The 72,089-nt window shown below is 34.7% G+C and overlaps 4 protein-coding genes across 4 annotated transcripts; 3 read left to right on the top strand and 1 right to left on the bottom strand.

The window, feature by feature from the left end:
* The first annotated feature begins 27,644 nt into the window (after nt 1-27,644).
* On the top strand, nt 27,645-28,959 carry LOC107856519 (2-hydroxyisoflavanone dehydratase). The gene has a single exon (XM_016701517.2). It carries the CDS (start codon nt 27,867-27,869, stop codon nt 28,842-28,844), a length of 978 nt encoding a protein of 325 aa, XP_016557003.1. The 5' UTR covers nt 27,645-27,866; the 3' UTR covers nt 28,845-28,959.
* Nucleotides 28,960-41,002: 12,043 nt separating this feature from the next.
* LOC107856515 (ribonuclease H-like) lies at nt 41,003-41,512 on the top strand. Its single transcript, XM_016701514.2, has one exon. It carries the CDS (start codon nt 41,003-41,005, stop codon nt 41,510-41,512), a length of 510 nt encoding a protein of 169 aa, XP_016557000.2.
* Nucleotides 41,513-48,778: 7,266 nt separating this feature from the next.
* Nucleotides 48,779-55,067, top strand: LOC107856523 (probable LRR receptor-like serine/threonine-protein kinase At1g67720). The gene is made up of 9 exons (XM_016701519.2): nt 48,779-49,299; nt 49,499-50,045; nt 51,155-51,609; nt 51,959-52,094; nt 52,262-52,333; nt 52,413-52,481; nt 52,656-52,727; nt 54,457-54,528; nt 54,623-55,067. Exons 1-9 carry the CDS (start codon nt 49,194-49,196, stop codon nt 54,663-54,665), a joined length of 1,572 nt encoding a protein of 523 aa, XP_016557005.2. The 5' UTR covers nt 48,779-49,193; the 3' UTR covers nt 54,666-55,067.
* Nucleotides 54,986-56,702, bottom strand: LOC107856524. The gene has a single exon (XM_016701520.2). It carries the CDS (start codon nt 56,206-56,208, stop codon nt 55,480-55,482), a length of 729 nt encoding a protein of 242 aa, XP_016557006.1. The 5' UTR covers nt 56,209-56,702; the 3' UTR covers nt 54,986-55,479.
* Nucleotides 56,703-72,089: the final 15,387 nt, after the last annotated feature.

The following is a 72,089-nucleotide window of genomic DNA, read 5'->3' as shown; positions in this document are numbered from 1 at the left end:
TATAGAGTAAAGAAAATAGTAGGATCATGAGAGAGAGAGAGAAAACAGAGAGAGAATTGATCAAAGTGAGAAAATTAGAGAGATTTGAGGGATATTTGTGCGAGAGGGGAGAGGAAAAGATGGAGAGCTACTGTTCTAGCAAATTTTTTGTTGGGAAATACCTTGTCGCTCAGAATCTGAGCTGTCATCGATCTGTCCATCACTCGCTGAGCTTATCGAAGCTTCGACAAGGCACAAACGACAACCCAGCTCTGATTTCAGTGGGGTTAGTTCGGAAATTGAGATTTGGTGTTCATATAAAGGGTTTTTCCACTAGTTTTAAAGTTGTCTGATTGTTATTTTTGTATACCGAGTTAGATTTTGTTTGTTGTTGAAGTCGTCCATTCGGTGATTCCAAGTTTGGGCTTTCTTAAGCATTATTATCAACGGAATTAGTTTTTTGAAGGTCCATCCCTCAACTTTACTACTTTTATTATCTCAAATATGTTTAACATTGTAGGTTTGTGTTGTGGTTGTGAGTATATTTGAGCCATGTTGATTGTCGTTATCTTGGTTTCTATCTTAAAAATTGAATTATCGTATGAATGGGAACTGAGTAATTGCGTGACTAATAATAAATTGGGATGGGATTCAGAAATTGATGAAGTAAATATTAACTTTTTTTGATCACTGATTGTGGTTTGATCTAAGACGAATGTAATTTTGTCAAACCAGATAATGTCATGTTTTAGGCCGAAATCGATAGGCAAATTTTAGATTTTGGATAGGCAAGCCTTAGGAGTTATGATTGTTGAATGCTAGAATGGTTTGAATGATTTTGTTTTATCATTGAAAGGATGTACTCATTTGGCCAGGGAATGCACCAAAGTATCTGTATTATTTTATTCGGAGAATGCCCCGAGAAAGTTGTACTTGAAGACGGCACACGATCAAGGCCCAAACATTGGGTGGAGTTTAGTTTAGGATTAGTTTCGAATAGAGTAGGTTTTACATTTCCGTATTTTTTATTTTTAGACTGTTTAATTTGGACTGGACATTATTTTGGTTTCGAACTTTGTTTGATTTGTTTGTTTACTTATTTTTATGTGTTTTGTTGATCTATTCACTTCATAGTATCATACTAGCCGATATATTCCATGAAGCGACCGTGGTCGAACCATGGGACCGAGAGATGCCTAACACCTTCCCCGGTCAACATAATTCCTTAATCAAAATCTCTGTTCGCAAATCAGTTTTTAAAAGAGTCAAAATAGTTTTGAAAAGTATTTTCAAAGGTGACTTGGCACACCGAATTTATGTCAAGTGGTGACTCTGAATTTTGAATGTAAACAATCTTTCGAAACAAATTATTTTTTTTGTCACTTAATAATAAAAACTCTTTCAAACCTAAAATCATATCTTTTTTTGTAAAAAAAAAAAAAAGGTGTGACAGCTCTGGCGACTCTGCTGAGAAATTTTGAGAATTCAAGCTTTTTTTAGAGTTGTATCGGCTTAGTTTGACATTATAGGTGTATAGACGTTGTTTGTGTTATTGTTTGTATTTGTTTTATCATTGTTGAGTTCCTACGTGCTACATGTTTACAATTTTTCTCTTATGTGTTACCGCTTTATATCTATCATCATTTGCATAACTCGTGTCATTTCTTTTGCAATAAGTCTGTAGTACACGCTGTGTACACGACCTTTAGTTGAGTTATCCTTATTTTAGGAAGGGGAGCCGCCGGCTGGTATGGAGTAGGTGAAAAGCTATCATAGCCACTATCGACCATATGCTCCCCCGAACAGCCTTGTTAGTGGACCCAAGCGTAGGTCAGCCTTTAAGTAATGCTTATCTGCATCATATAGCGGGACCCACTTGGTCCTTTGTAGGAGACTCACCCCTAAAGCATCCTAATGTGCTAATTATTGCATCTTTAAGGGTAATAGGGTCATTTGACAGACTGATTTGGGAAAAGCATGTGCTAAAATTAAAGGAAAGTATGTAGGCAAAGAAAGGTTGAAAAAAGACGAAAAAGAAAAAGAGTGGGAAAAAAGAGTTTTGTAGTTTTTTTAGTGTTCTTTATGGCTTTTGTTTTTCACAATCCAAAAATTCAAAAAGATTTTGCCTTTTTTTCCTTTAGAAAGCATCCATAATTTGAAATTTTTTAAAAAGTTTTTTTTTCAATAGAAGCTTTTTATAAGGAAAAATTCAAAAAAAAAAAAAAAGTAGAAGTTTTGTACATTTTATATAATGAAAATGCCAATAAAGATTTTTCTTTCATAGTTGTTGGTGTCATTTTATGTGAAGTGTCTAATTAAAAACCCAAAAAAGATTTTATTGGTGTTGTTCATCTTCTGTCTTTGGTCGTGTCTCTTAAGTTAGGGTCAATCTGTTAGTTAATCCCTAATTGTCCAATCTGGATGAACTACGCACACCTGATTTTCCTCTCTCGGGAGTGAGATACATAGGTATTCCTTCTAGGGTTCGGTGATCTTATTTAAATAATTCAAAAAAGATTTTCTTCACTTTTCATTTAGAATAGGTGTTTCATATACATCTTTAAAATAAAACTACAAAAAAAATTCTCCTTTAATAGTTTCAAATTTTATTTTTGCATGAAATTCAAATTCGAAAACCCAAAAAGATTTTTCTTTGGTGGTCATTGGTTTCATTTTATATAGGGATGTTAAAGCTGAAAAAATTCAAAAAGATTTTCGTCAATACTTGTGATAATTTTTTATTTTCTTTTCTTCTTAGAGTTTTAAGAAAAAAAAAACAAGAGAGTTTGATTGGCCATGTTATGCCAAAACTCACGAACTACGCACACCTGATTCTCCTCTCTCGAAAGTGAGATACGTAGGTGCCCTTCTTGGGTTCGGTGATATTTTCCAAAGAAAAAAAAGGTTTCGAGAAAGTATTGAACTCTAATATGTTTGTTATCTCTTGTTAAGTTAGTTTAAGGTGGTTAGTTTGTGGCATTGTAGCATTGTAATTGCTCCTCCACATCACACCAAATCTAAGGAAGGATTAATTGTGTCCAACAAGGATATAGAGAGTGACATCATGGATCAAATAAAGAGTCAAGAAAATGAGAGTTTAAAGCAAGAGATTAAGAGACTAAGACAACAAATGACAAAAATGCACCGAGCTTGGGTCAATGAGTTGCCTCCCCCTCCATTTCCCACTATTGATCCTACAAATTCCATGAGTTTTCCACCAAAATCGCAAATTCAGTTTCCTACTGTTGTTGATGCACCACAACATGTCTCAAAATTTATTCCTCAACTGCATCCCAATATTTCCACCAATCTTTGTCTAGCTCCTCAACATAAGTCTACTATACTCACAACACCACATGTCATCTGTGATTTTGGTGCTCAATCCTCTATGAGGCTTCCACATTTGCTATCCGCCCAACGGTTGTGCTTTTGCATGCTGCTAGTGGACCTATGTTCAAAACTCTTGGTGATCATTGATATACTCCTGGGCCTATTTTTAAGTTAATTGGGCCACCAAAATTTCTTAACAAGAAGCCTATTATGTCAGAAGAGATAGAGAAAATGGTCGAAAAAATGAAAAGTGCAAAAAATGTAATGAAAAGTTCCCTAGAACTTGCGGGTAAAGAAGATGTTTCCTATAAAGATGGGGGCATATCTTCAAATATCAACCTTCTTTCAAGATTTGAGATTAACATGAAGGACATGAGGATTATGTGAAATATTTGGGACAATATCGCAATCAATTAAGAGAAACTGGAGGGAAGAAGAATGAGGAAGATGTAGTTGTTATTGTAGTTAGACAACGGGCACATCCAAGAAGGTCAGGTCATCGTTAACCTCAGTCTCAAGCCCAGATTCATACCCCAGCTCTCTATAATCACTCCTAAAATCCATTATACTTCATTTCCCCACCTCCATACGTGCATAGCCATATGTTCAACTCCTTTCTTATTCATAATGGCGTGCATCAACTCCACGGAGTTATCCTCCAACTCCATAAACATATCAAAGCCCTTTTAGGTCCGATGTTCGATCCAAGTCAAATAATGAAAAGAGGCAGAAGCCTAGAGATAGTTTCACATCAATTAGAGAATGGTATGCCAGTTTATTCCATAGATTGGTATAGTAGGGCATGATTACTCCTGACCCATATTCAAAAAATTTTGATCCTAATGTACGATGTGCATATCATTCTAATGTTCAGGGTCAGAGTATTAAAGATTTTCGTGCTTTGAAGGGAGAAATAGAAAATATGATTCAAGATAAATTGATTGTGGTGTAGAATATTGGCAGTGATAAAAGCCCTAGTCATGATGATGTGTAAATTAGTGGCTAAGATGTCAAGTTCAGCAATTGAAAAGTCACCCCTCTCCTTACCAGGAAGAATTGTTGGTAGTTTTTTGAATATTTTTAGGGTTGTAGTTAGGAATCTATCTTGTTTTGTTTACTTGTCGTCTTTGTTTAAACTCTTCTATTTTTTCTTTTATTGAAACATGGTGTCCTTTGTTGTTTTGTCTTATTTTAAGAAGTTGTTTATATTCCTTACACAATACATTTTGTGTTTATTCTAGTGTTATGACATGCCTGCAGAATTTTTCAGCCAGATTTTAAAATTTTGTTTAATCATGAAACATTGAATCAGAGGGCTAAAGTTAGAAAAAAAGGGCATATGAGAAATTGATAGAGTGTTGAGATATTTGGTGACCATGTCGAAGCCTTCTTTCAAAATTAAGGTAATTATTTTGAGAATCACAGGAATAACTCGGTCATCAATTGAAAAACATGTCTTAATTAGGTCAAATAATGAACGTGTGATCCCTATATCAAGAGAAACGGGAAGATAATCAGCTCTATAAAAACATGTGTCATTTGATGTGAGGGATGTACAATAAAGGTGGAGTTGTATGTTTGACAATTGTAGAAGAAGAAGTGACACACATGCTCAGTTAAAGTCAGTGTTGTTAAAGTGTCACAAATGATCTTTATCTTTCACTTCATATTGCATGATGTGTACTTGAATTTTCAAGGATTGATACGACGAAGGCATTTCATTCTGCTATCCAAATATTATTTCATCCTTTGTTTACCCCATTTGAGCTTTAATGTTATTTATTTTTATACCCCTCTTTGGAATCAAGATAGAGTCAACAAAGATCAAAAGAAAAGTGTCGAGCAAAAGAATAGAGTAAGAAAACTTAAAAAAAACAAGAGAAAAAATAAGTCAAAAAGAAAAGAAAAAAGAAGATTGTCAAGAACAATAGAGTCAGAAATGATCCCCCCCCCCCAAAAAAAAAAGAGTCAACAAAAGAAAAAAAAATCAAAATCAAGCAAAACAAGTTGTCGGAACTACGTGAGACCTGATTCTTCTTTCTCGGGGGTAAGATAAGTAGGTTGCATTACTCTAGGCTCGGTCTAACCAAATAAATAATTTAGAATTTCCCAGTTAAGAAAACTGGGCATGAGTTAATCTTCATTATTTTAGTCAATTTCAAAAGTTGTAAGTCCCACCTCACCTCAAGTGTCGTTTGGGCCTCATACCCCCTTTCTTCTAACCTTATCCAAAAGCCAAGTTACAACCAAAAAAGAACTTCAGATCAATCTTTAAGGATGTTAAGGGTAAGCATGCAATGGATATGATGATACATATGGGTACTACTTGTCTTCCTCAGCATAAGGAACCAGGAGAGAAATAAAAATGAGAGTCTGATTGGTGAAAACCCTCACGGGCACCTAAGGCAATGGTAAGTTGAGAGATATAAAAATGAGAGAGTCTTGTTGGTAAAAACCCTCACGGGCATCGCAAGACGATGGTGAGCTGAAAGAAATGAAAATTAGAGAGTATCATTGGTAAAAACCCTCACGAACACCATAAGGCAATGGTCAGTTGAGAGAAAGAAAATGCGAGAGGCTTATTGGCGGAGACCCTTCAAGGCGCCACTAGCCGAATGAGATCTCCGAATGCAATTGGCCCAAGGAAGTAACTCAGTTTCAAGGCCATTAAATCAAGAACAATTGGTAGAAAGTTTGGATGGAAAGATCAGACAGCTTAATCCAAAATGCATGGCATAATCATTAGAGTTGACTGTCATTTTTAGATAAATTTTTAGTTTCTTTATTTCAAATGAGGACATTCATTGTCTTTTCTTTCTTTTTTTTTTTATTTTATTTTCTTGATTCAGTTATCCAAGTAAAAAATCATTGTCATTTTTTCTTATCTTTGAGTCAAGTCCATGTCAAAATAAGTGAGAAAAGATTTTAAAACTGGATACCAACTTCTTCAATTGCACAAAGCAAGACAAAAATACAACAAATGAAAGAGACATAATTATGAGCCAAAATAAGGCATGCAGAAAGTTTTGTCAACAGACAAGTCTGGAAACTCAGGGAAATGCCAAGGTTCAAAGGATTTATCTGAGAAACATGGCAAAATCTAGATACTATGTTTGTTTTAGAGTCGCTCTTAATAATCTGAGTTTAGATCAATGAGGCAACAAGACAATGACAAATACTAATGATTGGAAGCAAAATTTAAATATGACGAGCGTAAGAGAAATTGCCTCAAAAGCCAACCACCCTATTTTAAACTCACAAGTTTCTTTGTATGAAACAGGAACATTTGCTACCTTCAAGTCAAAGGCTTCAAAGCGCAAATGTCTAGAGGTACAATTCCTTATTTCTACAAATGCAAGAGAAGCGTTGTTGTACAAGTTTGGTTATCGCAATTATGGTAAAACTCATCATCTTGTATCCCTAAGAGACACATTCTATAATTTGGGTTTTTTATGTCTCATGGCTTGGAGGTGAACTTTCTAATTTAAACCGTTAATTTTAAAAGATGCACTTTTCGCAAGAACTTTTCACTTTCATTCTTAAGAAGGGGACTTGTTGGTCTCAGTCATTCAATTTTACCGTTAAAAGGGGCATTTGTTGATCAAGATCTTGATTCATCTTTGCATTATGCACTGTTGCAAGTAGTTGTGATTGGGTTGACACCCGCAAAAGCTTTTGATGAAAACTAGGGCAAAAACTAAAAGTAATTCATGTTATATGGAACTTCACTTTAGGAACTTCCTAGAAAGTGAGACTTTATTTTTCTGAAATATGGAATCTTTCTTTATCATAATCTTTGAAGAACAGAGTGATAAAATTGAAAGTTAGGAGCTTTCCTAGAGAACGAAGTGAAGAAATTACAACTCAGGAGCCCGCTCGAAGAATAGGGTGAAGAAATTACAAGTTAGAAGTCCGTCTGAAGAACAAGGTGATGAAATTTCAAGTCGGGAGCTCACCCAGTGAACAGAGTGAAGAAATTGCAACTCAGGAGCCCGCCCAAAGAATAGGGTGATGTAATACCCCGTACTTCTACCTATCTTAAAATCGTCCCAAGAATATTAGAAACTTACTTTGAAAGATGAATCCACTTTTATACGTGTGGTATTTTTAAGATTTTCACTTTTTGTTAAGTGGAAAATTGAATAAGCTTTTCATCGATACCCATTTCGCAAAAATCCGATGAAAGTTATGGCCGAAATACAGAAAGCAGTCAAAACTGCCCAGGTGCGACGATGAGGGCCGACGGACCGTCAAACTAGCTATGAACCATCGCCCAAATCATTGCAGCGGTGGCAGTGATACCACTTTCTGCTAAAGAGTGATGGCTCAGGCTGACGAACTATCGAGCTAGAGACGGACCATCGCCCAAGCCATCATAGGAGAGGCAGTGAACCCCTATTCTGCCCAGGTACGACGGTCAGGACTGACGGACCATCGCACCCACTGTCGCATATTTTTTTCAGTAATTTTAATTCATTTTTAAATGGGGATTTTTGGTCTTTTACCACCCTTTTCTAATACCTAATAATATCATACATAGACTCATAAGTTCATTATCCATCTACAACATCAAATTAGGGTTTTCTCTCTAAGATAATCCCCAGGAACAAGATCCAAATCCTCCTTCAAAAAATTAAGAGATTCAAGTTCTTCAAGTCCAATGACTTCAAGAAACTTACAATTAAGGTATATCATATGTTGATTCATGGGTCCCTTTCACCCAAGAAGCTTAAGAATCTCTTTTCAAAATCCAAGATTTGTCTCTTTATGAATGTTCATGATTTAGAATAAATTGAAATTCATGTTCATGATGTTGTGGGGTTTTGATTTATGTTTAAATTTCATATTCCAATTATTGACCCTAGTATATGAATATTTGCATAATAATCATAATAAACCCTTAAATTTACACGTTGATTGATGTATCTATGATTATTAGATGTGTTAATGATTGTATAACCAAAGCATGCTCCCCATGTGTTCGATTAAATGCCTATGTGAAGGAAAAGTGTCATACTAGTATGATAATATGAAATCCTCATTCATGTACAAGTTTATGCATGTCCAGTGTTTGATGAAATGTCTTAGTCAATGAATTATGGATATGTCATTGTGGTGCTTTAGAAATTGTACTTCATGAAATCCCCAACTTATTGTATTATGAATTGTGATATTGCTCGTGTATTCAAGAAAGTCATGCTTTGTCAGTTTCCTTCTATCGAGTTCTGGGGGCACTTGTACCTAAAAATTTAGTTGTGTGCCTAGAATCAGTGTCATATTTTTCAAGATACTCTCAGCAAGCTATGTTCAGTAGAATTCAGTCAGTCTTGTGATGCAAAAAAACTCAGTAATCACAGTAATAGAGCTGTGCAAAAATCGAATCGATCGATAAACTGAATCGATAAAAATGTTATTGGGTTATTGGTATTGGGTTATCAGGTTAACTATTTTTTATTGGTTTTATAAAAAATTTATTAGGTAAACGGTTAGGTATCAGTTTTAGCTTATTAGGTTATCGGTTTAACCGATAACCCAATAAGGATACACTAAGTTATTGTTTTATCCCTATTTATGTTATATAGAGAGAGAGAGAGAAAGAGAGAGAGAGAGATAAAGAGAGAGAGAGATAGATGGATGGATGGATGGATGGATGGATGGATGGATGGATGGATGGATGGATGGAATGGATGGGATGGATGGGATGGATGGATAGATGGGATGGATGGATGGATGGATAGGATGGATGGATGGATGGATGGATGGATGGATGGATGGATGGATGGATGGATAGATAGATGGATAGATAGATGGATGGATAGATAGATGGATAAATAGATGGATAGATAGATGGATGGATGGATATGTTTATGTATATAGATTATATGCACTACAAATTCATAATTCAGTGATTTACAAAGTATTAACCTATTCAGGGTAACAAAGGCACAATATAAAGTTCGTCTATTATCATAATAAAAAACTTGAAGCATTTATAGCTTCCAACAATTAGGATTCAATTTTTTTCCTAACTAATATTCAGTTCAAGTTTGAAGATTCTTGTAAACTAAAATGTATTGCGTAGGTTTTGGCGGTACTTAAGATTTTATTTTTTTATGTTAGCTATTACAATTTCTATTTTATAAGTATTTTCTTATTGGTTAAACAGAAAATCGAATCGTTAAGGACCAAAAATCGATAAACTGAAACTGATAAGAAAATATCTTATTAGTTGGTTATTAGTTTTACAAATGTTAAAACTGAAAACCGATAAATCGAACCAATAACACGTAAAATCGAACCGAACCAACTGATGCACACCCCTCCTAGTAATCTCAGTCAGTTATCAGATCTCAGTGATACTCCATCAGCTAACGGAACTCAGTAAACTCAGTCCAGTCAGTTCAATATAATTAATTCAGTGTCTAATCAGATGGGAGTAGGATTCAGCACCGAGTGAGCCCATGGATGGGAACTCACCTATGAGTAGAGGGTGTGATTCTTAGAAGCAATCCTTGAGCTCCAGAACTACGTAGCTAGAGTAAGTTGAGACATCTAACCTATTAGATGAGGGTTGATGAGGTGGCTTAACCTGTACGATGAGGGTCCCACCGTTCTCCTTAGAGTACCAGTTAGATGAGGGATCAATCACAACTTGTCTTTACCAGTGGCGCGGTATTGACACCCTTCTAATTAAGGTTACAGATTGGACCCCAACTCAGCTATAATGCTTTATTTGGGGCATGTCGATTAGATAACTACTTCCCACAGTTACAGTCTCAGTCTCAATCTCAGTAATAGAACTCAGATAGTTCTACAGAATTCTGCACTGTCAGATATAGTCATCCAGTTCAGTACGAAACTCAACCAGTTCCATTAAAAACTAGACTGTCAGATATAGTCGCTCAGTATTAGTTATTTCAGCTATACAGTTATCAGTATCTCATGTTATCAATACTCAGATTCAGTAATCATGTCATCATGAACTCAGTTATAGTTATTATGTACTCATTTATGTATTCTCACGTTTATGTTATTTAGTCAGTTAGTATAGTTCATACATGTGAACCCGTTGCATTTAGTCTACCTCACATACATACCAGTACATTCAAATGTACTGACGTATTTGCGCTATGGTGTCTTATACCATAGGTTCAAAAGCACGAGCTCCAAAGTATCAGCAGCATTCCAGTCTCAGCAGTCAGAGTTAGCAGTAATTCCTCATCCTTCGAGGACATGACCATTACTTGATTATCTCATTAATTAATTTATTTCAGTAGTTGGAGTTAGTTGGGGACATGCCCCATCAACTTCTTATTCAGACAGTTCATTCAGTTCAGACTAGCATGTTCAGATAGTTATTTCAGTTGTTTAGGTATTGATGTACCATATCTCCAGATCTTTGAACCTTATGGTCTTTCATCCTTTATTTCTGTATTTATACAGTATATTATGTAGTGTACAGGTACAGATATCAGTCATGGGTTAGCTTATGGTCCTTTGGGATCATGAGCACTGTATAGCATTCTGGGTACCAAATTCGGGGTGTTACAGGTGATGAAATTAAAAGTCGGGAGCTCACCCGAAAAACATAGTGAGGAAATTACAAGTCAGGAGCCTGCCCAAAGAATAGGATGATAAAATTAAAAGTCGGGAGCTCACCCATAGAATAGGGTGAGGAAATTGCAAGTCAAGAGCCCACCTGAAGAACAGGGTGATGAAATTACAAGTCGGAAGCTCTCCCGAAGAATAGAGTAGAGAAATTACAACTCGGGATCCCGCCCGAAGACTAGGGTGATAAAATTAAAAGTTGGTACAAAGTGAGAAAATTGCAAGTCAGGAGACCGTCTGAAGAACAGGATAATGAAATTAAAAGTTGGGAGCTCGCTTGGAGAACAGAGTGAGAAAGTTGCAAGTCAGGAGCCGCTTGAAGAACAGAGTGATGAAATTGCAAGTCGGGAGCTCCTCTAGAGAACAGAGTAAAGAAATTACAACTCAGGAGCCCGCCCGAAGAATAGGGTGATGAAATTAAAAGTCGGGAGCTCGCCCGGAGAACAGAGTGAAGAAATTGCAAGTCAAGAGCCTGCCTAAAGAATAGGGTGATGAAATTGTAAGTCGGGAGCTCGCACGGAGAACAGAGTGAAGAAACTACAACTCGAGAGCCCTCTAAAAAATAGGGTGATGAAATTGCAAGTTAGGAGCCTGCCTAGAGAACAGGGTGATGAAATGGCAAGTCAGGAGACCACCTGGAGAACAGGATGATGAAATTGGAAGTCAGGAGACCGTTCAAAGAACAGAGTGATAAAATTGAAAATCAAAAGATTAAAAAATAACAAGTCAGGGGCCCGCCTGGAGAATAGGACGATGAAATTGAAAGTCAAGCAACAAAGTGAAGAAATTGTAAGTCAGGATCAAGGTTCAGAAGTACCACCGACAGAAAATGGTCAATTTGTGAGTTTATCTCCAACATCAAATTTTGGATGGATAAATAATCTGTTCTTAAGCTCAACCCAAGGAAGATCAGATCTTTTGTCAATTTTGAAAGCATCAGAAACTCAAGTCAAGAGCTTAAAAGAAGATGCATAGATAGGAATTTTTTAATTTCTGTTATCTTTTAACTACTTATTTTTATTTTTTATGTAATGATAGAGCCGCGGACTGGAACCTCAATAGGACCTCACTCAACTCTCCAACTCGATATAATCCTTCTCCTTCCAACCCTTTTGAGATACCTGTGACTTTATTCCCTCATAACTTGGATAGGTAGGATGTCCTAAATCAAGACTCGGCGGTACTCTATCCTTTCTTTCCTCCCTTCAAATAATGGTGGGGTCAAAATTCTGTCTCGTCTACTTCTTTATCTGAAAATACTATGTGTTTACATCCAAAGAGGGGCATGATGTAGACACGTAATTTTATCCCTGTCGAAAGTCATTTTTATCACTTTTTACCCCATCTTACCATGCACCTTCACCCATGTGTTAAGTTCTCAAATTACAAAATCATAACAAACTTTTAACACCTCATCCTAACAAAAATAACAATCTACCATAACCACTTTGACACCTCACCACCTTATACCCTTACCACATACCCCCTACTCCACATCACCTCACCTTTTTTTCTTCCACTAATAACACATATATACACTCATAGCTCACATCATCACAAACAGATACACATATACAGAATATATAACTCACACCAAATGGACCCACAGGGAGTACGTATATACACACACCACCATCTTCCATTTTTCAAGATCACTCTCACATATAGAATACACCTCCCGCCATTTTTAACACACACTCGCCATCATAAAAGGATAGACAACAACAATTCTCTCCACACACATAGAATACTCTCAAAAGATCCTCACCATGGACTGAATACATCCATTCATATATTCTCACTATCTATCGACACTCATAAGCATATAGATCTCATCCACTATCAATTTCCATGGAAGAAAATGCACATATACACACAGTAACACACGCACACGTATAGAGTAGAGAAAATAGTAGGATCGAGAGAGGGAGAGAGAAAACAGAGACAGAACCAATCGAAGTGAGAAAATTAGAGAGATTTAAGGAAGATTTATGTTAGAGAGGAGAGGAAAATATGGAAAGCTACTGATTCAGCGAATTTCTCATCGGGAAACAACTTCGTTTCTTAAAATCTGAGCTGTCGTCAATCTGTCCATCAGTCACTGAGATTATCGAAGCTCCAGTGAGGTACGAACGGCAACCCAGCTTCAGTTTCAGTGGGGTTCATTTATTGTTAGTTCAGAATTTGAGATTTGGTGTTTATATTAAGGGTTTTTCCACTAGTTTTGAAGCTGTCCGATTGCTATTTCTTTATATTTAGTTGGATTTTGTTCGTTGTTGAAGTCTTCTATTTGGGGATTCCAAGTTCAGGCTTTATTAAATATTATTATCAACGAAATCAGTTTTTCGAATGTCCATCCCTCAACTTTACTATTTTTATTATTTCAAATATGTTTAATGTTGTGGTTTTGTGGTATGGTTGTGAGAATATTTGAGTCATGTTGATTGTCATTGTCTTGGTTTCTATCTTAAAAATTGAATAATTATATGATTGGGAATTGAGTAATTGTGTGACTGATAATAAATTGAGATAAGATTCAGAAATTGATGAAGTAAATATTAACTTGTTTTTATCACTGATTATGGTTTGATCTAAGACAAATGTAATTTTATCAAATCTAATAGTGTCATGTTTTAGGTCGAAATCGATAGGTAAATTGTAGGTTTTCGGTAGCCAAGCCTTAGGAGTTATGATTGTTGAATGCTTGAATGGTTTGAATGAGTTTTGTTTTATCATTGAAAAGATGTACTCATTTGGCCGGGGAATGCCTGAAGTATCTGTATTATTTTATCCTGGGAATGCCCTGAGAAAGTTGTACTTAAAGACGGCGCACGATCAAGACCCGAACATCGGGTGGAGTTTAGTTTAGGATTAGTTTAGAATAGAGTAGGTTTTACATTTTCATTTTTTTATTTTTTGAACTGTATAATTTGAAATGGACAGTATTTTAGTTTCGAACTCTGTTTGATTTGTTTGTTTGCTTGTTTTTATATGTTTTATTGGTCTATTTACTTCATAGTGTCATACTAGTCGATATACTTCATAAATCGACTGTGGTCAAACCACGGGATCAAGGGATGTCTAACACCTTTCCCTCAGTCTACAAAACTCCTTAATCAGAATCTCTGTTCGCAAATCAATTTTTAAAAGAGTTAAAACAGTTTTGAAAAGGGTTTCCAAAGGTAACTTAGCACACTGAATTTATGTCAAGTGGTGACTCTGAGTTTTGAATGTAAACAATTCTTTTCGAAAAAAATTATTTTCTTTTGTCACTTAATAATAAAACCCTTTCAAACTTAAAATTATATCCTTTTTGGTAAAAAAAAGGGTGTGACAGGCACTGTTTGATATTCATGGAACCTAATAAAAATTATTTTTTAATTCCCTATTTATTTGTATTTTGCTACTAATGGTATGAGTATTATTGGATTTGATGGATCTAAGGGAAAGTAGTGGTTTGGAACAATTTATATTTTAAAATTTATTTTTGAAGAATAATATTGTTTAAATTGATGATAACATATTGGGTTCAAGTCCCATCAATTTATACCTAAGACGTTTTTATATGGGTAAGACGTTAAGTTTTAATCTCAAATTATCATATTGATTATATTATGATGGCTAAGGCAAAATAATGTGTATTTGGTGAAAAGTCATGAAACCTGCCTCATTAAATATGCTCCATTCCATGAAGTGAATGTGATATGCACCATTCCATGCAGTGAATGTGGTAGCAATATATGATAAGTCTGAAAGATGATAATTTGCTCAATTCTAGAAGTGAATGTGACAGCAATATATGATATACTCTGAAAGATATGTATGTCTTGATGTACTCGTGAAGTAGCAATATCATGAAAGAGGTTATAATCTATCAAAATTTGATAGACTTTAGACATGATTATATTCCATTCATGGAAAGTGAGAATTTCGATTGTTTTAAGTACATATCCATTTCCTAAGGTGAATGTGATAATATTTAGTAAAACATATCAATACAAATGTACACTTGATTGTGATGATATCACAACTCACCTCCAAAAGAGGCAGAATAATTGAGAAGAGTTATTTTGAAATCTACTTCTGAAGTAGTAAATCTGAAAATTATTCATGTAATAGTAAATCTAAAATTTACTAAAGCAAAAAGCACATGTCATAGTAAACTTGGAGTTTACGAGTATAGAAGTTCATAAGTTCACATGAACGATTGTGGCATTCCGAAGATGCGCATATTGAGTATTAGACATATATTGAAGAACTAAAAGATTCTTCAAGAATTGTTTATGTTTATTGTTCTCATGATAAGTTGGTTGGACCAACGAATATTGGGATTGAATTTCCTAAATTCTAGAAAGTATAAAAGGTGAATATGGGCCCGTTCACCAGTCATGTGATCTATTAAGATGCATCGATATAAGATGATCACTTGTACGTTTATTGTCAACCTGTAGTTTGACATTCATAAAGTTGTTGCTCAACAAAATTGAGTTAAGAGCATAATTTTCAGATTGTGTAATCAAGACAATCATCTTGATAATGTTGGTTTGCCACTGAGTGCCTTTGATAAATAATTTAACGATTGCTAATGAGAACAAAAGCTTCATGTATTGGTTTGAAATATTATATACAAAAGTACATGTATGCATCAAACCAAAAAATTATGATTAATTCCCTCTCAAAGTTGGTTCTGAGTCAGGAACCATACCTTGTCCATCTAATAGTTTTGATATGTGGTATACGATTAATGAATATACCATAATGCACAAAGATGAATTTCTCAAAGAAGATGGAGGATGTATGTTAGTTTTCCTAACATAAGGGGAAGATTATAAGAAGCTATGAAATATGTTAGTAATTATCATCAGATCCTCATTCAAAAGATAATCCAAGTCAAATGTCGAAAGCATCTCATATTTAAGTTACACGTGCTCCTATTTTGTGTCCCTAAAATACAAAATCTGCGCCATGCGTGAAGCGTGGTAGACCAATCGGATTCAAATAAAATAATCCTTGAAACAATAAGGAGCAAATGATCATAATAAAAAGGTAATGTGCTCTTGAAGAGCCTGCGACATAACACTTCATGAAACCTTATGAAAGGTTTAGCTACCTGAAAATAATGAAGTGATGAGATCTCAAAATGCTATGGCACATTGTGAATTGATACAAAATAATATTCGTCGACAATATCTTTGATACAGTATTGGCGCAATATTGTAAAAAATTACAAGGATCTGAATTCTACATTTATTTAAGCATGCTAACGTAGAATATTTATCAAGTGGCGTGAAAGGATGCATCTTGGTAAGCATAAAACTTATTTTATTTGCAGTCCCGATACTTCAAGATGTTAGTCATAAAATTTTTAATATTGTCACTTGACAAAATTTATATGAAAAATATTTTAAGGATTCAAAATGTTTGAAGCATATAAAAGTTTCTGGGAAACTTATTTATAATTATTATATTGTATAATCTTATAGCTTGAATATTACTGGAACTCTTGGAGAGTTTTCAAAAGCAATAAATTATTTGTTTAAATAAGAAACATACCAAATTGGATTGGTCCTGAAGTACCATATCTTTAGTGCAATTGATGCACTAATGTATCTTGCAAATACTAGAAAACTAATATAGCCTTTTCAGTTAATTTGTTAGCAAGGTATAGTTCTACTCCTACTAGGAGACATCAGAATGAGTTCAAACACACATGCGGTACCTAAAGAGACTACTGATATGGGATTCTTTTATTCTAAAAATTACAGTACCAATCTTATTGGTTATGCTGATGCTGGGTATTTATATGATCCGCATAAAGTTTGGTCTCAAACAGACTATATGTTCATATGTGGTGGTACTGTCATATCTTGGAGATCTATAAAGCAGTCTATCATAGTCACTTCATCGAACCATGCTGAGATAATAGCTATTCATGAGCAAGCCGAGAATATGTATGGTTGAGGTCCATGATACATCTCATTCGAGAAAATGTGATTTGAAATGTGACCAAGTACCCATAATTTTATATGAAGATAATGCAACATGCATAACACAACTTAAGGGAGGACTCATAAAAGGAGATAGAACAAAGCGCATTTCGCCAAAGCTTTTCTACATACATGAGCTCCAAAAGAATGGTGCAACAAATTCGTCAAGTGACAATGTGGCTGATGTTGACTCCTAATTTTGGCTCCTTTTTTTTTATAAAATTATTTTCTCGATACTTAGAATTTCTGAATATTTTTTCAAAATATAGTTTAACTTTAACAGCTTAAAAATGGTGTTTTTCTTCTAACATCGCATGTTATAAATTTAATCAAATATAAATAAATAAATATATTTTGAATTATCATTTCACTACTTCTTTTAAAATGAATAAATAATATATGTTAGCATATTAATACAATACTTACTATATTATCATATTTTTTACAAATTTACCATATTAATATAATCCTTGCTGTATTATTATATTTTCTAACAAATTTACTCTACTTTATTTTTTATTTATTTAATTTTAAATTATAGCTAAACGAATTTTAATATAAAATATGTACATATTTGAAATCATGCGTGTATGTATATGTATCTATAGGTGTGGAATATATATATATATATATATATATATATATATACATTTTGGAAAACTAACTAGAATAAAATAAGTATCGTTAATTTAATTAAATAAAAATGGGTAAGAAAAATTAATTTTTTTCTTATAAACGTAATTTTCTTAGGCCATTTACTCCTTGCTTTTCAGCAAAAATACCAGCCCAAAAATCTCAAAAATCTGCCTCAAGCCCAATTTGACCTTGACTCGGCCCAACCTTAAACCCCTAATACTATCTCGCCTCTCAGCCGAACTAACGATCTCCTCTCTCCCATCTGCCAAAGCCGATCATCTTCTGACCACCGGATAATGGCAAATTCTGGTGGTCTTAGCCTTTCCCACCCACTTTTTCTCCGTTTTACCTGCCCCATCACTTTACTCATCTCTCTCACAGCTTTTGTCTTCTCAAAACAGAGCTACAAAGCTCTTAATATCCACTGCCTCTTTTGGAAAAAAGTGGAAGAATTGAAGAACCATCGGACTAGAGGTTGTTATACCTAAAAACCGATGATCCAAGTCTTTCACCTTGAAATAGCCTTTTCCTCTCTTCACATCAACCTGAAAAAGGTGAACAATCAACCTTTCTCTTCTTCCAGTTTGGCTCCTCTATTTCTCTCTGAGATTTGGGGATTTTCAAGAATTCAATATTTGAATTCTTAGAGCCTCTATGATAACCGTTGCAGCACTCTTAAATTTTGGCTATGAAAAAGGCTCAAAAATACCCCTGAACTATCTAAAATAGCTCAAAAATACCCCTCGTTAGATTTTTGGCTCAAAAATACTTCTCCGTTAAATATGTAGCTCAAAAATATCCCTCCCTCTAACGGAAAAGATCAAAAATACCCCTGAACTATCTGAAATGGATCAAAAATACCCCTGGTTAGTTTTTTGACTCAAAAATACCCCTTTGTTAAATATTTGACTCAAAAATACCCCTCCCCTTAATGAAATTCCACCAAGCATGCCACCTAGATAAAAAAAAAACACATGGCTATGCCACATTACTATCCACATGTAAAATGTTATATTTTTTAATTGGCATAATACATAAATATGACCCTAAACTTGACACCAAATTATAACATTGACCTTAAACTTTGATAGTGCACAAGTATGCCCTTTAACTATATAAAACCTGAATAAAAAAATACTCCAATTTTGCAACTACACGCGTGTACCTCACTTGCTCTAACGTGGATTACTAATCCACTCATATGGTGTCACCTAATAAAAAAACACATTATAAGTATGATTTTTAACTTTGCCGGTGCACAAATAGGCCCTTTAACTATACAAAAATTGAACAAAAAAATCCTTCAATTCCAACTCGGGCGCGTGCCGTTTTGCGTGTACAACATGCGTTTTGCCACATAGGATCAGGGTATTTATTTGTTCAGGTTTTAAATAGTTAAAGGTCCTATTTGTGTACTGTCAAAGTTTAAGGTCAATGTTATAATTTGGTGTCAAGTTTAGGGTCATATTTATGTAATATGCCTTTTTAATTATATGACATTCCTTTCTTCTTTATTTTTATTTATTTTTATTTTTTTGTAAAACAATTTTATTGATCTGGAAAAAATATGATCACTAAAATTAAAAATATTTAACTAAATAAATCAGTATTTTTACTGAATTTAGTTTAATGTTTTAGAAATTTCTTGACATTGGGAAGGTATTAAATAAATTTTGTTAAAGGAGTAAAAATTATTCAATTTTTTTCATTATATGATAAACTTTTCACTTAGATTATTAAAGAAAATTATATTCATGTTTTTCTAATAATTAAAATATATTAAATGTCATTTACTTTTCTAAAAGTGGAATTTTCAAAAATTCTAAGAATACTTGATCATTAAACATAAAATTAGAAAAACTACCAACATTCATTGAGTTCAGAAAAAAATAAATCAACATCACTGAATATAATCTTTTTATTTAACTCTTTCATCAAGAAGAAAGGAATGTCATATAATTAAAATATACTAACATTTTACATGTGGATGGTAATGTGGCATAGTCACGAAATTTTTTTTATGGAAAAGACTCAAATATTTCGTCTTTGATGATCCTAATTAGATTAGGTCGATTTTGTCTTTTAGGGAATCCCTGATGCAACAGTGAAGTTGTAGCCATGTGATCGGGAGGTCATATGGTTCGAACTCCTAATCATAGAAACCACCTCTTTTGTATAGTTGTGACTTATGAGGTGAAGTCGTGCATTTATATAATATGTTTCTTCCCTAGTCCCTGTTCATAGTTAGAGCCTTTAACTAACAATTCTCATCTCAACGTTTGTTTTATGTTTTGTTATAATCACTTCAGTGGTAATATTAAAACTATAGTTACAATCTACAATGTATTTATAATTTACTCACTATGCTATTGCGTTGCTGCTTCATGTGTTAAACTTTAATGTTCAAGAAATTTTAGAGGTCGATATTATAAGTTGGCTAACTTTTTCTGGTGAAGTGAAACAATTTCTTTCTACTATTATTCATTCCTTACGTATGATTAGATTTTGAATTTTGTTAGGAAGTACTACAACGAATAATACATCAAGGTATTTTTTAGCCTTTTTCGTAAAAAAAAACACGTGACTATGTCACATTACCATCAACATGTAAAATGTTAGTATTTTTTAATTATATGACATTCCTTTCTTCTTGATGAAAGAGTTAAATAAAAAGATTATATTTATTGATGTTGATTTATTTTTTCTGAACTCAATGAGTGTTGATAGTTTTTCTAATTTCATGTTTAATTATCAAGTATTCTTAGAATTTTTGAAAATTCCACGTTCAAAAAGTAAATGACATTTAATATATTTTAATTATTAGAAAAATATGGATATAATTTCTTTAATAATCTAAGTGAAAAGTTTATTATATAATTAAAAAAATTGAATAATTTGTACTCCTTTAACAAAATTTATTTAGTACCTTCCCAATGTCGGGAAATTCCAAAAACATAAACTAAATCTAGTAAAAACACTGATTTATTTTATTTAAATATTTTTTAAAAAAATTAATTTTACTGATCATATTTTTCTTAAATCAATAAAACTGCTTTGTAAAAAAATAAAAATAAAAATAAAAATAAAGAAGAAAGGAATGTCATATAATTAAAAATTATAACATTTTACATGTGGATGGTAATGTGGCATAGCCACGTGGTTTTTTTTTTTTTTAAGTGGCATGCTTGGTAGAATTTCGTTAAGGGGGATATTTTTGAGCCAAATATTTAACTGAGCATATTTTTGAGCCAAAAACTAAAAGGAGCATTTTTTATTCATTTTAAATAGTTCAAAGGTATTTTTAATTTTTTTTTGAATTTCGGTATTTTTAAGCTAAATATTTAATAAAAAAGTATTTTTAAATCAAAAATCTAACGAGCAGATAATTTTTAAGTTATTTCAATAGCGTAGGGTATTTTTGAACCTTTTATGTTTTGGCTATACAAGGAGCCTTTGGGCTCGCTCCATTTATGAGAGAAAAAATCAGCAAGAACAACCAAGAATTAGCATCTATCATATTAGCAAAAGCATCGACAAATTGGTATTGCTCCTTATTTTCTTGTTTCCTTTTCGAGTTCAAAGTCCGAGTTCGGATCTCCGACGAGGAAGCCTTAGTTTGCTACCCAAAAAAGGTGCGAACCCGCCCCCTTTTATTTTATTTTAGTTTTCTTTTTCCTTCATCTATTTTGGATCCTATGGACATGGGATTCATCTTGACTTCAAATTGGAGTTGTTTTCGTTGTTTTGGACTTGCAGTTAAATATGTAATTTTGATTCCGAATGTTTGTTTTGTGTATGAATATGTAGTTTTTGTGAATATACGTGCATAGGTGTTTGTCGTTTGTATTTTTGAGTTTTGTCTTTACGTTTCGATGTGAGTCATAGGTTGTTTTGCGAACACCTGTAAGAATAACTCCTATCCCGTTTAATTACGTTATGCTTAGCTTAGTGGTTTTCTGATCGTTTGAGTTTGTCGATCTCGTTTGCCTAATTGTGAGGATAAAGACGAAATAAAAAGGCTGTCTGGTTGTTAGATTTTGTTCATAATATGTGATGTATTCATGACATATTTTAGTTTATGACTCGGCATGAATAAAACCTTTAAAGTCTCATAAGGAGTCGGTTGGGTTGCTTTACTGGTGATGATTGCGAATTTGAAACGAATTTGTTTGTTGTCACTCTGTGCTAGCCGAGATGTTCACTGGTTGATTCCGGGCATAAAACTGTGAAATAACATGGTTCTCTCTGATTCTTTGAGATGATGTATTTAAGAATGTATTCATGACTTGCAATTTCACTTGTATAAACTCTATGTCACTTGAGTGTGGCTGGTTTTACGATCGTTTTGATACTAATGTAAGATGTTTTCCAACGCCATAGCATCTCTTAAAATGTTCTTTATACCTAGTTGGAGTTCTACAACACGTGAGCAACCTTTTCTTCTTAAACAGGGGAAAGTTCTAAAAGCTCTTAACTCCATGGATGATCGGTTGTCCAACATGAAAATTTTGTTGTGTTTTCTTTGAATGTTTGGACGTACCGTCAGCTATATCTTTAGTTTGAATATAAAGCCGAGCCATATTTGCATAGTATCCATAATATTGAATCAATTTGAAACAAGAGGACCCTTCAGAAAGAGAAGCCCTATTTCCTTTTTGCGAGCAATTACTGGCGAATCCCTTTTTGTTAGATTAGCTCAGAATGGGGTAGTAGCGAGAGTAATGGGATTTCTATCAAGGGTAGTTGCCCCTCTCTATGCTTTGCCTATGATTCACCATTGTTTAAACAAACCAACAGCCCTTAGCAAAGAGAAAGACAAAGATGATTGTTCGCCGGAAAAATGGTACAGTTAAATTTGCATTAGGTCAAGGACACACACTTTTAATTTAGCTCGTTAAATATGATTATCTGCAGCCATGGCAGTTGCTTTTTCTCCTTTTGCCTGATTTGTCACAGATCTGAAACTCAATAGAAAGAATTAGGTGAGAAGACCCTTCAAAAGTCCAGCGAATTATCGTTTGTTGGGTGCCCAGAAATGGCGAGAATGAGGCAGCATAGAGAGTATGGGATATCGTTTATGGGCGGTTGCCTTTCTCTATGCTTTGCCTATGATTTTCCATTTTTAACAGACTAACAGCCCTTTTAAAAACACTTAAATTTCCTTTAATTTTTTTTTTTTTTTCAAAAACTCTTCAATTCATCCACTCTCATTGTTAGTGGAACTGGAAAGTGTTTCATTATTATGCATTCTACTGTTAAAGGGGCTATGATGATGCTTATAAATCTTTCAATTTTGAGATGATCATTGAGCACTGGGATGACTTGACCCGTATCTTCGCGTGGCAACTTTCTCATGCAAATCTGTGTTTTGCAGCCATGGTGTGGCTGGCTTCTCTTTTGCCTTATTATTATATGCATCTGAGCCTAAATTTGTTGAAGAACAAAAGTAGGCGTTTGGACAATATTAGAGTTGGAAGCTGATAAATTCTCTTAAATGCAGAATTTTGAGGTCTCTTCAGTTCTAAGCTCTCAGATAAGTGAATTCCATTTATTAGGTTAGCCCAGAAATAGAGAGAATGAGGCTGCAGAGAGTATGGGATTTCTTTCAAGGGTGGTTGCCCCTATCTGCTTTGCCTATGATTCTCCCTTTCTCAACAAAGCAATAACCCTTAAAAAGAAAAAAAAAAAGAAATATATTCAACTTCAGTTTCTTGGTTCTTCGGTCTGTCTCCTTTATGGCTTTGGAAACTCTTAAAGAGGCAATGATGAGAACTTTTTTCTAAATCCGAGCACTGATTCGGGCATGGAGACGATCCAATCAGTATCTTGGCGTGGCAACCCGGTGTGGCTGTGAATGCTAAAGGTGTCTACCATGGCATTATGCTACCTGTGATTGAGATTCTTCTCTCACACACGCAACCGATGTTTTGCAGCCATGGCATGGTTGGCTTCTCTTTTGCCTTATCATAACACATATCTGGGCCTCAATTTGCTAAAGAAAATATATCAAACCCACGTCCTTTTGCTTACAAATTATATTGCTTTTTTTTTCTTTCTCGTAATGTATTGCCAATCTTTTAATAACTCAAGAATGAGGCAAAATGTGGGATTTTTGTGATAGTGGTTGTCTTCCATATCTGGCAAGCACATGATTTGCATTCCTTTGTTTTGCTTACTTTTTTTCTCAGTTACCACGTTTGTATTTCCTCACAAGTATGAATATGTGCAATAGATGAAAAAAAAAATTTCTCTGTGCAAACCAAGCAAATGAATTCCAATTTTCTGCTTTAAATTCTTACCAGCCTTGCTCTGTCGTGAACTTTCTTGGTCTGAAATCTTCACTTCTCGGTGTTTATACAAGCTGATACAGCTCTTGTATGCTTTCTATATGATAGTAGCTGGAAATTATGATGGTATATTCGTCTGTTTGAACAATTCTATCAATTTTCTGGTAGTATAAATGAGACTATTAAAACCCCTCCCCTAAACTTTTACTTACCTTTGCATACACATATTGGTATCTCTTACTAAAAATATTGCGCGCATTATCATTTGAAATTTATGTTTGCTTTCGTGTATTTGAAATTGTTTAATTCTTTAAATGAATAGCAATTTAATCGTTCCCGTTTGCCTCTTAGATATTAAATTTGGCATTCTTGCTGGCTTTAGATGTTAAATGGATGAAAATTGATTGATAAATCTATCTCTTAGATTTTCATGGCCATTAATGCTTCTTTAATATGATATAGTAACCCATCTTTTGAAATCGAGTTAGTTCTTTGCTAATTAGTAACTTTGGATTAATAAAACATAAGTTTTTGCGGAAAGTCGGCTTTAGTAATTTTGGATATGATAAATCAAATTTTACTCTATTTATTTTATTTATTATCATTATTATTATTATTCATTAATCTCAAGTAAAAGATGGCACTTCGCAAGCCCCCTTCTAGAATTTCTAATGACGAAAAATATTTATTTATTTATTTTTAGCTGCATCGTAATAATAATAAATTCTCAAGTCACTAGATATTTAAATAATTATGTATTTTATCTGTTCACTTAGTGTAGGATAATTAACTTTATAAAATTTGATTAAAAAAAGCTAAAGAGTTAAAATTTGGAGTTCTTAATATAATTAACTTTTCTTGATTAGAAATTGTAAGCTCTCGTAAGGAATTGATTTTAAATAACTTTTTTTTTTTTTTTTGACAAATAAGGTTGAAACATTTTTAGGATGTCTTATAAATATTATCTTAAGTAATTTTGAAAGTAAGTCTTATGACGAGGTTTAATGTTATTCTTATAAAGAATTAGCATATGTTATCTTGCAAAAGATAATTTTTTCTTTTTACTCCTTACCTTTTTTTTCTTAATATAATTTTGGTTTCCTTATTTAATCTAAGTTTGGTTAGTTAACCGTAGTTAATGGATCTTTTAGGGTGCCTAATTCCTTCCCTTTAGGATAATTAGAATCCTTACCTAGAATTTCAGGTTATGTAGATCTTAAAATGAAGTCTTTAATTGCTTTAATCACATAGTTTATAATAGGTGTTTTAATTCATCGTAGAACTAATTAGGTGGTGACTTCCTTAAATTTGTTTAAAAGTTTTTCAATATGTTGTATGCTATTTTGATCCGTGTTAAAATGGGGTATAACAGCTTATTTATTCATCAAGTCTCTTCCAACTACAACTTTCAAGAAGATGATGCACAAGATCGGAATGCAAAGGTTCAAGAATTTTCTCATTAGGGGGAATAAATACCCGTTGTACTCTTTTTTTCTTACGTTGTCCCACTGAATTTTCCTTGTAAGGTTTTTAATGAGTCAGTATATATGCGTATTGTTAGAAATGTGTATTCTTTTTCCTTCACTAGATTTTTTTTTCACTGGGTTTTTTCTAGTAAGACTTTAACGAGATACATTATTTATCAATTAGATATTGAAGGGGGTGTTATAAATGTATGGCAAAATGTCCTTTTGGACCCCTGTATTATATCGGTTTTGTAAGTTGAACACTTCTACTTGTACATTTGTCATCTGAACTCTTTAACTCATTAAAAAATAACATTTTACATCCTTTGACCATTGACCGAGCTTATGTGACATTCAAATGTTGATTAGGATAAAGAAAGTGTAGTCACACGTCTGGGGGTGTGAGTGGTGTCAATTTTTGATCAATTTTATATTAAAATAATTTTTTTTAAAAAAAAAAAAAGTGGTACTTTATTTTTTTTTCAGTTTTTAATTTAAAAATATTTTAAAAAATTTAAAAAAAAAAAATTTAAAAAAAAAAAAAAAAAAAGATCACCCCCAATCCCCACCCCCAATCCAACCACTCCCCCACCCCACCCAGCCCCGTCCCAGCACCCCCTACCCCACCCAGCCCCATCTCAACACCCCCAACCCCACCCAGCCTCATCCCAGCACCCCCCACTTGATACCAACAATAATGTACAAAAAATTCACTTTCATTAGCATCTCAACTTCACCATTTTCCTTCAAAAAAATTCAAACCCTCCATTGATGCCAACAACAATGTACAATCACCCTCCATTTCACTTCTCCATTCGAACTCAAACAAGCCATTGCCTTCCTCATCAAAAGCAACGAACGTCTCTCCCTCCTTCCCCTTCCCCGTATTGCTTCCATTTGTGTGTTCACTCCTTACTTTTCCTTCGCACAGCAGATCTGGGCAATCCCTGAAGAGGATATTTGCTTTTTTTTTTTGTCAAGTCTTTGCTGTGGTTGATATTGTTGTTGTTGTTCGTTGTAAAAAAAAAATTGAATTACCCAAATCACAAAAATTTCAAAGAAAGCATAAAAATTAAATTTTTACATTGAATTTCAAGTTTCTCAAATTACCCAAATCACAAAAAATTCAAAGAAAGCATAAAATTTGAGTCTTTACGTTGAATTTCAAGTTTTTTTAATCACCCAAATTACAAAAATCTTTAAAAAAATTTATTTTTTCGTAGAGTAAGAAGAATAACAAGGTGAAGATGATAAAAGAAAAGAAGAATGAGAAAAGGAGAAAGAAGAATTAGAAAAAGAAGAAGAAAGAAGAAATAGAGAAAGAAAGAACGGAAAAGGGAAAAGGAAAGAAAAAGGGAAGAGAGAGAAAAGGGGTGTTTGTTTATTTATTTATTTATTTATTTTAATATTTAATATTTTTTTAATATAAAAATGATGTGAAAAATGACGTGACAGATGTGGCAGCTGACATGGAGCGAGTGTAATACACTCACTGAAAAAGTGTTTAAAATGTTGTTTTTTAATGGGTTAAAGGGTCCAGATAACAAACATAAACCGACATAGTATAAGGGTTCAGAAGATCATTTTGCCTAAATGTATTTCTATTATAGTGAATGCGCATCAAGAATATAGATAAGATCTCATTTCTATTATAGTGAATGTTTATCAAGAATATAGATAAGATCTATCAAGATGTATTTGATAGAAAAATTTTGCTTCAAGAAAAATAAAAATTACTCTCTTCTCTCTCTACTCTTTTTGTTCTCTAATTTATTTTTCATAACAAATAATGATTTTTCCAACATAATTTCTAGAAGGTTACTGAAATATCAGACAATAGATAATTTCAACCTGCCGTTGTTCTCGTTGTTCCATCACCTTCTACTCTGTTCAGATTCTAGAAATGCTATTGGATTTTAATTTTACATTGACAAAAGATAATTCTACTCAATCAAATTATTTAAAAAGATATTTAAGAAAAAGCGTTTGATTATGACGTACGTTATATATCTAATCAATATTACTTACCGAATGTAGCAATAAGTTGGTTGCCTTCTTTCTCTTGTTATCAATTCATGACAACTATTATGTGAGAAATCATAAGTATGTTATTCAGAAGTCTTACATTGTAAGAAATCATAAGTAAATTACCGGTTAATAATTTTATACTAATAATTAAAATTGATAAAATTGATAACTTGAAGAATAGGACACCTCACTATGTGGGTTTGTTATTGTTGAAGAATAGGACAAATAACTTTTTAAAGTTTGTTAAGACACACTCACTCTACTCGATAGTCCGCACCAATATGTTTTCTTTTTTTGATTTATTCTAAAAGAATAATGTTTTTTACATTAAAATAATTAATATTAAGTTTGTTATTTTAGTATTTTTTATAGATGAGTTACCACCATACATTATACATGCATGTACTTATTAAATTTTCGAAGCTTGCCGAGGTATCACTTGGACCACCAGACAACCAATCCCATTAATATAAATCAACTGTCTTCTATACTCAAATCAACTTTCTCACAAAACCCATTTTCTAAATTCTCTCTACACAAATTCCATGGCTAATTCCAATGACAACAACAATGAGGTTGTCAATGAAACTTCTTGGTACAAAATCTATAAGGACGGTCGAGTTGAACGTTTATACGACACACTTGGTTTAGAATACGTGCCCCCATCACTTGAAGATCCTGCCACTGGTGTCTCATCCAAAGATGTTACAATTTCACCACATGTTTCTGCTAGACTCTACCTTCCCAAAAAAAACATCACTTCATCCCAAAAACTTCCCATTTTAGTGTATTATCACGGAGGTGCACTAGTTCTTGGATCTGCTTTCTTTAACATGTACCACAATTACCTCAACGTTTTGGTTTCTGAATCAAACGCAATCGCAGTTTCAATAGAGTATCGATTAGCCCCTGAGCATGACGTGCAGAAAATTTACGAAGATTCTTGGACCGCACTTCAATGGGTCGCATCACACGCTAGTGAAAAATTCACTAGCGCTAATGAAGACCCGTGGCTAAAAAATTACGGAGATTTTAGCCGATTGTCTATATGTGGAGACAGTGCTGGTGGCAACATAGTTTATCATATGGTCATGAAAGCTGGAAAAGAAGGTGGTATTAATACAATTGTTACCATTAATGGTTCGATTTTAGTTTGTCCTTACTTGCTAGTCCCACTTGAGAACATTGAACAAGGTCTATCGTACAAGAATTGGACTATTATTAGTTCACCAACAGAAGCTGGTCTACATAGTCCAATGATTAATCCACTTGCTGAGAAGGCTCCTTGTTTGTCTCAATTGGGTTGTTCTAGGATGTTGTTGTGTTTTGCAGAGAAAGATGAGCATTTACCAAAAGAAATTGGGGTTCAATTTGCTGAGGGCGTGAAGAAAAGTGGATGGAAAGGAGATTTGGAGTTCATTGTAGTTGAAGATGAAGATCATTGCTTTCAATTGGTTAATCCTGAAATGGAGAAATCTCGAGATTTGATTAAGCGTTTTGCTTCTTTCATCCAGCATAAGTAATGAGATTGTACACTACTATAGTATATAACAACCTTGCAATTGTTTTTTTTGTTGTTGTTGTTTCAATAATTCTCTTATCTTGATTTCTATTATAATGAAATGTCATTTTTGTCAACCGTGTTAAAGTTAGCATGTTGCAATCTATGATTTGGACTCGACAGGAATCGACCTCTAATCTTGTATTATGGCTGCTGCCACTACTGTAGCAGTCTTTAAATTCCTATTTTATGGCTTAAAACAAATTTTTCTTTAGTAATTTTTTAAATTTTGACGTTCGCATAACATGTTTAAAAGTCATACGATTAAAAAATATTTTTGATATTTGATATGTTTTTAATTTAAAATTAAAATATTTAAAACTCATCTTATTTTTTAAATTTTATATCAAATTATAATGTGTGATAATTTCAAACGGGAGTAATTTTTATGGTGGTCGTGCCAAGACACCACGAATTCCTCATATCCGAAAGATCACACGTGGCATAAGCTCGGATGGGCGATGTAGTCTAGGCTCCTAAACAAATTATTTTTATTTCAAAACCTTGTTGGCTTATTGCACGAGAAAAAAAAATAATAAAAAAAGGGGCAGACATTATGAGCTAGTCGTGCTTCCAATTAACTGGAAATCTGGAATCAAGCATTGTGTACTAGGAATAATTAAATTTTACAATGCAGAGTTTAACGATGCTTCAATTCTCTTTGAGATTAATTACAAAGTTCTTCTTTTTGTTTATTTATATATCGTTAAAAAACATTCAGTCATGTATTTCTCTATTTTAATTTATTTATTTGATTTTGATTTGACATAAAAAAAAATTAAAATGTTATGATTTCAAATTAAAGATATGTATATTGTTCAATTTTATAATTTAAAATATATCAGGAAGAAAGTGAAAATTTCTTAAAAAGTAATTTTTAAAAAAATATATATATAACACTAACAAATTGAAACGGAGGAATTACAAACTAATAAAACATTGTGCTATGAATATTTGCCCTTTAAGTTGCGAATATTTGTGCAATATTTGTGCATGTTCGGTGTTTCTATATTTGTTTAAACAATTGGAACTTATATTCATTTTCTAGAGATTTGAGTATTTTCAAATCTTTAAAATTTAACCGCTATTTCTTACTACTTCTTCCAGGTTACACACGAACTATATCTCTACTAGGGAAAAAAAAAACACCGTTCATCAAAAGTAAAAGTGCAGTCAAATGCATTGAAACTTTTGCTGTATATGAGATTTGTTGAATGGTAAAAATAATGTAAGAACTAAAAATTTTAGTTAATACTAAAAATAAAAATATAAAGAATTAAACACATGAAAAAGGTAAAAGGGGTTCAACATCTATTATATAACATAAAAAATAATCTTAATCATGCATAAATAGTGTAAAAGTTTTTGAAGAGGAATTGGATGAATCCTTCGAATGTCGATCCTATCTAGCTCCATCCCTAGGTCGGATCATAAGAATCTCAGTCTTATCCTATATTCTTACAAGACGCCATTTTCAAGACTTGTCGACTTGAACCAATAATCTTTTAATCACATAACAATTATTTTATCAATTAGACATTAGAGAGAGAAAGACTCACTGCCCTCTAAAATTCCCTTCCTACTCTTCAATTCATATGGGTGCCATGAACGGCTACCCTACCTCCTCCAAGGATACCGCACCAAAACCACCAGATCCACCCGATGGAGAGAAGTGTGAAATATCAGTGGACCACCCAGTTAAACCCTCTTATAGTGAGATTGTGCGAGAAAAGCCAATCATTTCAGAAATCATAAATCAATTTAGGTGTGTACATCAGTTGGTTCGGTTCGATTTTATATATTATCGGTTCGGTTTATCGGTTTTCAGTTTTTAAATATGCTAAACCAATAACCAAAATAATAAGATATTTTTTATCGGTTTTTAGTCCTTGACGGTTTAGTTTTCGGTTTAATCGATAAGAAAATACTCATAAAATAGAAATAGTAGTAACTACCATGAAAAAAAATCGAATCTTAGTTACAACCATAAATCCTACATGATGTGTTTTAATTTACAACAATCTTCAAGTTTGAACTAAATGTTGTTAGGAGAAATTAAAAAAAGTATATAATAAGTCATATATATATATATATTCTTATTGGGTTATCGGTTTACCCAATAACCCAATAAGAAAAAATCGAACCAAATCAATAACCCAATAAATTTTTTATAAAACCATTAAAAAATTGTAAACCCAATAACAATAAAATAATAACATTTTTATCGGTCGGTTCGAGTTTTGCACATCACTAAATCAGTTTGAGGAAACCAATCCATCAGTCATCCCACCGGAATCAGAAGATGAGAGCTCAATCCCCCTATTCGTCGAGGATAGGATAAGACTCTACACTCCCTAGCAACACTCAATTATTATCAAAGTAGTTGGTAAAAAGTTCAACCATCAATATTGGAAGAGTAAATTAGCGGATCTATGGAAACTCAAGGAGAGTTTTGCCCTAATTAACTTGGGACTGGATTATTACACAGTGAAACTAGGAGATATCAATTCTCAAGAATTTGGGAACCCAATTTTGTTCCCAAACAATTAAAAATCTAAACAACGGCAATCTTGATCCGGCTACCACAACTCCCAACCAAAATCTATGATAAAGAGATTCTGGAGAAAGTGAGAGAAAAGTTGGGAAATTGTTAAAGATCTACGCCTATACTTCTTCGACTCTGAGGGGCAGGTACGCTTGCATATGCGTCCAAGTACCCCTAGACACACCACTAATGAACTCAATTAACATTGGTAATCACCAACAACCAATTCTCTATGAAGGAGAAGAGTTTCTGTGTAAGAGATGCGGACGTCGCACACCCAAACCTCATGCCCACATCAAAGATTGAAGATGCCTAAGAAGTCACTGGATCAAGAACTTACAGTAAACCTAGAGATAGAAGAATGGCAAATAGCAGCTTTTACCAGGAGGAAGAATAATAAATCAAATCGCACTAAGCAGAAGCACCTAGGTACATCTGGTAATATACAGAATATCAAGGTAAAGCTCTTTGATGCTGCAACAGGTAAGTTCTTAGAAACTAGGAATTTCTAAGACTCCTCTAATGGTGGCCAGGGTTACAACGTATCCCTGGGTTCAGACGCCCATCAAAACCATGACCCGATGGGGCAGCCAGGCCCAAAACTATCTTCAACCAATGGGCCCAACTTCTCAAAAGATATGCAGGCCAAATCGAGGCCCAATACTAACCAACGTAAGAGACCCATCTGGAACTCTACAAACCATGAGCCTATAAGCCAAAAGGCCTCCACAAGTCAGGGAATGCATAATGGGCCTCTCAAAGGCCCAATCCTTCTCCCAATCACTAACCAAGGCGAAAATGCTAATGGCCCAAACCCACCAGAAATAAATTCCCTGGCAAGCTGTGCTAAGCCTCCCAATTCTACAGAGGTGGAAAATAAAAAGTGCCAACTCAGCACTAATTCCACCTCAAATACTCAAATGTTTTCTCTGCTCCCCATACAGCTGTCGGCGCCTATCAGCAACAGTGATATGACTGTCACTTCAGTTATGTCCACATTAAGTACCAAGCTCAATGTTAATGATGAGGAAAACTCAAAGGTCTCCCTTAGCCTTTTCTCCACTGCGAACCACTTTTAACTCCAAAAGTGGTCTTACTACTCTAAACTCTCTTTCCAAACCTCACAATGTCAATACCGACCTCAACCCTAGAAAATATACTCTTCATAACAAATATTCTACCCCTGGATCACCTCCCAGCATCATGGCTGGCAATGTCTCTCCCAAATTATAGTTTCTCTGAACCTCAAAATAAGGAGCATAAATGTTCAAATCCTGATCCAAGACCCGAGCTACCTAGATCAACTGATAATGGAAGGTCTCAACCAAGGTTTTGCGAACTACGGACAGACTATATGGATGTCCACAATAATGAAAATCATGCACCAGTATTTTCAAGGAAACCTAACGTCAAAATTAGTCAACTTCGAACTGACAAACATGAGTCAGTGCCTCCCTTTTTTACCTCTAAGGGTGTCGGGAATGCTAGAAATGGGGCCAGCTTTTATTCTAAGCTCTCGGGGCCCCCTCTCACAAATGACCCCAACAAACCTACCACCTTCTACTCTATTCTTGGAAATGCAAGAGAGGGAGAAAACCATCCAAGAACTAAATAAAAATAACAGAGAGATGGAAAAAATTATTTTATCTCTCAAAACCCCAAAATTCGACGTAGTCACTCTCGAAAGACCTCTAAACCACTCCTTCGAGGACCTTATCAGCGAGATGATTCTAGTTTTACTCCCACTAGAACTTAACAAGTTAAACTTGGAAGTTCATCTCCCTGGAATGGAAATCTTCTATAAGACCAAAATTGTCCCACTAGCAAAAAAGAAAAAAAAACCCCATCCCCCTCAGGGAACATTAGCACAGATGAGGGGGAAGGAAGTGATGGCAGACCCACCCAGCAAAATATCCATGATCACGAAGAACTACATCATATGGAATGCTAGGGGGCTAACAATATTGAGTTTAGAAGGCATCGTAAGGCTATGGTTCAAATGCACAACCCCTCTCTCTTAGCCATCCTTGAAACTAGAATGAGTGATCATAAAACCTGACTAAGCAACTTGGTTTTAATAGCCAAATTCAATTCCCTACTACTGGTAGTTCAGGTGGTATTGTGATTATGTGGAACAGTTGTGCTCTTAGCATCACTTATATTGTCATTCTCCCTCAAGTGATTCATGTCTCTGTCAAGGTAAATGACCTCTCTCCTCTCTGGTTTTTAAGTTTTGTATATGCTAGAACTCTATTTGAGAATAGGAAAAGCTTACGGAACAATCCCTCTAACTTTGTTGTTTCTATTATAGCCATCCCAAATAACTCTTGGGCCAGAGGAAGACTTTAATAAAGTTTTGAAAGCTTTTGAGAAATTTGGGGGAAACTGCATTAATAATAATAGGGTTGCTTGCTTCTGCGACTATATTAATTCTTGTGCTCTAGTGGAACTTAGGCTTTAAAGGTACTAAATTTACTTGGACCAACAAAAGGTACAAGAATAAACATTTCCTTATTCTAGAAAGACTAGATAAATGCCTTTCTAATAATGCCTGGATCACTCAATCCCCTGAAGCATCTGTCACTCACCTTCCCAGAACCCACTTTGACCATTGTCCTATCCTTCTTTCTCTCCAAAGTTATTCCTCCCTTCATCTCTCAGACCTTTTAGAATGGAATTCATATGGTGATTCCACCCCATCTTTCCTGACTTAGTCAAGGATTTATTTTCTCTTTTCCTCTCTTTTTATGATGTCATCTCTTTCTTTAAATGGGTTGTTAAGGCTTGGAATAAAAAAACCTTTGGTAACATCTTCCAGAGGAAGAACATAATTCTAGCAAGATTAACTAGCACAAAAAAATCTCCAAATTATGCCCATAGTCCCTTCCTTCACTCCCTTGAAACTTCTGTTGAGCCTTATTTCAAATCGGTCGAAACAGCACGCGACGTATGGTCGCGTTAAATGACTCTTGGAATTTGAAATATTCATTTTTAGAGTCTCCACCTAACTTTTTAGGAAAATTAGGAAAAACCATTTTTTATTGTAAAGCTCTGTTTTAGTCTATCGAAAAAAAAACATTTTAGAGATTCTAAGTAAGGATTTTGGTTACTCGAGGGGAAGGTATTAGGCATCCCTCAGAGCCTATCCGAAGATAGTCCTTACGCTTAGTTTAGGAAAAATCATGAAAATATTATTGCTTCGTTATTTGCATAAGACAGTGGTAAAATACTTTTATTATTTCGAAAGAAAAAAAAAAAGAAAGAAAAGGAAATGCGAGGTATAAAAATACACTACCACAATATACAAGGGTATGGTTTATTGTAAAATATAAATGCATTTTTAAACGTATGAAATGAGAAAAAAAAATTAACAATAGTATTTTATGAAATTCAATGGCTAATAATTTTAAGAAAGTGTAAAGTTTAGTAGCACATAAGGATAGATATATTGGTGAATTAGTGATTAAGTAAAGAAATTATAATTCCAAGATCATGTGAAAATTTATCTTCTTATAAACATCATTATTCGTACCTACCAAATGTAAAAGTAATTCGTATTCGAGAATAAATTCACATAAATGCATTTATTGTGAAATAAAATATAAATAGCGTCTAGATGTACTAATTCCTGATTGACTAAACCAATGCATATAAAAAAAAATAGCAATGTTCATTTATTTGGGAGATTTTAAAATAAATAAATTTAATTTGGGGAGTGAGAATATAGTTGGAATAAGGTGAAAATAATAGTAATGAATGATGAACGATGATATAAAGATACCTTGTATGTGGTAGCGCATATATATAAATATACCTCGCGTTTTGGAGAAATTTAAAATCTAAAAAAAAACTCATAACAAATGCCAGGAGGTGAAATTATACGGTGACAATATTATAAGACAACTTAGAGGACATTGTAATACTTTGAAAGAAAGAAAAAATTAATGGGGATTAAAGGGCTTTGTTTTCATAGCAAGCATTTATATCTTTTAAAATCATGTTATAGCTTTTAAAAAAATCATCTGCTCATTGGGGCTCCATTTATTTTATTTTATTTGTTCAAAAAAACATAACAGTCAATTAAAAAAAAGTCGAAATAGCATGTCTTGTAAAGGATTTTTTTTTTTTTTTTACTTTAGTCCTAAAATGAATATACATATTATCAAAAGTTATTCAAGGCCAAATTCGTCAAATTTTTTTTTAGTTGAGGTTAAACTAAAAGACGTAAAGTCAACTTCTAATGGGTAAAGTAAACAAATAACTATGTTTCACTAGTATGTGTCTAGGCAATTCATAAGGGTCAGAATATAAAATCAAACAAGGAACTAGTATAATTTAAAAGAAAAAGTGTTAGTAAACAATAGTATCAACACAATTGAGCAAGGGAGAAAAAGACAAAATAGGAAGAGTTGTTAGATTCTCTTATAGAATTCATCTGCGTTTGAGTGGCTCGAGGTACAACTAGACTCGATCAAGGATGAATAATAGCGGACACAAGCTCTGATTTGGACATAGATGGAGTTCTTTCGAACTCCAAATGCGCTTCCGAGTGTACATGAGAAAAGAGAAAATAAGAAAAAATTAGTATAATCTTGATCTCGACAAAACAGATTTATGAGATAAATACATTAAGTTATATTCTAATTCTAAACTCAAACAAGATCTTAACTAATTCAGTATTTTACACACCATCATCCAAGTTTTAGGTGAATAAGAAACCATCAGAAACAAACTTCTCACGTAATACATAACCAGGATGAAGCTATGAGATGCTTAACTATCCAAACACATCTACACTATTTCAATGGCTTACTAGACACATATAGTACCATTCGGATGGCTAGGATACTTATAAAACTTTGCAAATTGCTCTTTCTTATTACCAAACATTTCATGATCTAAGTGTCTAGAAAAACTCATACGTGTAGTGGGTGAATATAGACCCTGTAGACTCAATTTTCAGAATTTGTTAAGAGTATTCCAACTAGAAGACGATGAAATGAGTTTGGACGGGAAATAAGTCATCAGATAACCTAACAGATTCCAACACATAAGCATAGGTCGTTGGGTTGGTTAATTAAAAGGCATTCATATGGTCAGTTGGACTAAGATTATAAGCTCCGAGATATGGCTTGTGTTGGGTAGCAAGACTGAGGATTTTCCGTCAAAATTCCGGCGATGAACTCGACTGCGAAACTCTGACTCGTACCGAATCAAAAAGAAAACGACAATTTTTTAGGCTTTTGGGCGAATTTCTTACTTTGTATACTCGATCTCTCTCTTTTTTCGACCTTCTTGACACTCTCTTTTTCTCTCTCGATTTTCTCCACTCTTTCCTATCTTCAACCTTTTTTTGCCTTTTTCAACTTCTTAAACTCTCTATTTTTCTCTCGAATTCGCTTGCTTTTTTTCAAATCTTCCACCTTGTTTTTTTTTCGAACTCTCTCTAATTTTTTGAACTCTCCAACCTTTCTTTTCTTAGATCTTTTTCCTCCTTTTCTCCCTCTCCCTGAGATGATGGAGAAACCTCCTATTTATAGGTGAATTCGGACTTGAAAATCTGAATTTGAAACTCAAATTAAACCAACCTTGTAGAAAATTGATTTGAAATTTTAAATCACTCTCTGAATCTGAATCTCCACTTTTCAGGCCATTTAATGACTCGTTTGAGCCTTCTTTCCCGTTGTTATACCGATTATGGCCTGTTTTTTCTCTGTTCTTGGAGGATTTGCAAGCTGGAGGGTATGTTTTGGTGAGATTCTCACAGCGGGGGTGGCAGGTGGCCAGCTAGCAAAAGTTTTAGGGTCTGCATTTTTAGGGGGTGATGGAGGAAGGGTGATGAAGAGAGAAGGGGAAGAGCAATTGATTTAAGCTGATTTTGGGAAAATTGAAAGAAACTCATCGCTCTTTTTTGGGGGATTGAAGCAATACGCGTGAGCTACCTTCTTTCAAAAAGAGAAAGGGACAAGTGGGGAGCATTTAATGCCTCAACTTTTTGAAATTTTGACCAAGTTTCAATCCGTCCGATCAAAAGATCGGACGGTCCTAAAAATAATAATAGTAAAAAAAAGTTGTGTATATATATATATATATATATATATATATATATATATATATACATATATATGCAAATAAATGTATGAAAAGTTAAATTATTTTTTATCGGCTCGGTCTTCGTCCGGGCGGTCTGAATTTTAATTTAAAGAAGAGAAATATATATATATATATATATATAAACAAATAATTAAATTAAAAAAATTATATATGCCTACATATGCATAAAGAATTTGGGATTCTTCGAATTTAAAACAAATCCACGGATTAGGTTAAATCATATCTGTTGAGGTGGATGGCAAGACGGGCATCGAAATTATACTGGACCGGGCTAATTTTTGGGCTATCAGTCGAGATTTATAAAATAAGAGTTGAGTTTAAAATAAAATAAAATAAAATGGAGTATTATTAGCCCGAATACTCTTTTTTTATTGAAATTAAATTCATCGATGCTTCCTGATATCCTTAAAAAAATTTAAAATTATTTTTAGTTTAACGTATATAAATTGCAGACATAATTTGTACAAACATCCGACTTAATATTTTGTGACTTTTCTATTAACAAAATACGTATATATATGTATATATATGTGTGTATGTGTGAAAATAAGAATATAATAAAATACATAAAAAGTAAAAATATATGTACATCTTGTAAAAGATATATTTTATGTAGTAAAAAAAAATATACATATAAGGTCACAATATTGCCCCAAAAATACAGTTAGAAAGAATGTGGATGCGACTATCAAAAGATATATATTTTGCAATTTTGATGTCAAAAATATTTAATTATATTCAATTAAAATAATTTTATAAATGAAAATAAATTTTCTTTTTATTAAAACTTGTAGAAACAGAAACAAAAATACGTATCTTATTTTTATTTAATTTTTTGTAAAAATTATTTAGGGCCGAGGAGCATCGAAAAAAATAATTAAGGAAAAAGGGCGAGTCAAAATTGGGTGTCAACAACTTCCCTTTAGGGAGACTTTAGCAACATCCTCAGAAGTGAGCAAGAATTTTGGAGAATGAAATCTAGAATAAACTAGCCCACTGAGGGAGACTCTAACACTAGATTCTTCCATACCTCCACCATTAACAAAAGGAGAAGAAATAGGATTAGAGCCATTCAGGATGACAATGGGAACTGGAGTCATTCCCCGGATGATATCAAAACTATCATCCTCAATTTCTACTCTAACCTCTTCTCCACTGAGCAATCTTTCCCCCCTCCCCCACTTAGATGCTAGAACAATCTTTCCTCCTATGGATCCATAAAAATGTGGATCACCCTGTTCTTGCCAATCCTCCTTCGAATGGAGAAATAAGAAAAGTTGTTTTCTCTTTCAAATCCTATAAAGCTCCAGGTTCTGATGGGATCCATCTCCTTATGTACCAAAATATTGGAATATTATGGGCAATGCTACTATCACCTTTTGCAAAGAGACATTCACCTCGGTTACTATGGATCTCAGGGTGAACACCACTTATCTTTACCTCATTCCTAACTGCTCCAATGCCACTAATCTAAGGAACTTTAGACCCATAGGCCTATGTAACATTCAATACAATGTTGTTACCAAGATCATTGCTAACAGACTGAGACCTTTCATCTCAAATCTGATTAGCCCCACTCAATCAAGCTTTTTCCCCAACAGAAGAACCTCTGACAATGCTATCATTTTTCAAAAGGTCTCAACCATTTCAGAAAATTGAAGAGGGAAAGGTCCAACATAATTCTTAAGATAGACCTGGAAAAAGCCTTTGATAGACTAGAATGGTCCTTCATTAGGAAACCCTTCACTTCTTTAATGTTCCCTCTCTGGTAGCCAACCTCATTATGACTTGCATTTCTACTTCCTCCATTTATGTCCTCATTAATAGTGAGAAAACCCCTTTCTTCACCCAAACAAGAGGAATTAGACAAGGAGACCTCATCTCACCCTACCTCTCCATAATGTACATAGAACTTTTTTCCAGAAGGATTGACTATGAGGTAGATATTCTCACTTGGGACCCCATATCCATCAGCAGAAAAGGTCCTAACATCTCCCATCTTTTTTTGCTGATGACCTCACTTTATGTACTGAGGCAAATGAGAAAAACTGTGAGATAATCAGGGACACTCTCAAAAGCTTCACTCTTCACTCTGATCAAAAGGTTAAACCATTGAAATCCAAAGTTCTCTTCTCTAAAAACTGTCCCCAAGATGATAAAATTAGACTGTCTTCCATCTTAGGCATCCCTGTAAGAGAGACCTTTTGTAAATATGTGGTTTTCCCCATTTTCCACCAGAAACCTTGCAATAGGGACTTTCAATTTATTCTGGATAACCTCAAAACCAAGCTTTCTGGTTGAAAAACAAAATTTCTTAATATGAATAAGCTAATTGATAAGACTCAGAGAGATTTCGTCTGGGGAACCACACCATACAAAAGAAAAATGCACCTTATCAACTGGCAAATTCTGACAGACACTAAGGCTAATGGGGAGTTGGGACTCCAAAAAACCTCCATCAAAAATACCACCATGTTAACTAGCCTAGCCTGCAGATTCTATAAGTAGCCTAATAGTCTTTGGTCTAGAATCCTCAAGAATAAATACAGGCCCAATGGCATATCTTGCAAACCAACTAGCTTCAGAACTTAAAAAAATATCTATAAGGGTTGGGGAATCTGTAAGACTGCCTCTTCCTAGAAAATCCACAATAAAGAGAAGGTGAACTTCAAGAATGATAGGTGGATCTACCACTGTGAACCACTTCTATCCATTATACATGTTCCCTTCCTTAACATGCCCAGGACATCAAACTGTCCGATGTCTGGCAAAATGGGTGTTGGAACTTCAATGACCTACCGGTTGTCATCCCCGATGACATTATCCAAAGCTTTACAAGCTCCATCATTCCTAATCCTAGAATTAATTCTGATGAGCTCATCTGGAACATCACCGGAAATGACATTTTCTCTAGTAAGAGTGTTTACAATCATATTGCTAAGACCTTTGGGAATAGCCTTCAACTGAACTTCAATTGGATTTGGAAGGCTAGGCTCCCTCCAAAAATCAAAACCTTATTTTGGTTGAACCGGCATGATAGACTCCCCAGCAACTTCAAAATTCGCAAAAGAGGGGTTATTGCCGATCCCAAATGCCCTGTTTGCAACCACCATAAGGAAGACAGTACTCATATCTTTTTAAATTGCCCTATCCTTAAAGATTTTTGGACACCAGTTATCCTTAATTTTAATCAACTCAATCTTCCCATTGTCTAACTTTCTCCCCTCAAACTGGCACTCTGTTTGGAAAAATTATCAGTACTCAAGCTTTGACTATTACTTGGATCGTTATGATATCATTCCCTTCTGCCTCTGGACCATCTAGAACAATAGAAACTCTAACGTTTTCAACAACTAGAAGAACCATCCCAACTTTCTCCACGCCTATTGCCAAGCAGTAAAATATAGGCATCTTACTTCTAAGGATGACTCCAACCACCAAACTCACACTATAAACATTAAATGGAACCCCCTATCAATCATGCTTTCAAACTCAACACTGATGGTTTCTGCCTTGGGAATCTCGGGAAAGGTAGAATAGGTGGGATAGTTAGGTCTTCCAACGAGGGCTGGGTAATGGGCTTCAGCAGAAGCTTCCATAACACCACCAATAACATGATGAAACTTTTTGCCCTCATTGAAGGCATCAAAATGGTTGAAGTAAATAATATTCTCCCCTTTGAAATCAATGTAGACTCTCTGAAAATTATCTCTATGTTATCTAATAGTAACCTTCACTATGATGCTTTGATTCTGGACTGCAGATTAAGACTAAAAAGGCTAGAAAATCCGAAAGTCGGCCATTGCTATAGAGATCAGAATGGGGTGGCAGATGCTTTAGCGAAGGAGGGTGCAAGAACATGCAGATTCAATGAAATAACCTTTTTTGAAGTTCCACCAGTGTATGCAAAAAATGCAGTTTGGGCAGACATCTCGGGAGGGGGTTGTAATTTAACTAGTTGTTTCTTTTAAGTTTTAATGCACATCTTCTTTACCAAAAAAAAATAATTTTATCAATTACATCAATACTCCCCTTCATCAAAAGTATCTAAATATTTAACTTTAAAAATAAAAAAAAACATATATACTCTCAAACTAATGAAAATAATAAGTAAATATCCTCTTTTATATTTTTGGGCTATTTGTACCCTTGTTCGCTAACGTTGGGTATGTCTAACCCCTGAACTATTGAAAATGGTACATATATATTCTTTAGTTGGACGGCGCACTTCACATGTCCTCAAACATAAAATTAACCCATTTTTCTTAGCAATTTATCCCCTGACCTACCAAAAAAACGTTCTATCACAGAAGTTGGAAGCGAGTTTCGTCCACATGTCCTCGTCCTAACAAATTTTTTTGTGATTGCATTGGTTTGATTCGCCAAGAAATAGGCGTGAAGGAAACTCCCTTCCAACTCTGTTCATGTAATATTTCGCTGACAGGTTAAGGGATAAATTGCTAAGGAAAAATGGGTTGATTCCTTCCAGATGAGGACACATGGCATACGCCGTCTAATTGACGGATATATACGTAATATTTTTAATAATTTGGGGATATATACATACCCAAAGTTAGATAATAAGGATATAAATAACTCAAAAGTATAATAGAAGATATTTACGTACTATTTTTAATAAGGGATAATTACATAACTTAGCCAATATTGACTCTTAATTACCTTATTTAGCCTAGTTTCGATTAATTACAATCCATAGCCTTCTCTTGCTTATTAATTTTTCATAATTACAATTCATAACCTTTCTCATGTATTTTTTTTCTCTATTTTCTATTACTTTCCTTTTTTCGAGGGAATAATACCCACGAAAATACCTGAAGTTTGATAGGATTACCAGTTAAGCATACTGAACTTTGTGGGGGGTCTTATTACCCCCCAAACTTTTTTTCGTATTTTAATGGCATATAGCTTCCACTTGGCACACTGCGTGTGATTCACGCGCATTGAATGCGTGAACAGTGTTAAAAACATTTTAAAACTCTTTTTTTTGCCAAACAGCCCCTTAATTTTATAATTATTTAAAATTTTATATTTTTATTTATTTTTTCATTCTTCTTTCTTCTTTCTTCAACAGTGGTTGCTCTATTGTTGAATTGAAATTTAATGAAACTCAATGGTTATAATTTAATGAAACTCACTAATTGAAAATCAATGGACGATTCGGAAGATTCAAACTCGAAAACTCAATTTCGAGTTTCATTAATGAAAATTGAATCTTCCGAGTTCCATTAATGGAAGATTGAATAGTCTCATACATGAAATTAAGTTTTCCAAATCTTTCGAGTTCCATTAATGAATTTTCCGAATCTTCCGAGTTTCATTAATGGAAATTGAATCATGAAATTAAATTTTTCGAATCTTTCGAGTTCCATTAATGAATTTTTCGAATCTTCCGAGTTTCATTAATGGAAATTGAATATTTCATTGAGTTTTCAATTAGCGAGTTTCATTGAATCTTCCATTAATGGAACTCGCTAATTGAATCTTTCGAGTTTCAATGGAAAATTAATGGAAGATTCCATTCAATTATTTGAAAAAAAAAAATTTCTTCATAAGCTCAATGGAATCATTTGGAATATTTAATATGGTTGTAATGGTGAAAAAATATTGAAAAGTGATAAAATGGAGAAGAAACGGCGCGTGTACCACACTTCCCACCGAAAAAACTGGGTATACATTTTGAGGGGGGATTAATTCCACTTTAAAAAAGTCCGGGGGAATTAATTTCAATTAAAAAGGTATAGGGGGTAATAACCCCCGCAAAGTTCAATATGCTCCACTGTAAATTTGGTTAAACTTCAGGTATTTTCGTGGGTATTATCCCTTTTTTTCCTTTTTCAGTTTTTTCCTTCTTTTTCGTTTTCTCTTTCTTTTCTTTTTTCAATTTTTTCATTTTCTTTTTTTTCTTTTGTATTTTTTTTCTTTTTTTCCTTTTTATTTTCTCTCCTTTTTTTATTTTTATTTTTTCTCTATTTTCTATTACTCTTTTTTTTCCTTTTTCAGTTTTTTTCTTCATTTTTTCTTTTCCTTTTTTTGTTTTCTCTTTCTTCTTTCTTTTTTCAATTTTTTCTTTTTCGTTGTCTTTTTTTCATTTTGACTTTTTTTTTTCGTTTTCTTCTTTTCCTTTTTATTTTTTCTCCTTCTATTTTTTTATTTTATTTTTTCTCTATTTTCTACTACTCTCCTTCTTTTTTTATATTTTTTCTCCTTTTTCTCACATTTTTTTTCCTTTTTTTCTTTTTATTTTTCTCCTTCTTTTCATTTGTTCGAACTAGCAAATATAAATACAAGTGAGGACTATAAAATATAAATACAAAGGCGAATTATAACATACAAATACAAGTGGGAACTATAAAATACAAATACAAATGCGAACTATAACGTATAGATACAAGTGTGAACTATCATTTGTATTTTTTAATTATTGAAAAGAAACGATTGATTTTATTTTTATGAATATTTATTTATATTTATTTATACGAGTTGTATTTATTGATACAAATAAATACAATTCAATTTTTTTATAAAAATATAATATTTATTTGTATTTTTAAAATCATTGGTTTCATTTGTTCGTAATTGTATTTGTATCAAGTGATATTTATTTATTTACAAATACAAATAATAATTTTGACATACAAATAAAAAATGGTACATTTGTATCAAATGATACATTGCATATTTATATATTTTAGAATCAAGAAAATACAATTAATGCATTTACTTGTTTGTATACAAATACAAATGATAAATTATACATAATCACGGCTAAATACAATATGCAATCAACTTACAAATACAAATACAAAATAATTATTTAAAAATAAAAAGACATCGATGAAAATAGAATACAAATACAAATATAATCTAAATATAAAAACACAATAAAATCATAATACAAATATCATCCAATATAATATACAGTCAATTATAAAATACAAATACAAAACAGTTCTTTAAAATACAAGTGCGAGTTATATAAAATATAAATGATGGTGCTAACTAACAAATACAAATACAAGTGCAAACTATAAAATATAAATATAAACGCGAACTAGAAAATACAGATATAAGAGCGAACTTTAAATACAAATACAAATATAGTTGTATCAATGAATACAAAAATATAAATGACGGTGTGACTACAAATAGGTAAACAATTATGGTATTTATGTTATCATCAATGACTTGTGCTCGAATAGTTATATTTTTTAAAAATATAAAATAGAACAACAAAATGATAAAGAAAATAAGTACAAAATAGAAAAGAAAAAAAAGAAAAAAAAAGAGAGATAGAAGAGAGAAAAAAATATATAAAAAATAAAAATAGAAAAAATTAGAAAAAGGACGAAGAAAAAATGAGGAAAACATGAAAAAAATATAGAAAAATAAAATGAAAAAGAAATGGTAGTGTTTTTGGCAAGAATAAATATGTAGTGTATTTATATTTTTATGAATACAGACCACTGAGTAAAAGTGAATACATCGGCTGTGAATCAAATACAGCAGCTAAATGGTACTGTATTTATATTTTATATGAATACAGACTATTGATAAAATCGAATACAGCGGGTGTAAATTGAATACAGCGGCTATAAATGATAATTATGTCAAATATGGCTATGAAAGGTGAGTTTTTCAGTAAAATGTAACTATTTTTGAAATATCCTCTTTTAATAATTGGTGATATATATGGCCTTTTTCCGCTTTAAAGATAGTGAATTCAAGAACTTTAATAAGTTTTTTTTTGGTAAAAGGGGATAATGTCATAAAGTAAAACCAAAGTTTACAGGGATGTAGTTTGTGGCAGAGCCACTGTACACGCGCTAGCAGTAGTGATAGCATAGCTATTATATAGACTATTATATAAAGCCTCTGCACTTATTCTATTCCTCCGTCTATTAATTGGTCCTCCACTTCTATCAGCCTGCAAAATATCCTTTAGGGATGTGGGAGGGACCCGTAGCAGCAAAGGTCCATCAGTAGTAGTATATACATTCACTCTTGCTAGCGGATCCGCCAACTTATTCTATCCCCTACTAACATGCTGAACTAGTGGTTTATCCAGAGCCTGTAGTAGGTACCTGCAATCATTTAAAATAGATGAATTAATACTTGATGAAACTTGCAACAGTTTTACTAGTTGCTCACAGTCTACATTTATTTTTAGAGAGTTCAACTGATACTGACGAACGATCGATAAACCTAGCATGAGAGCATGGATTTCTGCCTCTAAAGGGCTAGTAGTGGATATGTGTTCAATAAAGCCTAAGAGCCAGGCTCCATTGTGGTTTCTAAAGACTCCCGCTATAGTAGCACGACCTGAATCAGGCTTAAAGGTAGCATCCGAATTAAGCATTATAGCTTTGGGTGCCGGAGGTTTTCATTTGACATACAGAGGGAACATATGCTTTTTAAAATATGTTTTCCCGGCCAACAACCAGAACTCAGAAGCTACCGATAAGACACACGCCAGGCTTATATTAAAAGACCTTTTCTCAAAGGTACATTTATTATGGCTAGTCCAAAGAGTCCAAAAATAGTAACTGAGAAGAACTTTTGAGGGAATGGGCAAACGAAGGGTTTGGTTAGAGTTGCTTGGCTTTATTTCTAAGATCCTAAGGAGCCACCATTAGGGGTGGTGATCAGTGATAGGTAACATGATGTTGGTTATTTGAACAGAGATTCCTAACTCATCCCAAAATAGCTGTACAGCCTTACAATGTAAGAAAAAATGGGAAATAGTTTCAGGAAAAGAGTGACAAAGAGGGCAGAGAGGTGAGGAAATACAGTTTATATAATGCAAGTAGGAGGCTGTAGGGAATCGATTGTGATGTAAAATCCATAAAAAATTCTTAAGCTTTGGTGGAATACCTAGTTTCCAAATCCACAGGAAATCTACGCCCTCGTTGCTCGTAAGCTCTTTTCTAAGTAAAGTATTATAACAGGAAGCGACAGAAAATATTTTATTATTTGTAAGGCCCCAGGCGATTCTGTCAACATTAAAGGCATCATACCGAGGGAAATAAATAGAATTAATACGACTGAAGATGGTCTGGGTAAAGTCAAACAAGAGCTCAGAGAAAATCCAATGATTATCAGTTTTGTAGGAATCAATATTAGCTTTGAATTCATGCCTTTGAAGGGGCCCTTGAATGAAGTTATGGACAGAACAATCTGGCCTAATCCAAGGGTCAGTAAAGAAAAGGACATGTTTCCCATCTGCAGGTTGCCATTGAAGCCCAATTTGACATTGAACCCAACCTGTCATAATTGTTGTCCAAATTCTAGAATTGTCATCTTTGCGCCTAAGGTACTTAGATCTGAGTATCTGAGCCCATGGCGCATCGGAATGAAAAACACGCCATGCAGAAGATGCTAACCGAGCAAGGTTATTGGTTGTGAGACGTTGGATTCCAAGCCCCCCAGTGTCCTTAGGCGTAGTAACATCTAGCCGTTTTAGGAGATGGAGCTTGCGCTTAGTAGAAGTTGTGCCCCAAAGAAAATTTTGCTCATAGGCTTCCATTTTTCTAGTGACATACCTAGGGAGCCGTAAAAGATACATGACATAGTTGGAAAAGGTATAGTTGGAAAGGGTATTCAGGGTCGACTTGATAAGTGTAGTTCTCCCTGCAGCTGTAAGCAGCGGATCTTTCCAGCCCGAAAGACGACTCTTAAAATTATCTAGAAGGTACTGAAAGTCAAGTTTAGTGGGCTTAGACATGAACATAGGGAAGCCTAAGTACTTACCAAATTTCTGACCCTCATTAATGTTTAGGTCATGAACAGCTCTATCCTTGGCCAAGGTAGGAGTATTCTTAGAGAAAAAAGCCTTAGATTTGGTTAGATTAATTTTTGACCAGAAACTATCTCGAAATGCTTGAAAATTTCAATCATAGTGTTGCAAGAAGAAGAGTCAATAGCAGTACAAAGAATAATATCATCAGCAAAAAGCAAAGGTGAAATGGGAGGAGCACGCGCTGATAATTTAATAAGAGTCCAGAGACAATTCTCAACTGTCGTTTCAATTCTACGAGAGAGTCTTTCCATGCACATAATAAAAAGATATGGAGAGAGTGAGTCCCCCTGGCGGATTCCTCTAGAAGGCGTAAAGAAAGGAGTTGCTGAGTCATTGACCAACAAAGACACCGAGATAGTGGAGACACATGACATGATGAGAGTGACCAAATTTTGAGGGAATCTGAAGTAGAGGAGAGTGTCATGAATGAAGGATCATTCTAATCGATCAAAAGCCTTTTCTAAATATATTTTTGCCAACATGTAACTTTTCCTAGATTTAGAATTTTGAAGGTGCCGAAGGAGTTCCTGCACAAGCATAGCATTATCAGATGCTCTACGACCTTGCAAGAAACTTGATTGAGCTGGACCAATAAGATCCTTAAAAAGAGGTTTGATCCTATTGACAATAATATTAGAGATAATCTTGTAAGTAGTGTTACGGAGACTGATGGGCCTATACTGAGTAATAGACTCGGGATTAGATACCTTAGGAATAAGGCAGACAAATGTATTATTTATTTCCTCAGGGATTTTCCATAGTCTAAAAACTGTGAAGCAAAACTCTTCAATTGAGTGTTGAACAAGGTCCCAATATTTCAGAAAAAAAAAGGATGACTACCGGCAGGACCTGGGGATTTATAGGGCTTGAAAGAAAAAACTAAGTCCATTATTTCCTTATGCGAGACTGGTCTTTCTAAGTAGTCTGCATCTACCTTATCAATAAAGTGTTTGCAGGCCTGGTGGCCATGCCTATTAGAATGGATAAGGTTTGTGGAGTAGAGGTTTGAAAAGAAGGAAATGATAAGGTCTCTGACTTCCTGTCTATTGTCTATCCAATTGCCAATGGAGTTTCGCAGGGCAAAGATCCTATTTTTGCGCCTTCGGTGAATGGTGGACATATGCTAAAATTTAGTGTTTGTGTCTCCCTCATTAAGCCAATGAATATGAGATTTAAGCTTTCAAAATTCCTGCTCCTCATGAAAAAGCTCATTTAAATCTCGATTTAGAGAGTTTTCCAGATTTTGGAGAAAATTACTCGTAGGATAGTGAGGGCACTTTTGAATTCCACCTATTCGAGCTAGGATACGTCTTTTCCTATAGAAGATATTTTCGAAAACTTCTTTGTTCCAAATGGCTACCTGGGTCTGAAAGCGATAGATAGAAGGAAGCAAGTCATTATTCATGCTTGCCCAAGAATTCCTAATAATGGAAGGAAAATGAGGATGAGTAGTCCAGATGGTTTCCATTCTAAAAGGCTTATGAGGTATAGCCGGTGGGGTGGTTAAAGAACTTTAATAAGTTGTTTAGTCATATTCATAACTTTTTTTGTCCTTTAAATTTAGAAACAAAAAATAATAAGAATTACCTAATCCGCAAATGGCAGCAAAGTGAAGCAGGCTTGACTTGGTTCATTCCCGCGTCCTACACCAAAAAAAAAAAACAATGGCAAAAAAATGGCATTTCCAACTTTGATTCTTTCCTCATCACCAACTTCACCCCTCTTTCTCCTATTCTTTTCTTGCTTAACTCACCCTAACTACTCATTCAACCCCCACTCCCACCCCCCACTCCACCCCACCCACCTTAAAATCATCAAAATCCTTGCTTGTTTCCATGTTTCTTGAACCATCATCATTAACCATGTCCTCCTCCTATTCCTCTTTCTTTCTCTTGTTTTTGTCGCTTCTTTTCTTCCCTTGTCTTTCTCAATCACTTAGAGGTAAACTCCTTTTTCTCATTTCATCATTTCTTTTTGACAAGAGCCTTGCAAACAGCCTCTTGTAGAACCTTGTGGCCGGACCCTTTCCTTGGACCCTGCACATGGCGGGAGTTTTAGTGCACCGGACTCCTCTTTTCATCATTTGAAATTTTATCTTTTTTGTCAAAGATTTCAACTTTTCTTGATTTCGTGATTTCAGGAGTGCTGATTGATTGTGGTGCTGCAGTTGATTCTATAGTTAATGAACAAAGATGGGTGTCCGATGCTGGTTTTGTATCTGCAGGAACACCCAAGAATCTTACTGTTGAAGTACTTGATTCTACACTGTCAACTGTCCGTACATTTCCATCGAACAACAATGTTTTCAAGAAATTCTGTTATGAGGTTCCCGTTTATCGAGGAGGGAAATACTTGGTCAGGACAACATATTTCTATGGTGGGGTTAACGGGAATTCGAATCCTCCTGTATTTGATCAGATCGTTGATGGTACTTTTTGGAGTCCAGTGAATACAACTGAGGATTATTGGCATGGAATGTCTTCATATTATGAAGGGATTTTTAAGGCCATAGGGAAGACTATGAGTGTGTGTTTGGCTGCTAATAGTTATACTGATTCCGACCCTTTTATATCTGCTTTGGAACTTGTTTTAGTATCGGATTCATTGTATAATTCAACAGATTTTAATACTTACGCATTGACTTTGATTGCAAGGAGCAGTTTTGGGAACAATGGTTCAATTATCAGGTTAGTTTGTTCACCTATCTGGACCTAAAGTTGTTAGCTTTTGACTAAAAAGGGTTTCTTTTGGTTTGATTAGGTTGGTATTTGAGTTCTAATTATGATTCCTGAATTTTGAGATGGCACTTACGATGCAATTGAAATATTTGCAGTTTATTTATAACTGAATCCCAATTTAGGTGTTAAAATGGTTAACAATTTATTTATTTCAATATCTATTGACCATCAACTTACTCCTGAACTTTTAAGATTTTAGATGTTCGTTCAACTTTCAACATAGAAATGTTTAAGAGAGCCCAGGGTCTATATGAAACAGCCTCTCTACCATCACAAGGTAGGGGTAAGGTCGTTCACACCACCCTCCCTAAACCCCACCTGTGGGATTATACAGTTTGTTGTTGTTGTAATTTGGATTAATTAGTCCGAATAACTCTGTTAGATACTACTGTGCCATAAAGTTCGCTTCTTTTTTCCTACGGAATCCATCTGTTGGCTTGTGGAAATAAGATTTATCATGCATAAAAGGAGAAAGAAAGTGAGAATTCAATTAAGACAATCTAGGAAAATAGAAGGTGTGAAACAAACTAACAATCCTAGGGAAAACCCAGAAGCAAGTCTTATTCTATTCAACTACTCACCCGAATTAAAAATGCAAAAAAGGGTCTTTTAGTAATCCATATACTTAGTATTGTTTGATCACAATGTGAATTGAAATCTTTGAGGCTTTAGGTTCATTCTTGCTGCTCATTTGAAATAGGTTATGGACTGCAAAGCAGTCTATCCTTTCCCTCACCAATCCTAAATTTATTACAAGAAAGACAGAAAAATTCCTTGCATGAGTTATTCTCTTTGTACTAACCAGATAACAGCCTTTGTGGGCATATCTTTTTTAGCGCGTTCCGGAAAATTATTCTTAAGCATAACTAAAGCAAGAAAAATACCACCCCTATATATATAGTTGATAAACTGTCTGAATGCAGTTATACTCAAGTCTATTTGGTCTAGTTTCATAGTTGTTGTTAGAAGACCTAGTATCTGATTATATCAACCATGTTTATACAAACACGTTTCTTTTGGTTATGTGTATCATAACTGCAAGTATTTTAATCTGCCAGATATCCTGACGATGAATTTGATCGTTTCTGGGAGCCCTATGGACGATATTCTCCTGCAGAAAGTTTCAGACATGTTTCTGTTTCTGGTATCTGGAATCACCCTCCTGCAAAAGTATTTCAGACACGGTTCGCTCTCCGTAAGCTTGAAGCTATGGAGTTATTATGGCCTCCAGCACCTCTTCCAAACACAACATATTACATAGCTCTTTACTTTGCTGATGATCAACTTTCGTTCTCAGGAAGAGCTTTCAACATAAGCATAAACGATATACTGTTTTATGCCAATCTTAATGTTACTCCTACTGGCATGGTTGTGTTTGCAAGTCAATGGCCTCTGGCTGGTATTACAAAGATAACTTTAACTCCACTGTTTGGATCAAGTATCGGTCCGTTGATTAATGCAGGAGAGGTTTTTGAAGTGTTGCCCGTCGGAGGAAAAACTCATACTCGAGATGGTAATCTGCTTTTCTTGCTTCAAATATAGACCTAGCACTTGGATAAGTTTTAGCTGTCCTCTAGGATTGTTAAGTCAAACAGACCAGTGTTCATCTGATATCCACATGGCATACCTATATCTTTCTGAAAATACATTTATAATGTTCAATTTAGTGAAATCCATTGAGCTAATCCTCCATATTGTAGCTCAATTGTTTTATTTTTGGCCCGACCAAGAACATCAATTTAGCTTGTAGTCCAATTATCATATTTGCTAACTCCTTTCGGCCCCGATCATTTTGCTTTTTGCCTCTTTTTCTGTAGATTAATTACCTCTGCTACATTAATGTGATATATTTCTTACTGCAGTGATAGCTCTGGAAAAATTGAAGGAGAGTTTCAAGAATCCTCCCCCTGATTGGAATGGTGATCCATGTTTACCCCCTCAATACCCATGGACTGGAGTTACATGTGCTGGAGGAACACGAATTCGTGTAACTTCTTTGTGAGTTCAGATGTCTCTTACTCCATGAACGTCAAACTCCCCCACCCTTCCCGTTTCCTGAGAAGGAAAAAATGGGAAAATGAATACTTTACCTTACCCCAACCCAAATTATGGTTGTCCAAGTGATTATACGTGTTAACTTGTGTTCCTTTTTCTTTTGTCTGCAGAAACCTAACAAGCTTGGGTCTTTCTGGGTCAATATCACCTAGCATTGCAAAATTGACAGCATTGAATGGCATGTACGTGAATATAATTTTCTTAGTGCTCATAGATTTATGGATGCAAATAGATTGTTTAACAGTCTCTTACTTCTCACAGATGGCTTGCGAATAACAATTTGACGGGATCTATCCCAGATCTGAGCTCTTTGAATAACCTGCAGAGTCTGTAAGTTACAGTTTGGTTTCTTTTGTTCTTGTTCTAAATTGGTGTTGCAATAATGCACTTTTCAATTATAGCCCGGCCTTATGTGAAAAATTCACAAAAGGAAAAACAAATAGAAGCTACTTCAACCTTTTGTAATTAAGTGTGTCTATTCCTAATACTCGTCTTTTATTTCAGATACTTGGAAGACAATCAGCTTAGCGGAGAAATTCCCCCATCTCTCGGAAACATTAACAGCCTTAATGAAATGTAAGTTCATCTTTCCATAATAAAACAAAATGAGTATGATAAATAATGGATTCTGGCCCCTCTGTTTGCATAGATATCAATTAGTAATCTGTAACACTTCTGTTTTGCTCAGTTATAGTTTCCCTATGATGCTAGTATACTATAGGTACTGTTTTTTCTCAAATATAGTTACCCTATGATGCGTATGAGTACAATTTTTCTCAAGTATAGTAACCCTACGATGCTAGCATAGTATACGTATAGTTTCTATAACCACCTCAATGGATTTGCTATATCTTCTCTCTGTCACGGAAGTGGGTGCTGGGGGGACACAGCCTCATTAAGCACATGCAAGTAAGGGATTTAAGCTAGAAATTTATTAAGTACCTCAAATAGAGTCTCTTAAGTGATTTTCTCTTGGTATAGACTATAGAGAGCATTTTCAAAAAGGTTGAAGAAGCAGGTTTGGGTAAATTTGTGTCAGATACTTATATTGATCGATGGTAGAGCAGCCATAGATCTTTTTACTGTGAGAATCCAACTGCCAAATCGAGGTTCTCGTCACTCACGCGTGAGATGATCTTCCAGCCTTCACATACTGTAATTCTATAGATCAATTGCTCAAGTTGGAAAGGAAAGATAGCTCGAAGGAATAACAAGCAAAAAGGTACTGCTTGAAAATGTCTAAACTTTGAGAAAAGGAGTAGGAAATCCTTGACACATACTAGGAGCCACTAGAAATTTGTGCCCTTGTGTTTGAGTGTTTCAGGGTTTGAGAATTTGGAAAACTAATATACAGCCATTTAGAATCCTAAAACTGAAGTGTACTGAAGTACTTCACCGCTTCTCCGAAGTTGCTAAAATTTTCAGATCATATAATCTTGGTGACTCTAAAACTAAATTTGCTTGTAAAATCTTGAGATTGTGGTTCCACATTTTGAATACTTTCCGGTCTGTCACATTGTTTGGATTCTCCATGTTTAAACTGGAAATAAGTAACAAAACCAATGTTGGACCACTATCAAATTCGTGATACATGAAAAACGTTCTTATTGACCTTTGTATTCATCTGCCACCAATATTTAGACTACTGCAAAATTTATGAGGTACATGCGAAATAGGATCACAAAGTTTAACGAAAGATAGTTCTTGTTTCTGGATGCAAGTGGTGAGGCTGTTAGGGTGAATAATAGTTCTCAAAGAAAGCAATGAGCTCCTTGACTGCTTAGACATATCTTTGCTCATAGAGTTTCATTTCTTAAGGTACATATACTAATTATGTTCTTTTTTTGTAGGAGACCACAATAGACACATATTATACCAAATGTGAATTTAAAGAGAAATAGGAGATAGATAATTGGTTTGCATGTGTGTCTGAAATATATCTACTTTTCCTTTCTTGTCTTTTTTGAAATAGTTATACATATTGTCAGGTGAGTTGAATATTACTATATTAGTGTATGCCTGGCAATCTTGCTCGTTCACATCGATTCCAAAAACATCATTTTAGTTCATAGCTGAGGAATCAAGAAAAAAGTATTATCTGTTTTTGGCATTATCTCACACAAATCCCTCCATTCCACATGATTTTTACCCTAAATAAAGCTCAATGAAATATCTTTTTTGTCAAGATATTCAAAGATGTTATATCGTCATGACATTTTGTAAGTTAATGTCCTGCAAAGGATGCGATTGAGGAACTTGCTTGATGTTGTATATGCTCATCTCATGTTATTACTATTTGTTACAGCTTCTTGCAGAACAATAATCTGAATGGCCAGGTACCAAGCAATCTTCTCGGAAAACCAGGGTTGAATCTCAGGTAACGAGTCATTCATTGCGGCAGTTTTTCCGTTGCATTTGCCTTTTGCTTTTGTTCAAATATTAATCAAATTGCTCTGTTGCTTTAACTGTAGGACCACTCCTGGGAATCCATTGTTGTCACAGCCCCCTAAATGAGGAGATTGTCTTTGCTCCTTTGGACATTGAGAAGTATAAAATATTCAGTTTTCGACAGTAGATTTCAGACCTACAGTTCTTTTTCAATATTTTGAAAATTTGGTGTAAAGAAAAATCTTGAAAACTTATTTTATTGGAACTCCAGAATACACTCACCAAGACTAACTATTCAAAATGGTTTGCCAGTACACTGTCTGCCCAAGTAGTATAGTAAAATGGAATTTTGCGATAATTTTTTGGTGTCATAGCTGTATATATAGTCATTGAAGTTTTCAGTTTCTGTATTTTCCTCCTGTAACTCGAAAAGTTTGTTTTTCATTCATATATGTATTGAAACGCAATTGTATAAAACATGTTTGTAACTTGTTTATTATGAAAGTGATGCAAGAGTTTTTCTGTTGATTGTAAAGTGACTTACTTTGTTCTGCTCCCTCTCCAATGAAACCATGTATGCGTAATATGCACAAAAAATTGCGAAAAAGAAAAAAAAAAAAAGGTAGAGAGTGTAAATATTGCACAATTCCAAAAGAAATTCAAGAGGCATATGCCTCACTAGTTCTTTGCATGAGAATGAAAGAGAGAGATATGTTAGATTACAGTAACTCTTGAAACTAGATGAGATAGCTTCACATACATTACAAGAAATGAACACATCAACATGGTAAATTAATCAGATTCTACAACAAAGCATGTAATCTAAACTCATGAAAGGAAAGAAAACTAAAAGAAGCCTTGAAATGAAATCGAATTGAAGAAGAAGAAAACATAGAAGAAAGAACATCTCTGCACAATGATTATCAAAAGCAAGTTCTTTTCATCTCTCTATTGCTCTACCCTTTTTCTTAATAGAAAACAAAGGTGGCAATGCAGTGTTTTTTCCCTGTGTACAAATTGGCACATGAATCACAGGTCTAACTCTTAAAGTTTCTGATCTACTTCTCTCCAATCCTTTCTTAATCCTCTTTACATGTTTCTCTTTGGTTGCTTGACCTTTGTTTTTTTCACTTTTTTCTTGATCTGGTGCTACAGATATATCAGCAAGTGAACCTGAAGACGAGGAGGAAGAAGTAGAAGAAGAAGGTGATAATGAAGAAGCTCTCTTTTGCTTCAATCTCAATAACTCTTTCCATAAAACAGTGCATTTTGGTGGCCTAGGAGAAGGATCTTCATCAATAAACCAATTTATTGGCCTAGTTTCTTCCTGACTCTTCTTCACCTCAGCTTCATTCAATATTTCTCCCTCAGTTTTTAAACTAATCTTGTTGAGCTTTTCAGCATAATGCATTTGCCAATAGGGACGTAACTTACCCTCGAAGAACAGCTCGTCCGCTGTGATCATGTTTTCATTGGTTAACTTGCTCGACAGGAACTCGAATTCAGCTGCACTCCGCGCTCTCTCTTGCTGATCTTTTCGTTCTTTCTCTGCTTGTGCATTTGGTGTTATGGATATGAAGTTTTTCTCATCAAGAAACTCTGAAGAGAAGGAAATTCGGGGACTGGAAGTCGGCTCGTCGGATATAGAGGCACCTTCTAAAGAAGCCATGTTAGTTTTTTACCAAGAAAATAAGGGGAGAAAGAGAGACAATGAGGGAAATGTAGCGCAGGATAAAGGTAAGAACCTAAGTTATGTGTGCTTTATAAGGGGAGGAAATTTAGAAGTAATGGCATTTCTGTGTTGTTGTATTTGTAAAACTTTTATGAGGGGTTCTTTGTTATTAGCTAGTAAATGTTTAGGAGGGTGAGAATATTTAAACCAATTGGTCTGGAGAAGCAGAAACAAAAGAAGTAAGCTTATGTATTAGAATATGGGAACAGCACATGGACACCTTTGGAGCTAAAGACAAAAGCTTTTCTACCATGGCATCTTACTGTCTTTTGATGGATTCAAATAATCAGTAGCATTGGACAATAAAGTACTTTGATAGTTCTTACTTATGTTTTTGAACTCCTAGGAGAAGAGAAGTTTCTACTTCTCTTGTTTGTTGTTTTCGAGAAGATGCATAGATGCCTCAATGAGGAGGTGTGATTGGTTGGCTATGACGGGTATGAGGAAAGGTAGAGTTACGCCTAAAATGTATCGAGAGAGGTAATTAAACAAGACATGGAACACTTTTAAGTTGCTGAGGACTTGATGTTAGGAGCTAAGTTGCTCGGACTCTCCAAAAATGTTGCCGCACCCGTGTCGGATCCCTCAAAATTACACTATTGTTGAAGGATTCAACATGCACCCGTTGACATTTTTGAAAACATAGGTTAGGAGGATATAGAGGTAAAGGATTAGGTTAGAAAATTAGCAGGTAATTGAGTGTTGTATAGTTTTTTTATAAGTATTATTATTACTCAAATACAATCTTGTTCTTCAATTTTATTATTGATTGTTGTTCCTCTGCTTCAGTTATCGTATCATGTGTTGTTGCTATTGTTCTCTTTTCCATTATGTTTTAACATGATTGTTTCACTGTTTATCTCCCTTTTTATACTTGATTTTATTATGCTTTATTTGAGCCGAGGGTTTATTGGAAACAACCCTGTACCTTCACAAGGTAAAGTTGCGTACACCACTTTCCTCATATCCCATTTATAAAATTACACCGAATGTTGTTGTTTTTGCTCCACTGCCAATGTTCTATTCACTTTTTTTTTGGGACTCTTTCTGTCCTGTTGTACTAATAAAGATGTTTACGCTGAGTTTGTTGGCAATATCTGCAACTGTCATGTGAAATTTATCTAGTGGGGGGTGGTTAGTGTATTAGCAAGGGCAAAATGTTTCATTTTCTTGGACTTGAACTATGTATGATTTTGCAATTTCAACAAATATAAAGTTAAGATAAGGATGCACTTGAGCTTTATAGTGCTTCTCCAAATCATTTTGGTCAAGCTCATCATATTCTTGATTAAGAATGAGTAATAGACAAGAAGAGGAAGGGGTGAATAAGCCGAAACAAAAAATCGCTAGGTAACTCAATTTTGGTTTTATTACGCAAATAATTTGATACATTTAGTGACGAAAAGTAATAAAAAAACCTTGTACATTAATTGAAGTGCGGACAAGCTAAATCGGACACCGCCTTCGTAAAAAAGAGATATGATGAATCCTAGCCTCTAGGCTACAGTAGCAGTCAGCACTGTAACAGCAAAGAAAACATGGAAATATTTAAGGAAGGTAGTTGAGTCAAGTCACAAATCACAATGTACTAATTAATTATCGGTGTACAACATAATTAACCTAGTAAAATTATGTTCATAGAAGTCAATCTAGGGACTAATTTGAGTAAAAATAGTTTGGCTTGGTCAATTTGATTGTCATTTTCCCAGATGTCAAAATGCCCATGATTCAAGAACCTCAGACTAGTTTAGTACTTTAGTTATAATGACAAAGTGGGGGGCACAAAGCTATTTTTATTAGCGACATAATGAGATACTATATGGCCCTCATCTACTTAGACATAGGTGCAGTTGCACTTAATTTCGACTTTGACCATATATTAATTATGCATACATGGAAATTTGACAAAATCTTATCGGAGAATTTGCAGTTTTGGTCCTTCAAATATCGATAAATTCCAATTTCCGCCCTTATTATATCTGGATAAACAAATGCAACCACAATTAATTGAGATGTGTATCTTTGAATTTTGATTCATTTGCTGGTGAATCTTTACAAATTTAAAGAAATATGTATCATTACATCATTTGACTGTCCTTGTATAATGTTAAGCTTGTACATTAGTCCGTATTATAGGAAATATTGCTTTAAGTATAGTCTAAACATAACATATTTGCTACATAAATAACCTAAAAACCACACATTCGAATGAATTAATAATTAAATCTCTTTATATCATAACTTATAAGGACTAAACTTAGAATTTATTAATAACTAAGGGCCTGAATAAATCCTATATTTCACCAACTCTGTATGATAGATCACCTATATTTTGTAGCATTATATCATTATACTAAAATAAGCTGAAAAAATCAGGAGAATCAATTAGTCAAAGGGAGAGGGTGCTTTAGCAGTTTGACCCTTCATAAAGCCTAACAGTGAGTTCATAATAATAACATGGGAGGACTTCTAGGCATGTGGTCACATGAGTTAAGCCATGTGAAATTCTGCAATTCCCAATTAAAATCAAGTTAATGATCTTGCTTTTTGACAAGATTACCCTTTGAAGAAGTTTGTTTTTGGCTGGTTATTTGATAATTTTCCTGATATTGCAAAGGGTGATTTGGTACTTTGGAAAGGTTTACAATGTGGTACATATCATGTCCTGTTCTAGGAAAAGCTTATATTAAGATTTGGAACTTTGTAATGACACTTATCCAAAAAAAAAAATTGTGGTTTTGATATTTTGTATTTGTATTGAAGTTTAATTTAAATTTAATTTGCGTAAAAAGTCATATCAGGTAAAGTGTTTTCTAACAAAAATATCTCTATATTTAGTGGATTTAAATTTAAGACATTTAGTTAAAAGTAAAAAAAATATTTACTGCATTTCAGTATAATCCTGATTGGTAATGACTTATTTAATCAATAATTTCAAAAACGAGTCTGTATCCAATAAGCTCAAATTCAAAGTTTTTTATTAAGAATATTTATCGCTCCACTATATCCCGGTTGATAAGCACTCTAATCTAGCCAATGACAGCTATGAAGACAGGGTGAATCCTTTTCATTATTACATGCATACATAGGTGTTATGACAAATTTTACTAGTATTGTTTTTTGCTTGAAGAGAGAGTACCTTTGCATGCACAATCAATGGCTCTGCTTAATTGTGATTAAGAAAATACTGATGGAGTTTAACGGCTCATACGATAAATTAATATAAAAATTGATAATCTTGGGAGATGGAAAATATGATTAAGTTTTTTCTTTTTTAACGTTATCTTGGTCAATTTGCACATGTAGGTTACTTATTATCTAATTAAGTAGAGAAAATAAAAAGAAAGTCTGAGGAAATTTTGATAATTACAAAATGATCTGTCTTTTCAAATTTTGACTGTTAGAGACTTGGAGCCACTGAGGATACATGTACAGTTTACTGGTTTCTTTTTATATATATATATATATATGAGAAAATGATCAAAAGCCCCCAACCTTTACCCCAAATTCCAACTACATATTTATACTTTGCGGGGGTCCTATGATCCCCCTGAATTATTTTAAAATGGAATTATTAACCCTTCGAACTATTTTAAAGTGGAATATCTACCCGTCTAAAAGTACATACCCATCGACTATCGCGTTGATAAATTTTTCCCCAACTCCTAGCGTCAATTTCCAGTGAGTCGATGCGGACTCGATGCGATGCGTTGGCTATCGCGTCGATGGTACAGTTTTCAGTCATTAAAAAACCGTGTCCTTGAGGGTATTTGGGTCTTTTTTCCCAAACCTCTAACCCCCAAAAACACGAAATTCAGCCCTAATTCACAAAAGTATACTCACTTTCTCTCGAAATCTCTCAAGAACAAGCCTTAGGGTTTTCAATTCAAGATTCAAATCTCAAGAATTCTACCATCAATCTTCTCAAAATCAAGCGTCAAGGTATGTGAAGTGTTCATCCAAGGGCCCCTTTTGCCACTCTTGGAGTCCAAGAATCTATTTTAAAACTCCAGTGGTATGAATTTCATGAATTCCATGTTGGGTTTGATAATATCCATGTTTACAACGATTAATTGGGTTTTCAATGCATGTTTTATGATAAGTTCATGTAGGGCTAGTTGAGTTATATGTCCTATCATGTGAAAATCATACTAAAGCTTTCAAATTGTGAATTGGGTATATGAAATTATATACTTACATATTGATTAGTAGTATGTGCATATTTTATACCTTTCAAGTGATTGATGAATTAAGCATGTGAGTTGAATAGTGAAAATTATATCATGTTAGCATATGTATGCAAGTTCATGTCATGCAAATGGTTGTTAAAATGCCCTAATGAATGAAGAATGATCAAATACTTAGTTTACATGTTTCAAGTTTTTACCATGTCTTTTAATGTATGCTATTGAGTCCTGGGGGTACTTATACCCGACAGTTTAGTTGTTTACCTAGAGCCATGGTTAGTTATAGAATAGTATCAGTCACGTCACGATTAGTAGTGTTCTCAGTCATTTACAAAAACTTAGGAAATCTCAATAGTGATCGTAATTCAGTCACAGTACTCAGTTCATACCTCAGTAGTACTCAGTAAACTCAGTCAGCTAACAAAAATTCAGTAGTTTCCCTCAGTCCACGAAACTCAGTGAACTCAATTCAGTTCAGTTAAACAGTAATATCAGTAGCAACTCAGTCCAGCCTAGTACAGTTTAGAACTCAGTCCAGTGTCTATTTAGTTGGGAGTAGGATTCAGTACCGAGTAAACCCAAGGATGGGGACTCACCTACTAATAGAGGGTGTGATCCTTAGAAGAAATCCTTGTGTTCCAGAACTATGTAGCCAGGGTAGGTTGAGATATCCTCCTGCCAGATATTATTAGGGTTGATATATCTCGTTTGAGTTCTTTCTATCAGCGAAGGTTGACGAAAGAGCTTTCTGTCAGAGAGGATTAACTCACAGCTTGTCTTTACTCGTGGCATGCTATTGACACCCTTTCAGCTGGGGTTACAGGTTGGACCCCAATCAGTTCAGAGAGGGGAGTATCGGTTAGATGATTAACTCCCACAATCTCAGTTCCAGATTTAGTATCAGAATAGAACTCAGTTCAGTTCTACAGATTCAGGACTATCAGATATAGTCACTCAGCTCACTATGGGACTCAGTATAGTTCCATAGAGTTCAGGACTGTCAGATACAGTCATTCAGATGTCAGTAATACAGTATCAGTAGATTCAGTAATTAGTTAATTAGTACTTAGACTCAGTATTCAGTGTATCACGATCTCAGTTATAGTATACGTATTCATGCATGTACTCTTACTCAGTCATACTCACATTATTCAGTTAGTATTGTTCATGTGTATGAACCCATGCATTTCGGCCTACCTCACTGAGCATACCAGTACATTCAAAGTACTGACGCATGCTTTCTTTTGCGCTATGATATCTTATATCATAGGTTTCGATGCACGGGCTCCCGACAATCCTTTGCAGATCTGACTTTCAGTAGTCAGAGTAGTGGTGAGTCCTCATAGTTTGAGAAAATACTTATTATTTTGTAACACCCCATATTCAAGTACATATATTGGCGTATTCAAGTACATGTATTGGTCTTATTTATATGGAATTAATTTTATTTTATTTTATTTATACCGGAATTTGCCCGTCGATGGTTCCATACGAAGGTTATTGAATAAGATTTCTAACGATATAAAGATTTCCAAAAATGGATAGGTTTCGGATATAATCGAGCACGTTTGAAACTATAAAACGGTGGCCGGGATATTGGGAATAGTAAATGTGCAGGAAAATTTCCTGCACACAAACTACTGAGGTCAGCTATTTTTTTTTAGGTCAACTTTGAACGATCATAACTCCCTTAATATAATGAAATGGGAGAGCTGCCACCTATGAAAAGAAATATCTTTGAGTCTTCTTTCCAATGCAATTGGTTTCATCCAAATCCGACATCTGAGTAATGAGTTATACTCGTTTTACTTCAGCCTCTCAAAATAGATTTTTAGGGTCAACTTCAAACGATCATAACTCCTTGTACAGGACGAACTGGGTGGCCTACTTTATATTAAATGAAAGCCCTTTGAATTATCTTTCCAAGGATACCAATTTCACCCAAATACGATATCGGAGCAAAGAGTTATGGTCAATTTACTTTAGCCTATCAAAATAGTCCACCATGGACAGATTCGGATTCACTTAAATTTTAAGGGCAATATGGTCATTTTCCATCACCTCATGGACGAAAATTGGTCATTATATACATATACTTAGCCTCATATCTATCATTTATCATCCAAATTATTGAAGAATAAGAAACCCTAGCCTAAGTTCAACTCCAATTATCTTGTGATTCAATTGTAGAAAATCCAAATTGATTCCGTAGTTGTGTTCACCATCTCGAGGGCTTTGAGAAGCACCCCTTATTTGTGCCAACAGGACTTCGAAATCAAAAGGACCATTTTATGGTAAGGATGTAAATTATGTTGGTGTTATTTATATGGATATGTATATATATATATGCATGTGAGCATAAGAAGTATGTTATTTGATTGTTGTTGAAAGATGATTGGAAATGATGGATTATTCTTGTGCATAGTTGGATTATGTTGAATTGTGAAGGGATTTGGTGTGATGATGTGGTATTGAAATGACGATTATATATATATACACACATAAACCGATTGTTCAAGTTGGTTTTTGGAATGCTTTGCAAATATTGGTTGTATGGAATTATGGAAGAGAATTGTGGTGTTGGATTGCTAATACTAGATGCCAAACATTTCATTGTAGATAAGTGATTTGTAAAGGCGGGAAGTTGTGTTGAATTGGTATCCGAATCTACAACGAGGTATGTAAAGCATACTCTAACGATGTTCTTTGGCATGAAAACACCAATGTTCCATCAAGTAAGATTCCGAAGTTGTCTAAAAACATGTATTGCTCTACATTACCAACGAAGTTGTTTCCATTCTATAAAGTGTCAAAATGTTTCATTGATATACCAAAAGGCTCCTATTTCATTGTTGTGATATTGATGATTCCGAAACACATTGTTGATGTACCAATGAGTCTTTATTACATCGTTATTGTATAGAAAATCTATTACTTGGTTCCTATTGATGTATCATTATTCCAAAGGTACTATATTGGCATGAACACTAATGTAATAATCTCAAAAGCTTTTAAACTAAGTTATTGGAAAGACCTCTTATGTGTGTTACTTGATATACGTGTGGGTGGTAGCTCAGGGGCTTAAGCCTAGCATGGGCCGATCCCGATATTTGATATGATTACAGTTGATATGTACTGGGGGCAGCCTAATGGTCACAGTACGGTACAGTATTGATTATTGTTAGGTGGTTGGAAGTTCGGGAGGAGGAGGTAATGGCAAATGATGTTATATTTGTATATGTGGTGACCCCGACGGCCAAGTATTATATATATATATATATATATTTGTGCGTGTTGTGCTGATACAGGTAATTAGACCCTTCTATATGCAATGAAGTGTTGTCCAAATTCTTGGTGACATGTAAGTGAAAGTACAGGTATTTGAACGGGTTCTCCCAGGCCTTCTCGGCTTCGGGTGCCAGTCCGGCCCGATGGGATTTTGGGGCGTGACATATTTACAGCATTTCAGTTTTAGTATCAGTAGTCGGAGTTAGTTGGGGGCTTGTCCTATTAACTCCACAGTTCAAATAGTTTTAAAGGCTTTTCAGACTAGAGTATTTTCAGACAGGTATTTTAGTTTTGGTATTGTTATACCGCATTCAGATTTATTTTAGTATTGAACCTTATGGCATGGCTTTTGCCTAATTTCTGCATATTACATTATTATTATTCAGTTATTGCAGCAGGTATCAGTCATGGGTTAGCTTGTGGTCCTTCGGAATTATGAGCACCGTGTAGCTTCTAGGGTACAGACTCGGAGCATTACAAACTTAGTATAAGAGCCTAAGGTTCTAAAGAATTCTAGAAAGTCTAAAAACCGCATCTAGTTGAGTTTTGTGCATAGGTGTGTAGCGCACCATACTTATGGACAGGAGTCTACGATATATTTTAGGAAAAGTTTCTCTTTTTTCAGTATTTATGTCTTGCGAATGATCATAAGCTCCAGTTAAACTTTCAGTCTAATCCTTTCCCTTCTGTTTACAGAATATGCCTCCAAAGAAGACTAAAGGAAGAGGAACGGGAGACCAGTCAGAACCTCAGCCCGTTCTTGCAGATTCCCTGGATGAGCTCGTCTCTCGTGAAGAATTCAGGGCTGCATTCACTACTTTAGCCAATTCATTCGTGACTCAGAATAAATAACCAGCTGTTATTCCGGCTAACCCACTGGGCAATACTGCTGCAGCCAGGATTTGGGACTTCATCTGAATGAATCCTCCCTTATTCTCAGGTTCCAAGTCTAAATAGGATCCATAGGAGTTTCTCAATCAGTTTTAGAAAGTCACAGATATCATGGGAGTGACTTTCAGTAAGAGTGCTGAGTTAGCCGCCTATTAGCTACAAGATGTAGTTCATACGTGGTTTAAGCAGTAAAAGGTAGACCGGGGTGCAGATGCAGAGCCCATAGAATGGGAAGAGTTTGCTACGGCCTTCTTAGATAGATTCTTTCTTTTAGAGCTGAAAGAAGCTAAAGTGTTAGAGTTCATCAATCTCAGGAAAGACAGTATGAGTGTAAAAGAGTATTCCCTCAAGTTCACCCAGTTAGCTAGGTATGATCCCCATGTGGTAGCAGACAATAAATCCAGAATGAGCAAGTTTGTGTCTGGGGTACTGGTAGAGTGGTTAAGGAGTGCAGGACTACGATGTTGATTAGGGAGATGGACATATCTAGGCTTATGGTCCATGCTCAACAGATTGAGGAATAGAAACTTAAGAAGAATGAGAGAGAAAATAAAAGAGCCAGGACGGGTAGCTTTAGTTTTGCCCAGCCAAGGTCAGAAGGTGATAACCGTTTTTGGTTTAGTCAGAAGTTTTCATCCCTAGTTCTATCTTCAGCTAGTACACTAGTACCAATGTTCAGGAATGACAGTCATGATGGGATGCCAAGCTCCAAAACCCAGAGTAGTCCAAGCAGTATTCATACTAATTTGCTTTACGAAGAATGTGGTAAGAATCATAAAGGTGTGTGTAGAGCCGGCAGTGATGTGTGTTTTGGATATGGCGAGTTAGGTCATAGAGTCTGAGACTGTCCTAAGGCTAGTCCACTAAGTCACTACAGTCGTCTGTAATGCCCTGAATCTGGTACCCAGAATGCTACACAGTGCTCATGACCCCGAAGGACCACAAGTTAACCCATGATTGATATTTATACCTGAACACTGCATAATATACTGTATAAATGCAGAAACATAAACTGAAAGGCCTTAAGGTTCAATACTGAAACATAAGTGATAAATCATAACATATGTATGGGGTATGAAATACCTAAAACACTGATATAACTGTCTGAACATGATAGTCTGAAAAGCCTCTAACTGTCTGAATAAAAAGTTGATGGGACATGTCCCCAACTAACTCCACTAATAAATTAATGAGATAATAAATAAATGGTCATGTCCTCGAAAGATGAGGACTCACTACTATCTCTGACTGCTGAGATTGGAATGTTATTGATGCTCTGCAGCTCATGCTTCTGAATCTATGGTATAAAATACAGCACAAATGCGTCAGTACTTTGAATGTACTGGTATGCATAGGAGGTAGGCTGAATGCAAAGGGTTCACATGCATGAACTATGCTAACTGACTGGAAAACATGAACATGAGAATACATGCATGAATACCTAATAACTGTAACTGAGTTCGTGACAATATGATTACTGAATCTGAGTACTGATAACATGAGATACTGATAACTGTATAACTGAAATAACTGATACTAAGCGACTGTATCTGAAAGTTTAGTTTCTGATGGAACTAGCTAAGTTTCGTATTGTTCTGAGTTGGTTGTATCTGGCAGTCCTGAATTCTGTAAAACTATCTGAGTTCTATTACTGAGACTGAATGACTGCATCTGATAGTTCTGATTCTGTAACTGAAATTGTGGGAAGTAGTTATCTAACTAACATGCCCCTAATACGCCATTATGACTGAGTTAGGCTCCAATCTGTAACCCCAATTGAAAGAGTGTCAATACAGCGTCACTAGTAAGGACAATGTATGAGTAACCCTCATATAACAGGTAACTCTAGTGAGAACAGTGAGAACCCTTACATAACAAGTTAAGCCACATCATCTACCCTCATATAATAGGCTATGATATCTCAACCTATGCTGGCTACGTAGTTTTGGAACATAAGGATTTCTTCTAAGAATCACACCCTTATATAATAGGTGAGTTCCCATTCTTGGGTTCACTCGGTGCTAATTCTTACTCCCATCTGAATAGACACTGAACATAGATTACTGAACTGAATTAACTGAGTTCTGTTGACTGATGAAATAGTATTGAGATTACTGTATGATTTCCTGAGTCACATGACTGACTGAATTCTATGGATCATGGCTTGACCGAGGATATCATGAGAACATGACACCGACTCTAGGCACACAACTATATTTTTGGGGTACAAGTACCCCGGGACTCCATGGAAAGAAACTGACAAAGCATGACTTTCTTGAATACATGACTAACATCAATAAATCTATAATTCATTGAGTAAGACATTTCATCAAACATTTGACATGCATAAACTTGTACATGAATGGGGATTTCATATTATCATACTAGTATGACACTTTTCTTTTACATAGGCATTTAATCAAACATATGGGAGCATGCTTTGGTTATAAAATCATCAACATATCTAATAATCATGGGTACATCAATCAACTTGTGATTTGAAGGGAATTTATCATGGTTATTATGCAAATCATCACATACTAGGGTCAATCATTGGAATATGTAATTTAAAACATGAATCAAAACCATACAGCATCATGAACATGAATTTCAATTCAATTTACATCATGAGCACTCACATATACCAAAATCTTGGATTTTAAAAGAGATTCTTGAGCTTCATGGGTGAAAGGGACCCATGAATCAACACATGACATACCTTGATTGTGAGTTTCTTGAAGTTCTTAGACTTGAAGAACTTGAATTTCCTAGTTTCTTGAAGAAAGATTTGGATCTTGTTCTTGGGGATTATCTTTGAGAGAAAATCCTAATTTGATGTTGTGAATGAATAATGAACTTATGAGCCTTGGTCTGATATAATTAGGGGTTAAAATGGGTGTAAAAAGACCAAATACCCTTTAAAAATGACTTAAAATTCTCTGAACGGGACCTGCGACGGCTCGTGCAACGGTCCATCGCTGGCTCGACGGTCCGTCGTTTTGACCGTCGTACGTGGTCCAAACAAAAAACTCGCTTCCTTATAGCGACAACTTGGGCGATGGTCCGTCGCAAGTTTGACGGTCCATCAAACTGTCCGTTGCACCTTTCTAGAAGGTTAACTCACTGCCTTAACTGCGACGGTCTGTTGCTAGATCGACGGTCCAGCAACCTTGCTGTCGCACCTAGGCAATTCTGACAACTCTAAGTAAAACGTCCATAACTTTTTACTCCGATACAGAATTTGGATGAAATTAGTATCGTTGGAAAGCTAATTTAATTTACCACATGATAAAAAGTGAAAATCTTAAAAATTTCATATGTACAAAAATAGATTCATATTTCAAAGTAAGTTTCTAATATTCCCGAGATGATTTCAAGCTAGGTAGAAGTACGGGGTATTACATCGTCTTTTAGATCAGCACCACTCTCAGTGCCGCCAGTGGGTAGTGCCTGAATAGGCTTTATGCACTTCAGTCTAGACAAGATCGGGAAAGTTCTCCTGATGCGGTCACTGGTATGTTATAGACCTCCCATTTACATATTTATGTCTCATCAAATCCAGGAGTTTCTCTGTCTTTTGTAACTCCTTGTATAATATTTAACTTTAAGGGCAGACCAGATATTAACAAAACCTTTATCAGCCTTCACCCAGTGGGTCAGTCTATCATAGCCCAGCGAGTATACAGGAACTGTCTGATTATGATATCTCAGAAAGTCAGGCTTCCAGATTTCAGTAGTAATATTAGTATGTGCAAAAAAGTAATGGGTGGGAATAATTCCCAACCCATTTTTACCCCATTTCAAAGCTTGTACTTCAGTCATCACGATACCTATGCATGTTTTACGTCTCAGTTCCATGAACACAACTTATATTCACACTCTTTCCATAAAGTTATGTGCGTTTCCAGTTCCTAGTATGAGGAGCTCCAGTTCACTTAGCAGTACAAATTATATTTTGTGAAATCATGAACTCCAAACTCAGGTCATGCATCTCATCACTTCTGCACTCATTCCTTACAGTGTGTTTAGTCCCAGTTACCATATCAATCGTAGTCTCAGTTACAGTCTTAGTTATAATTTCAGTCTCAGTCCCAGTCTCAGTTGAGCAATTAGATCAGAAATTTAGTTCAGTTTTAGGTTTGCTTGACCATAGAATATAGTTATCAGTTATTCAGTTATCAGTATTTTAGTACCTCAATTTACAGAATATTTTAGAATTTTGTTATACATCTGGTCTTGCATTCTCAAATAATACAGATTTTTTTTCATGAATTCATGCTCAGTTATCTCATGTTACCCAGTCAGTTCTTACCTCGTGTACATGACACTCTATAGTTTCATTCCAGTTATTCAGACTAAGTACAGTTCAGTCTTACATGCCCAGTATTCAGCTATCAGTCATCCAATTAATCAGATAAGTTAGTATGCTTATGCATTCATGCGCAGTAGCCATGTGAATATTTTTTAATAATCCCAGGTGAAGTGTCGTACTAAGGTGGAGAGTATAGTTGAGAATAAGTTTTTAGTATGAGTTAGTTCGTAAATCCAGTAATTCAGTATTAGCAGTCAGATAGATAAGTTCGTGTGGTGTGGTTTCCACCTTTTCATCTAGTCGCTTTGTTTGAATGTCTCATGAATTAAATTATTCCAAGATGGAGAAATCGGGTAGTGCGTGTTCAGCTCAGTTCATTTATCATGTCTCGGTTTCAGATCCCAGATATTTAGTCATGATTCAGTTTGTAGGTACCTTGTGCATCGCCTCAATTTTCCTCAGTATCTCAGCCAAGTCAGCATTCTTCAAGGGACATAATGTCCCAAGGGGGAGATGCACTATAACCCCAAGTTTTCATGTCCTAAACCTCCCATTTCTCTTCACGTAACGAATCTAGTTTGGAGTAGTAGGTACTCATATTAAGTTCCAATCTCAGCTGTAAGCCACATATTCAAGGGGCTCAATTTAGTGCACGATATTCAGTTCATGTACCATGTTCCAGTCTTAGTCATGTTCTCATGTTATCATGTTTCTGTTCATGCGTACTCCAAAAATGATCTTGAGTTCATCAGTATTTTTTCGATTTAAATGATAGCTTTCCTTAAGCTTATTCATTTTCATGTCCAGATTTCAATTACAAAATATGGTATTAGTTAACATTGCATGTTCAGTTATACGTTCATGAGTCAGTTCAGTCATGCATTCATGCATCAGATATGCATGTCCAGTATGAGAAACTTAGCTTATCATTAATCTCAGTCATGAAATCATGCTACAGTTGTGCATGTCCAGTGTCTAGGTCTAGTCTCTCAGTATTCACAGACTCAGTAGTCTCATTTGAGGATGAATGTTCCCAAGGGGGAAATAATATAAGACCCCACAAAATCCTTAGCTTAATTCAGCCCTTTAAGCTTGTCTAGGGGTCCCAGACTTAGAATATTTTAGCTAAGTATTCAGACTTGGTGCCATTTTAGCCTACAAAAGTTGAAAATCTTATTTCACAACCTCCACATCCTCCAAATATTGATATTTGAGTTAATTCATGATCAAGAATGTTTATACGTGTTTCCGGACAAGTTTTGAATTTTTTGGACTTCATTTGAAGCTCTTTTGGAAACCTAAAATAGTGAATCAACGCGATCTTGGCTCGCCGCGTCGACTATCGTGTTGATAAATGTTTTCTCTAGCTTTCAGTGTCAATTTCTAATGAGTCGACGTGGACTTGACGCGACGTGTTGGCTATCGCATCGATGCCAACAACGTAGCGCATCGGTCTGCGCGTCGATGGTATAGTTTTCAGTCATTAAAATACCGCATACTTGGGGGAATTTGGGTCTTTTTCCCCCAACCTTCAACCTCTAAAAATATGAAATTCAGCCCTAATTCACAAAAGTATACTCACTTTCTTTCAAAATCTCTCAAGAACAAGCCTTAGGGTTTTCAATTCAAGATTCAAATCTCAAGAATTCTACCATCAATCTTCTCAAAATCAAGCGTCAAGGTATGTGAAGTGTTCATCCAAGGGTTCCTTCCTCCACTCTTGGAGTCCAAGAATCTATTTTAAAACTCCAATTGTATGAAATTCATGAATTCCATGTTGGGTTTGATAATATTCATGTTTACAATGATTAATTGGGTTTTCAATTAATGTTTTATGATAAGTTCATGTGGGGTTAGTTGAGTTATATGTCCTATCATATGAAAATCATGCTAAAGCTTTCAAATTGTGAATTGGGTATATGGAATTATATACTTACATGTTGATTAGTAGTATGTGCATATTTTATACCTTTCAAGTGATTGATGAATTAAGCATGTGAGTTGAATAGTGAAAATTATATCATGTTAGCATATGTATGCAATTTCATGTCATGTAAATGGTTGTTAAACTGCCCCAATGAATTAAGAATGATCGAATACTTAGTTTACATGTTTCAAGTTTGTGCCATATCTTTTAATGTATGCTATCGAGTCCTGGGGGCACTTGTACCCGATAATTTAGTTGTTTACCTAGATCCATGGTCAATTATAGAATAGTATCAATCACGTCATGATCAGTAGTGTTCTCGGTCATTTACAAAAACTCAGGAAATCTCAATAGTGACCATAATTCAGTCACAGTACTTAGTTCAAACCTTAGTAGTACTCAGTAAACTCAGTCAGCTAACAAGAATTTAGTAGTTTCCGTCAGTCCACGAAACTCAGTGAACTCAGTTCAGTTCAGTTAAACAGTAATATCAGTAGTAGCTCAGTCCTGCCTAGTACAGTTTAGAACTCAGTCAGTGCCTATTCAGTTGGTAGTAGGATTCAGCACCGAGTGAACCCAAGGATGGGGACTCACCTACTAGTAGATGGTGTAATCCTTAGAAGAAATCCTTGTGTTCCAGAACTACGTAGCCAACGTAGGTTGAGATATCTTCCTGCCAGATATTATTAGGGTTGATATATCTCGTTTGAGTTTTTCCTATCAGTGAGCATTGACGGAAGAGCTTTCTGTCTGAGAGGGTTAACTCATAACTTATTTTTACCCATGGCACTGTATTGACACCCTTCCAGCTGGGGTTACAAGCTGGACCCCAATCAGTTTAGAGAGGGGCATATCGGTTAGATGATTAACTCCCACAGTCTTAATGTCAGTATCAAAATAGAACTCAGTTCAGTTCTACAGATTCATGACTATCAGATATAGTCACTCAACTTAGTAAGGAACTCAGTACAGTTCCATAGAGTTCAGGACTGTCAGATACAGTCATTCAGATATCAGTAATATAGTATCAGTAGATTCAGTAATCAGTTAATTAGTACTTAGACTTAGTATTCAGTGTACCACGATCTCAGTTACAGTATACGTATTCATATATGTACTCTTACTCAGTTATACTCACGTTATTCAGTTAGTATTATTCATGCTTATGAACCCATGTATTTCAGCCCACTTCACTGAGCATACTAGTATATTC

The sequence above is a fragment of the Capsicum annuum genome, chromosome 3 (genome assembly GCF_002878395.1).
Source record: "Capsicum annuum cultivar UCD-10X-F1 chromosome 3, UCD10Xv1.1, whole genome shotgun sequence".
Classification (NCBI taxonomy): domain Eukaryota; kingdom Viridiplantae; phylum Streptophyta; class Magnoliopsida; order Solanales; family Solanaceae; genus Capsicum; species Capsicum annuum.
This window is presented reverse-complemented; position numbering and strand designations above follow the sequence as displayed.

What these genes read in the sequence shown, in the direction of transcription:
- LOC107856524 (XM_016701520.2), bottom strand. Translation starts at nt 56,208, where the DNA reads ATGGCTTCTTTAGAAGGTGCCTCTATATCCGACGAGCCGACTTCCAGT.
- LOC107856519 (XM_016701517.2), top strand. Translation starts at nt 27,867, where the DNA reads ATGGCTAATTCCAATGACAACAACAATGAGGTTGTCAATGAAACTTCT.
- LOC107856523 (XM_016701519.2), top strand. Translation starts at nt 49,194, where the DNA reads ATGTTTCTTGAACCATCATCATTAACCATGTCCTCCTCCTATTCCTCT. An exon ending in TCTTTCTCAATCACTTAGAG is followed by an intron (nt 49,300 to 49,498) that starts GTAAACTCCTTT and finishes TCGTGATTTCAG; the next exon opens with GAGTGCTGATTGATTGTGGT. An exon ending in CGAATTCGTGTAACTTCTTT is followed by an intron (nt 52,095 to 52,261) that starts GTGAGTTCAGAT and finishes TTTTGTCTGCAG; the next exon opens with AAACCTAACAAGCTTGGGTC.
- LOC107856515 (XM_016701514.2), top strand. Translation starts at nt 41,003, where the DNA reads ATGGAACCCCCTATCAATCATGCTTTCAAACTCAACACTGATGGTTTC.